At 34.6% G+C, this 60,441-nt stretch overlaps 3 protein-coding genes across 3 annotated transcripts; 1 reads left to right on the forward strand and 2 right to left on the reverse strand.

The window, feature by feature from the left end:
• The first annotated feature begins 1,674 nt into the window (after positions 1-1,674).
• Positions 1,675-23,436, forward strand: LOC123546508 (THO complex subunit 3-like). The gene is made up of 6 exons (XM_045332848.2): positions 1,675-1,878; positions 10,625-10,781; positions 13,530-13,734; positions 15,098-15,259; positions 19,395-19,495; positions 21,951-23,436. The coding sequence occupies exons 1-6, from the start codon at positions 1,702-1,704 to the stop codon at positions 22,109-22,111; spliced, it is 963 nt and encodes a 320-aa protein (XP_045188783.1). The 5' UTR covers positions 1,675-1,701; the 3' UTR covers positions 22,112-23,436.
• A 1,317-nt stretch (positions 23,437-24,753) lies between these two features.
• On the reverse strand, positions 24,754-31,774 carry LOC123547744 (hydroxylysine kinase-like). The gene is made up of 6 exons (XM_045335001.2): positions 31,682-31,774; positions 28,022-28,244; positions 26,986-27,099; positions 26,563-26,696; positions 25,912-26,086; positions 24,754-25,650 (listed from the first exon to the last, which is right to left on the reverse strand). Exons 2-6 carry the CDS (start codon positions 28,242-28,244, stop codon positions 25,169-25,171), a joined length of 1,128 nt encoding a protein of 375 aa, XP_045190936.2. The 5' UTR covers positions 31,682-31,774; the 3' UTR covers positions 24,754-25,168.
• An 11,234-nt stretch (positions 31,775-43,008) lies between these two features.
• On the reverse strand, positions 43,009-59,822 carry LOC123546509 (homeobox protein Nkx-2.3-like). Its single transcript, XM_045332849.2, has 2 exons — positions 59,123-59,822; positions 43,009-45,677 (listed from the first exon to the last, which is right to left on the reverse strand). Exons 1-2 carry the CDS (start codon positions 59,676-59,678, stop codon positions 45,097-45,099), a joined length of 1,137 nt encoding a protein of 378 aa, XP_045188784.1. The 5' UTR covers positions 59,679-59,822; the 3' UTR covers positions 43,009-45,096.
• Between the last annotated feature and the right edge of the window lie 619 nt (positions 59,823-60,441).

Below are 60,441 nucleotides of genomic sequence, written 5' to 3' on the forward strand. Positions count from 1 at the left end.
GTATATGAAAATGATAACTGCTTTTGTCGGGATAAATGAAGTTTCTTTATACATTTGTACTTGCAGTGATAGTGCACAGCATTTGAATATTGTGTTATGACAAAAGTGCACATTATATTCTTTTCTATCGATATCATTTTGTCTATCAAAGGGAGATAATATGAATTTACGAATTACACTATAGATAAGAAAAAAAAAGATTAACTTGCATTGATCTGCTTAAAGGCCTATACCTTCCGTACCCGGGGGAAATGGTTATCACCTTAGCATGATCCATAATACTTTCTAATTATCACCTAATTATCAAGTTATTAATTGTAGCTTATGATAAGCAGAACTCTAGTATACATTATCAAAAGCAAAAACATATGGCCTTTGCCTACAAACCACCACTATCAGATATCTATTAACAACAGGAGGTCCATTGTGGCCAAATGATTTTATTAACTTTTTTGTACAAAACATGGGTGAGTAAGGTGAATAATCATAAAATCATAAAATATTGTCATTGAAACAGTAAGGGTTAGAGTAAATAATTTCAAAATTACACTTTAATTTAAAGGAATGTCCTTGTAACAGTTGTGACACAAAATGTCATATGAGTTCTTACAGAATGAAATGCACTGCTAAAGTATAGTATGCATCTATAATTTCATTTGACAATGTTAAATGCTGGAAACTCTTGCAAGTGGTTCTTTTTTCTTGGAAAAATAAGTTATCGAACAATTCGGATAAAGAAAATTAGTGTGGCTTCATTAATGCGGCCACACATATTTGTGTTTGGAAGAACTGAAGAAGACACACAGGACAGTTCTCCTGAACATTGTATACGAGTGCCTACATAATGTACTTACTTTTAAATTTCATTCTGTAAGAACTCATATGACATTTTGTGTGGCAAGCTCGGCTCAAGGTCCGGGCCTAGGAGGCCCGTGCCCACACCCCTCCCCAGTTGACTGAGAAGTGACCAAATTTATCAAAGATACACCCAGCTATTTTGGCAAATGAATAATATTCTCTCAAAATTCATATCCAGAACCGCACCAGAGGCTACCATTTCATACCTATATTTAAAAATTTTCCAGGGGGAGTGTTCACAGACCCCGCTCCCATCAAGCGGGGACTAACCACTCACCTACAATTTAAGACTTAAAAATGCACCAGAGATCATCATTTCATACCTGAAATTCAAAAATGTCCAGGGGAGAGCTCTCCTGAACCCCTGCCCACCACCCCCCTCCCAAAAAAAAATGAGAGGAGTACCCAGTAAATTGCCTTGACGCCATCATTTCATACCTATATTTCAAAACTTTCGTGGGCGAGACCTCCCTGACCTTCCTAACATTGGCAGAAGTCCCTGCCCCCCTTCCCCACCCCCCCCCTCCCACGCTCTCGGTGCTATATGCGTCTTCGTTCTACACTGGTGCCCCACTAGTCAAATATTTCTGCATCCGGGCCTGTGTGGTGTTTAAGCTAGAAAATGTGTTAAAAATGTATATGCATGACAATGCAGATAACAAATCCTAAATATGAATTTATGTATTTGTTCTCCTTTCTTCCCTCGATTTATATTGATTACAGGATAAATGATTTATTTACGTTTGGGAAATGACTATAATTCGGAAATTACGGTACGGCACGGGAACCAATAAAAGTTAAACTGACAATGCACTATTAAAACGGTCACCGCCGGCACGGAAAATGGCGTCTTACTTGGAAAATATGCAAAGTTATTTCAAAAACAATGGTAAAACTCGGGAATTCGCCGCGCATTCCTCGAAAGTTCATTCAGTTGACTGGAACTCCGATGGTAGAAAGCTTGCATCTGGCTCTTATGATAAAACAGTAAACGTTTTCCATTTGGATCGCGATAGATTGGTAAGAATCTCCAGAGTAAGAACAGTAGTCCTATACTCCTAAATATAAGAGCTGACATAACCCATATCACTTTATATGTTCGTTTTAATTGATATTTTACTTTTTTCCATGTTATGTCAGGTCTTAACATCAAACTACAGTGCTAGCTCTTGCCAAATTGAAAGGGAAGAAGGCTGAGGCTATCTCTAGTATCTGCATGACGGTCGTGCCGATAATTTTCCTTATCCGCACGACCGTCGTGCCGATTACTTTCGTTATTCACATGATGGTTTTGCCGATTTTTTTGTTACGACAACAGCATTCCCATTCACGCAAAAATCCGCGTAATTCACGCATAAAAAGTCACTTGATCTTGATATTTTACGGTGATACATCTCATCGACATTTTCTCACCGCGCCAAGTGTTGGGAACTTATAATTAGTCCAACTTTTTGATACAACTAATAAATAAATCCACTGGTTTTTCTGAGGTTCTGTAGCTCTGAATGAGTTCGCGTGGTAGAGAATTCCAGTCGCGTAGTGTATGAAACTATACTTATAAACGTCTGTCCTGGCATATATAAGGTTAAAATGTTCCTCGTGTTTGTTTTTAGTGACACGTATAGGTTTAACTAGATGGTCCACTGGTACTGACGCGGTGTTATTTAAACCTTTACAGAATAAGATAAGACGACTCTGTTTTCTTCTTTCCTTTAGAGGTTTTAGCTTTAAGTCATTTAAAATTCCTGTCATGCTTCCTGGGTCGAAGTTGTAGTTTGATGTGATGAATCTAGCTGATCGTTTTTGTACCGCTTCGATTTTTTCTTGTAAATATTTTTGATGTGGGTCCCAAATTGTACTTGAATATTCTAAAACTGGTCTTATTAAACCTTTATACGCTTGAAGTCTGACATCCTGAGGACAAGCCTGTAGGTTCCGTCTTAATAATCACAATGTTCTGTATGCTTTATTACACGTTTCTTCAATATGTTTATTCCAAGTAAGATCACATGTTATATTAACCCCCAAATATTTGATTGACTTCAGAAATTCCAGGGGAGTATTTTTAAGGGTGTATTGATATTTTATGATTGATTTTTTTCTAGAGAAGGTCATCATATTACATTTCACTGGTTGAAATCTCATCCCCCATGTTGTTGCCCACTCTCCTAATTTATCAATGTCTTTTTGTAATTCAAAGCAGTCATTGTCAGTTAGTATTTCCCGATAACACACACAATCATCTGCGAATAACCTGATATTTGATGCAATATTATCAGAAATGACATTAATATGTATTAAGAATAAGATGGGTCCTAACACTGTTCCCTGTGGTACTCCAGATAGAACTGATGATACGTTGGATGATTCACCGTTAACAATTACACACTGACTGCGATTTACCAAAAATGAGTCAATCCAATTTAAAATATTGGGTCTTACACCGTATTTATGCATTTTAGATTTTAGAAGTTCGTGAGGCACGGTATCGAACGCTTTTTCAAAATCCAGAATAAAAATATCCACTTGTTTGTTTCTGTCTACTGAATATGCCCAGTCGTTAATCACTGTTGCTAGTTGTGTTTCGCAACTGTGATGTTTCCTAAATGCATGTTGCCTACTATTAAGTATATTATGGGCTTCAAAATGTTTCATCAAATTTGAACAAATAATGTGCTCCAGCACTTTACAACAGATACAAGTCAATGATACAGGGCGATAGTTACTGGGTAAAGATTTATCCTTCTTTTTATATAATGGGCATATATTTGCCATTTTCCAGTCATCCGGTATTTTGCCTTCATTAATTGATTGTTGAAATAGATGTGCCAGAATATCTGCAATGCTTGGGCCGATCTCTTTTAACACTCTTGGATGTAAAGAATCAGGTCCCATCGCCTTATTTACATTTAGTCCTATTAAAAGTTTTTCTACCCCTTTCGATGTCACTATTATGTTTTCCATTTTGAAATTACCATCCTTAAAAGATACAGGTACTGATGAATATTCAGTTTTTGTAAAAACACTTGTGAATTGTTTATTCAATGCATTTGCTTTATCGCTATCAGATTCAACTGTCCTGCCATCTTCTGTTTTAAGGGAGGAATTCCAGATTTTTCTGATTTTTTACTATTAATATACTTCCAAAAAGGTTTTGAGTCGCTCTTGATGTCCCCAATAAGATTATTTACGTATGAATCATGCGCGGTTTTTACTTCTTTTTTTACTGATAGTCTAATTTTTTGCCATTTATTTTTCAGTCTGGTGTTGCCTGTTTTTTTAAAACTTGAATGAACACGATTATGTTTTTTAATAAGTGATTTAATCTTGTTAGATATCCATGGTACTGACTTCGCTCCCTTACTTCTTTTGCTAGGAATGTTTTTCTTTATAGATTCTAATACTGCAGTTTTGAATAGGTTCCAGTTCTTTTCTACACAACGATCGTTCTGATATCCATTAAAATATTTATCATTATTAAAATTAGTCATTTCATCTCTCATTGTACTGTAATCCCCTTTGGAGTAAACTAAAAATGTTCTCTTTTGCTGTTTTTTATAGGGTTTAAAATTTGTAAATCGAGGGGTGAATGCGACACAGTGCTAAGTGACATTTTTTGAAAAAATCACTTTTTTTCATATATCAAGTGTTTATGACCTTGCCCATGTCCTGTAAAAATATCAAGATTATAGCAAGTCATTAAATGAATTTATAACAAAATGGTCAAAAAGTGCTAAGTGAAAATGATATACCATTTGAATGCGACACAGTGCTAAGTGCCTTACGTCACTTGGCGCTTTTTCGCACCGAATTATATCAAGTTTGCACTCAGTATATGTACCAAGTGACAAATATTTTTCAATAATTGTGCCATTTAGTTGGTTTCTTTTTAAGTATGATATCATTATCAGTATCTGGTATAAAGGATTATTATTTTTTTTGACAAACAGTTGATTTTTATTCTTCTTTTTTTTCACTTGGTACTTTTCACAGTAAACATGTGGCTGTAAACCAAGTATGTTTACTGTGAAAAAAGTGCTAAGTGACAGAATGCATTTAAAGTTCTTCAGATGAAATTGTCTGATTTTTTTTTAATTTCAAACATTTGTTCCAAGATTTTTTATCTAAATGAGGACAGGGAAAAGTATATATTAGTGAAATATAATTATTTAAACTCAAAAAGTATTTCTATATGTACAACTGCACTAGTTCTGACTAACGTGTTGTAAATCTTGCCTCTTGGGTCAGGTGTACAAATGAAACACCCCCTGATCCAAGCAGTATACTTGGTTGCAACAGCTTAGGGAGAATCTGATCCCAAGATGCCTGTCAAATACAATGACCTTATTCTTATTTCAGCAGCATGTCATGTGTTTTATGTGCTGCTACCACACAAAACAAAAAGTACTTAACTACATTCTAATATATGAATACTAAGAAAAATCGTGTAATTTAGCACACAACTAATGCGGAAACTGACAAATCATCATATTTTATTTTCCTTTTGTAAATATATTATTTATATTATATACAAATGAGTTCTGCAATAAACCCTACAAAAGTACCATTTATTCATAAAATACGGGTGTATTTCGGTTATGATAATTTCCCGCACAGTTATCGTTTTGAGTGAACGTATTTTATTTTACTTTCATATGTTAATTATTTATGATATATATGATTGAATTATATCAAAAAAACTTCAAAAATACCTCAAATTAAAAAGATACAGGTGTATTCCAGTTATGGAAAGTGTATTCCGGTTTTTAGGTGGATTCCGGTTTAATGTGTGACCAGTTGGCAAGTTATGACTGTTTGTACAGTTGTACAGTTCTTGTGACATGTATCTTATCTTATTGTTGGTTAACTGCCTTGTATAATTATAGTGATATCTGGAGAATTTCATAGAACATGTAATGAAATCTTTGGAATCAAAGTTTAATGATCTTGAAAAGGTTCAGTGTCACCTAAAGTGACTGTTGATTAATGCCAGCATCCCACAGAGAATATGATTGACAATTCCACACTGAAAATAAAGCTATATCTCTGGAAACTGTTTCATATTTGTAACCAAATAAAAACCTCAAAATCATTAAATATCTTGAAGAAACATCTAAACCTAATATTAAAGTGGAATCTATGTTATTCAATGACAGTCTGATTTGTAGTGTATGTTATTAGTATGCATGACCTGCACTGCAAAAAATGGCAATGTGGCGTAGATTGACATTAACTCCTTATGTGTAAGTCACACTACACCGTATAGCGTTAATGGACGCCAAATGTATATAAAAACTGTGACAGAAAGTTATCCGGTGACAAAAGGCATTCCCCACTGCTGCTCGATGCTCTCGCGATCGGTGTACTGGGCGCATAAAACACAATGACCGCAAGATTTATGCATATATACAGGACGAATAACGTTCAATTAACGGATATCACCGTACTAGTAACAGACTTGTACCGTGTAAAACAAAAGCGCAACGCATGAGAAACTGACAAAACGTTCTTGTCAGTTATCGACCGTTGAACATACGTTACACCTGTTGCATAATCCGGTAGTGGTCCAGCCATGAATCAGGTCCACCGGACAAGAACGAATGCAAACCTGACAAGAACGGATGGGAACCAGTTAAGTTCAGAATAGGGAACGCACGAGTAATGAACAAAACGCATATCAGCGCATTGCTACCATACATCTAACGGACAACTTTGTCCGGTGGTGTACGTTCTAAATTTTGAACATGCTCAAAACCTTCCACTGGATAGAACGAAGGAGTGCAGGTGCCGCATGAGAAACGGAAAAGAAACGCATGCGAATGGACACAAATGGATTGAAACTTTTGTTATACGTTAAACGTCCGTTAACGCATATACGGTGTAGTGTAACTGAGACTTAAACTCTTATAATAGATTATTTAGTCAGGTTAAGTTATTTATTTATACTGTTTTGAGAGGCTAGATCTTGAAACAAGCTTTCCAACTTATATGTATATTTCTCAATAATTAAAGTATTGAAGCTTCATTGGGCAAAAAATAAATTGAAACACTGTTTTCTGTACTCAACATTAATCTAAGTACAGAATAGGAAAATGCATGATGATTTCAACTTTATTTATTGTAAACAGTTTTTTTTATAGGAAAAAACATTTTGCTATTGAAAGAGAACTGTTTTTACTGAATCAAAGCATTATACTGATCAATACCAGCTGTCTAGAAATATTTAATTCTAGTGATACAGTAATTAAGAAATAATTTACACCAAAGCAGTTGTTTAACATTATTTATGCATGATAAGTGGTTATACATCAGGTGTAATAATTTCACGAGGCGCAGCTCGAGTGAAATTATTTCGAACGATTATTACTGCCAGATTGTATAAATAATTTTGCTATATAGAAAATTTCCTTTCTAATATGTCTTTGTTGTAAAATTTAAATCCTCGTGTATGCATGGCGTGTCATCACGCTCCTTTGTTTATACACACCAAACTGGAAATGGTAGTACGTCTTGCGGAAGAGTTCAATTTTGGGCGAAAATTATGGCAAATTATTCTGTAAAGCAAATATACCAGATTAGTATGTGCGTAAATTAATCTAGACAGTTGTGCAGTGTTACATTTCGTTTTAAAAATGCTATCTAAGGTAAAATACTGAATCAAATTTGAAAGCACTACATGGTGCTAAATATCATGTTGACATGATGTTAACATAATAACGTTGTGATGAATAATGCATTGCTAGTCATATTAGAATGCATGAATTTTTAACTCTGAGGAAAATATCATGTCTGAAATACAGTTTTTATAATTCTCTTAAAACTGATACACTAACTAAGCCAAAGAATATAATTTATAAAGATACATTGTGATTGGCTAGCCATTTTTGTTCAGTGTAATTGTGAGTCTGAGAAATTACTGAAGTTTAAAAGCTTTAAATAAATAAAATGGAAAACAATTATGTGTTGTTTCTTAGTGTGATAAATATTTTCACGTATTATTGAAAAGATAATCCGCAGATAAAGCAGTTTCATTCGTTACGCTATGCTCTGTACAGTGAACACTGTAACTTTTGATTACTGTGAAAGAAATTAAAGGGCCCACTTCTTGTGTCCAGCTATCAAACACGATGTTGTTTTACCAGATACATGAAAAATATTTCCTTCTAAAGAAAAATAAGCTCAAAAGCAAAAACTTTGGATGACCTACATTGTATACATTGTAAGGGCTTACTTATAATGTCACTTAGACTCTTTTCAAAGTCACAAAGTTTTAGAATAGTAAACAAAAATGACTGCGAAAAAGTTTTAAGTGACATGGTTTTAGTAAGGTTCATTTTATTCAATGATTTCAAACACTACAAAAAACTGGGTACAAAAAGATGAATTTTATGTCCCTTTAATAATAAAATATAAAATCACTTAGAATTTTGTCGCGCTTACCTTTTTTGCAAATTTGTATCTATTTGGAGTGCGAAAAAGTTCTAAGTGACATTTTGATTAAAATTTCTTTTCTGTCAGATATTTTTTTAAAAATTCCATTAGATTTAAAAAAATAAAGTTGATTTTAATCAGATATAAAAATATTACAACAGCTGTCAGAATAAAAAAGCAACAGGAATGTTTTTTCCTTCTCCTGTAAAATTTCATGAAATGCACTTAGCACTTTGTCGCATTCACCCCTCGAAATGTTCCCATAATAACATCATGATCACTAAATTTATCAGGTGAATTAATGTTCTTTATCTGGTCAGGAGTTGTAGTAATAAACAAATCTAAAGTATTATTTTCCCTGGTTGGAAACATAATAACTTGCTCCGCACTATTCTCATTTAAAATGTCTATAAGTATTTGGCCGTCACAATCACTTAAACTTGACCCCGTTTCTTTATTAATTGGCATGTAAATGCACGCAAGTTTTAAAATTCCTCGGGTACAATGCACGCGTAAAAAATTTGACAGAAAATACATTGTTCATCCATAAAGAACCAAAATTCAAGCAACCAGACTTTATTTTTGATCCGCACACGCAAATTACCGCAATTTACACTGTGTTGACAATTTGCTACGTGTCAAGACGAGTTGAATTTACATGCCAATGGCATAATTTAAGCTCCGCCTATTTCTATTGAGGTACTTGTGAGATTTTCGCGAGAACTGTGACAGCGAATCAAATTATTCGTTAAACTAGACGCAACAGTATTCAGCCAATCAACGACGCGGTTACATCTTTGATACTTTCCGATAATTGTCAACATGTGCGAGTGCAAAAACAACTTTTTTGAATGTTTTTTCAACAAGTTGTTGAATAATTAAGCAGTCAGCTGGCATTTACTACACAATTATTTGGTCTCAATTTGTAAAAGAAAGACTCGTAAGCTGCTTGTTTATAAATATTTACAAAATGACCGGTTGCAGACTGACTTTCATCGGGCAATTTTCTACAAATTACTTTTCATTTTTATTGAGTACTAAATAAGTATTACCCGCCGAGTTTTTATAACTTTTTTTTGTTGCTATATGTTGCAGCAAGATATAGCAGCAAAAAATGTTATAAAAACTCAGCGGGTGATACTTACCAGTGTCTGCTTGAATTTTTGAAAACAGCTTTTTTTCAGAATTATGGAATGAAGTAAAACTCATTGCATGGAAAATGATGTCACATCAAGAGTTTTTATCCATAAACAAGAAAATTATAGCCATCTTTTCAAATTGCTTTACAAGCTTGCTGGGTGTGGGGGGTGTATATAGAGTCAGAAATGATAAATTTAATTGGAAGGAAACACTCTATTTTTCACCTAGAAGTCGCTCCACTTTTCTATAAGGAGAAGTGACTTCTAGCTGTATCCGTGTGGTGCATGTGTAAAACAAACCACTGTCATTAACACAGGCTGAATAAAAGTGTCACTTCAATGTCACACCCATAATACTTCTTTATAATTTTGTTTCAGTTGGAACATTTTTTCAATTTGTATGGTTTGTACCCAACTTTTTTATCATGTACCCACATTTACTGAAGTATGTGGGTACATGTACCCACTTTTCAAAATGTCAGTAGGAATGCTGCGACAATCATCACTGGAAAGTCATGTTGATTATTTTTTGTTACTGATACAACTAAAAATGGCAGTTACCGGTTACCGGACCTCTAGACAACCCGTACAGGGTAGGCTAGAGGTCCTGTAATCAATAATATGAATACTGAACAGACTATATTTTACCTATAAATTTCAAGTTTGTTCTCATATTTTTCTTGGTGTTTTAAATACATGGTTTAGTCACAGGAAAGAGAAGTCTTTATAATCTTTAATCGTTTGAAAAATACGATCGCAATTTCAACAGATAATTAATAGTAATTAGTACACTTTTATGTTTTTCTTGTTTTTTTTCGAGACTGATGAATGAAATGGATTTTGCTCAGGACTTGTTGAATTCGTTTTACTGCTTGAGAAAATAAATTATGGCGACTACTGGAAATCGTTTTCAATATGCATAGAACCCGAGTGAGAGCTAATTAAATTTTAATTATGTATTACCGGACCTCTAGCCTGCCCTGTACGGGTAGTCTAGAGGTCCGATGATGAAAAGGCAACTGCAGTTATCAAAAATCATGCAGGCTGATCATGGTCAGCACTGTTCGCTATTCAGTTAGTACATTTTCATTGAACACCTCTTCAAATAGCAAATGGTACTGCCCAAATTCAGTGAAAGACCAGTCCATTTTAGAAATTTAGCAAAGGTTTATAATCTAATAATGTTATCATTTCAGTCAAAAGATGTGACATTTAGAGGCCATGGTGACAGTGTAGACCAGTTATGTTGGCATCCAAAACACCCAGATCAGCTAGTCACTGCAAGTGGAGATAAAACTATCAGAATGTGGGATGCCAGAACTAATAAATCTATAGCAACAGTAAACACAAAAGGTTAATATGAAAGTTGGCAATCTCCTGGTCAAGATTTTCTATTTTTTTTGCCAGAAGGCATGATTTTACCTTGAAGTGATACTGATTGAAATCCTTATTTTTATAAGCTCTAAGCCTAAGGGATGTTCTATGTTTCATAGCATAGGTTGTCCACCTGTTAGCAATTTCATTCTGCTTACTCTCTGGAGAATGCTTTGATCTATTATCTTCAGACTTAGTAGGCACATTGAACATGTGTAGAAGATAGCCCTCTCTGATTTCATAAGACAAGGTCATGGCTGTAAGTACAAAAACAGTTTCCACCTAGTATTTTGACAGTCTTTTGACCTATGATCCTCAAGCATGGCACACACTTGCTTAAGGGCTTTGTGTGACCCCAATTGATTTTGAGGTCTGACAGTGGGCCAAAGGTCAAGGTCACAGTAACTGTTGGAACAGAAACTCTTTTCACTCAATATGTTGAGAACCCATTCCAGAATATCCCCTAACTCCAAACCTGGCAGGCACATTGTCTATGGGCAGTGCACAATCTGTATTAGTTCTGTGTTCATTGGGTCATAAGTTAAGGTCCCAGTGACTATTAGTTCAATAAATGTTTTGGCTCAATATCTTGAGAATCCATTGACTTAAGATTTTCATATTTGGTAAACTCATTGCCCACGAGCATTGCATGACCCCTATCGATTTTGAGGTCACTGGTCAAAGGCCAAGGTCACAGTTAGTACAATCATTTTTTTTCCCACATAATATTTCTGAAGGTGCCTCAGTGACTGAATTGTTAAAGTCACTGAAAGTCACTGACTTGTCACTAATCTTCACAGATGTGGGTTTAAAATCCCACTTTGAATGTAGAATTTTTCATTTGAGGGAGAAATCCAGCTGGCATACAGAAGATTAGTGGTCCCATTTGATGCACCTAGAGTCATCCTCCAGCATCAAAAGCTTGGAAAAGTGTCGGTATGACTCATACCTCCTGTCCCCGTAAAAGATCAGCGTCTTGACAGCACATTGGCCTACAGTCCTTAAACTTGCCAGGCATGTTGCCCATGGGCAGCTATGCATTAACTCTATTGATTTTAGGTCAGTGAGTAAAAGGTCAAGGTGACAATGACTGTTCGCACAAACTGTTTCTGCTCAGTATCTTAAAACTCATTGACTTACAGTACTTGGCAGGCATTTTGTGCATGTCCAGTAGGTGACCCTTATTTAGGCATAGGAAAAAGAGATCAATATAATTGCACCTTTACTAATCCTACCAGGTGTTCTGTATACAAAAGTGCTTTGTGACACTTCGATACAAGCAAAACTGTATTATCTGCACTATAAAATACTTACTGGTATTTCATTTTATTATCGGCTTGTTAAAAGTTAATTTTTACCATAAGTAAGTTGACAAAATCATAGGAACCAGTGGTTCAGGGGTAAATCAAACACATATTAATAAATCCTAAACGATTTTGTTGTGCAAAAATGTATAATATTGTGTCTTAAACCGTTTTTGTTTTCTACTCTATTGTGTAATTGCAAGGGAAGTAAACTAATAGATATATCTGCTTTAAAGTACTAGCCCAAGGCAAGAGTTGACATTCTTTGCGGATCACAACTTTGAATTAAATCTTAAAATTTCTGTTATTGATATTAGCAAAATTATCATACACTGGACATTTGTGAAATCATTTTTGTTAATTTCAAGGACTTGGAAATCAATTTCTATACTTTATTTAACGTATTTCTATCAATGAAAATGTTAGGGTCTATCTCTACCTTATTGATTTGAGGAAATAGGGTTAAAGGTCAGGGTCAAATTGTGTGTTTTACAATATCCCATTTTCTCTCAATATTTTTAGAACCAATGGACCTTCAGTCCTCAAATTTTGCAGACAAATTGCCAATGGGCATTAGATGACCCCCATTTATTTTGAGGTCAGTGGCTCAAAGGTCAAGTTCACACTAACAGTTAGTACCAAAACTGTTTCCGCTTAACAGCATGAAGACAACTTGATCTATGACTCCCATTCTTGGCAGGCATATTGCTCATAGGCAGTTAATGGCCCCTAATGACCTTGAGGTATGTGGGTCAAAGATAAAGATTACAATGGTCTTTAGTAGAAAAGACCATTTATCATGGACCCCTTTTTATTTCATGGTCACTGTCATGTGAAGTGTAATGTAATAATGCTGGTAGCCCATTCTGCTGTTTACAGCTTACTTTTTGCACAGTACTATGACAATGCTTTGACCTATGATAATGATGTACGAACTTGATAGGCAAATTTTTGGGGGTTTATTTTTGTCTGCACAGCAGTACTATTATTATTTTAGTTTTGAACAAACTAACAAATTCCTGTTTGAATAGAGGTGATAACTACATTGTATATAGTATATTTGTTCATATAAACTACATGTCCCAGTAAATTAAAATAAATTATTTTCAAACATTTTCTTAATAAGAATACCTTAATATTCAGCAATAACGTGTAATGTGTATTTAAATTTGTATTTTTTTCCACGTAGGGATTGTTGGTATCTTTTGTGACAGTTTATTACTAATAAATAGAGAGAAAAAAAACTTAGTTTCATTTGTTAAATTTTATTACTTCTTTAACTGGGAAGCTTTTATACACTTTGTACATCCAGTCATTTAAATAAGAAACTTAGAAAAGTTTTATATATTCAGACAGAATTTGGATATATTCCCCATTGGAGCATTTTCATGGAAGTTTTTATGTATGTATTAATCTGTTTTAGGGGAAAATATAAACATATGTTGGTCACCAGATGGCAGCACTATTGCAGTGGGAAACAAAGATGATCTTATCACATTTATTGATGCCAAAACTCACAGGTCGAGGTTAGATCAGCAGTACAACTTCGAAGTGAATGAGATTTCATGGAACAAAGATGGCGATCTGTTCTTTCTTACCAGTGGCCAGGGATCTATACACATTTTAAGGCATAGATTTTACTTTCTTAGTTTTGTACAACCATTTTGAAATTTGTCTAACAGCAGTAAAATGTTTGACAGTTTTTCAGTTATTCAGACACGAGAAATTGTGTAACAGAGGGAATATGGTTCTAACATTTGTTAGGTTTTTGATATGCTCAATATTTTTAATCCCCCGCCACAAGTGGAGGGGGGTTATAGGAATGGTCTCCGTCCGTCTGTCCGTAACACTTTCATGTCCGCTCCATATCTCCTAAACCCCTTGAAGGAATTTTATAAAACTTGGGTCAGATGATCACCTCATCATGATGATGTGCAGAACTCATGAGTCAGCCATGCCGGCTCAAGGTCAAGGTCACAACTGAAGGTCAAAGGTTTGAACCTTCCATTTTGTGTCCGCTCTATATTTCCTAAACCCCTTGAAGGATTTTCATCAAACTTGGGTCAAATGATCACCTCATCAAGGCGATATGCAGAACTCATGAGCCAGTCATACTGGCTCAAGGTCAAGGTCACAACTCAAGGTCAAAGGTTTTAGCCTTCCATTTCGTGTCCGCTCTATATCTCCTAAACCCCTTCAAGGAATTTTATAAAACTTGGGTCAAATGATCACCTTATCAAAACGATGTGCAGAACTTACGAGTCAGCCATGCTGGCTCAAGGTCAAGGTCACAGCTTAGGGTCAAAGGTTTGAGCCTTCCATTTTGTGTCCACTCTGTATCTCCTAAACCCCTTGAAGGATTTTCATCAAACTTGGGTCAAATGATCACCTCATCAAGAGCTCATGAGTCAGCCATGTCAACTCAAGGTCAAGGCCACAACTCAAGGTCAAAGGTTTTAGCTCTGTATCTCCTAAACCCCTTGAAGGATTTTCATGAAACTTGGGTCAAATGATCACCTCATCAAGACGTTGTGCAGAATTCATGAGTCAGCCATATCAGTTCAAGGTCAAGGTCACAGCTAAAGGTCAAAGGTTTACCCTTTCACTATCCATAACAGTGGCGGGGGATTTAGCTGTCTTTCAGACTGCCTTGTTTAGATTTATGTTAACATTCTGTAGCATATAACTGTTTTATACTGATGTATTCTTCATCATTTTCTTCAGAGAAGATTATCATGTTTATGCTGTTGAAAGTTCTTATCATGTCTTTTATAACATGATTATATTTTCACTCTAAGGTGTTTGGTATAAGTTACATGCAAATGGTACTTGGGAGTCCTGGACTTTTCTTAAAAACATTAAATGATAATGTCTTTGAGCTCAGCTGAGTATTCTGCATGTAAAGATTCTCTCTGTAAAATATGTTCTTACTACCTGCTGTCTGTTTAATGACTACACAATGTATTTTATCATTTTAACAGTGTATTTCAGTTACCCAGATTTGAAAACTCAGCATGTGTTAAATGCCCACCCTGCAAACTGTATATGTATAGAGTTTGATCCAAAGGGACAGTACTTTGCCACTGGGAGTGCAGATGCTCTTGTCAGTTTGTGGAATCTCTCAGAGTTGGTGTGTGTTCGAACGATATCAAGGTATATATATATGCATACATGAATTTTATAATTGTTTGCTTGCTCACAGTTTCCTGTAGCTGTACATTCAAGGTGCTTGCTCACAGTTTACCTTAGCATAATGCCTGCCACACTACATCCCCACTCCCCCCTACAGGCCCAAGAAAAAAATCTTAAAATTTTACTTCCTCCTCCTCTGATCTAGAACTGCAGGCATAATAATAATATTGCCATGATTTGAAGAGCTCTTGTTAGGGATTTGATGAATGTGTTGTTCTTTAGAGCAAGTTGATATGTATCCCTTTAGACCAAAAAAAAGTAGCACTGAAAGTAATTCAGAAAAAACTCAAATATGTCTAAACTGACTATTTTCCCTGTAAAACGATTTACTGTAGATTAATATTTATTCCCAAGCTCCTAATGTTCGCTGAATTGGGCAAATTTGATTCAGTAAACAGTAATGACATCCTATTATTCAGCACTCAGATTCCTCTTCATACCCATTTTTGTTTTGTACTAGTCTCATTTCTCTTTCATACAGGTGTTTTTCATGTACTAGTCTGATTTCTCTTTCATACAGGTGTTTTTCATGTACTAGTGTCATTTCTCATTCTTACTGGTGTTTATCTTATACTTGTCTCATTTCTCTTTCATACTGGTGTTTGTATTGTACTAGTATGATTTCTCTTAAATGTCATTGTTTATCTTATACTTGTCTCATTTCTCTTTCATACTGGTGTTTGTCTTGTACTAGTCTCATTTCTCTTTCATTGTTTATCATTATACTAGTCTCATTTCTCTTCTGTATTAACAAAACGCGATAACTGTGGCCTTTATTTACTAATACCGGATTAACCCATAACAATGAAATCGGGAATCAGGTAGACATATCATATGACAAATATCTTATTTGGCAAAACCAATGTAAGAAGAGGCGTGGTCTAGTGGTTAACACGTATGATTTGTAAGCTTACGGTGCTGGTTCGAATACATGACTAGGTACATTTTTTTATCTATCATGTTTCTACCTTGAAAAGGAATACAGGTAACATATACTGAGTATTTACTGGCATTTTGCAGAGGATCTCATATTAGAATAGACATTGAATCTATTAACATTGCAAAATAAATAAAAAAAACCATCTTGCAGGGAAAATAAAACCAAAGTTGCGATCGTTAAAGACATTATCATTATGAACGTTAATAAAATGTTATGTTTAAGACATATCAGTAACATATTTATAACTACTCGTGTGAGCATTTCATTATTGAGGTCAGTTGCTACAGACACTGATAGCGAGCAGGATGACTACTCAGATACCGACAGTGCTTTTTAATGAACTTCTGTATACATATTTGTCATGACATGAAAAATAAACTTAAACAAATGAATAAAAAATAAAAAATGAAAGAAAAATAAATACAAAAGACGATATAAAAAAATACCTGCAAAAAAGAATAAGTAAAAACTCACAAAGAAGGGCTCGAACATACACCATACAAACATAAAAAGAACGGAAGACCGACACACTATCCACTAGACTACAAATCTGTTATGATATACCACATCGTAATTAGAGTTAAGAATACTACATTATACAAATTAACACCATTTATCGGATAATATACCTGCTTTACCCGTTTTTGGATTTTACCAAGTACCCTTAAAATGAAATTATCGCGATCCATTAATACCTTTGTCAAATCAAACAAAAAGCAGTATAAAGTATATGGAGATTATATTGGAGTCAAGTGTTTGTTGGTCAGTCAGTACTTGAGGTCAAAGTTCACTAATGTGTTTAACTTCATATCAGCTCCATGTCAGCTGCATATCTTCTAAACTGGGAAGGATTTTGATAAAGCTTTATCATTAACCTTTACCATGCTAAATCTCCATAATGAACTTGTCTGTCTTTCAATTTGGACAATACCATTAACTGTTAAAAGGGGTGCATACCAAAAAGATACTGACTGAATGGCGAACAGTGCAGATCATGATCAGACTGCATGGATATGCAGGCTGATCATGATCTACACTGGTCGCAAAGACAGAATCAGTCGTATTTAGAATGATAATTAAGGGTTGTACATAAATCAAGACAACATGCAGAATGCATAATCCAAGTCCAAGATCAAGGTCACTCTTTTATAGATTTATTTTACTGGTTTAATTGATTTTCAAATAACTACATATACATTTTCACCATTGTAACATGAGGAGAATCACAAAAGACCAAAATCTTTTGACTTACTCTTAGTGTGTGTGGTGCATGTGTGTGTGTGTGTGTGTTATTTAAACTAAAGGCCAAATAGCTTTATTTCATATCTGCTCCTTATCCTGCAAACCTAAAAGGAGTTTCATAAAACTATAAAACTAGCATGAGTTGTTAACCTCATCATGGCGATGTTGTGAGAGCACAAATGAAATCCCTTGGCCCAAATTCAAGGTCACACTTGTGAAGCCAAAGGTCATGATCACAACATTTTCCTTCTCAGTACCAAAGCAGCATCTGATTGTACTAATAACCTTCAGTGATGGCTCTGGTTACTTGATTTTATTCAAAACAGTTATTCCACTTAATCACCCAAATTATGTGACACATTATAGACATAGTACTAGAGATTAATCAATTACCCAAATAATAATCCTACCTTGAATTTACATTTACACCTGTATGACGAAAATTAAAAGGCAAAATGCAGTGACTGTATGGTTAAAAACTTAGTGATAAGTCATTTCATTTAAATGTTCATTTTCATGGTAAATACTGAAGAGTTTTTTCTTGTTTTTATATATGATGTGTGATATGGTATAAATAACATTATATCTTACTAGACTAAATTTCAGCTTAAATAGTGGATCTGAATTTATTTCATCAGTCTTTAAACATTTTGTGATATCATACAATATGCATGTAATTGACAATGCTTTTGCATTGACAAGTTTTTTCTGCAATAGTCCAGTTATAATTGGGGATTAAATATTTATCAATGGCTAGATAGTTAGGACTATCTGCAAGAGCGAGTACATGGAAATTAAATAAGAACTTTCAGAAAATCATCAATAACATGCTTGAAAATGATAAGATCAAGACTTGAGTATTTTATTCGGTCTTATATTGTATATATAAGCAATCAACATTAATTTTTTTATTGTTTTTCATAATATGAAATTTTAGGTACTATCTCAACACATTAATCACTCCAGTGATAGCTCTAGTTCCCTCAGACAAGCCAGCATTAAATAGTCTCCTGACAGCTTGTGTAGCTCCTGTACTGCTGCCTATAGATAAAGTGATTAAAATTTTGTATTCAAGAGACATCTCTGTCCTAGCCAGGTTATATTCAGAATGTACTTAGCTTTGTTTGTGCAGTTGTTGAGCTATTGTGGTCATGCTGTGTCCATTGTGCGTTCGGTCATCCGTCCGTCGTCAACAATTTCTTTAAACGACATCTCCTCAAAAACCAAAAAATGGGTTTGGATGATACTTGGCTTGGATGTGCCTTAGGTGGTCTTCTACCAATTTTGAAAATTGTTCAAATGGTTCCACTTGTTTGCACATAGGGGCCGCAAAAGCTTAAAATAGAAAAATCTTCAAACAACATCTCCTGAACCACTGGTCCCATTTTGAAATAATGTTACCAAAATGGTCCTTATGTAAACTTTTACCAAGAGAGTTCAAATTATTCCTATTTGTCAAAAAGCATGGCCGCCAGAGAGTGGGTACTTTACACATGTAATCTCTTTGTGGCCCTCTTTCAAAGTTGTTCAAATGGTTCAGGTTCATTGAACATATAGGTCACTATGGTTAATAATTGGTTTTCAGCAATCAAACTTTAAAAAAAAAAAAATTCTGAAGCGATAATAGCTAGAGCCTAAACATTTGGCCTGTGATATTTGGCATGTGATATAAGGATTTGATTCATTACCATAATTGTTCAGATTATTGCCTTAGGTTCAAAAATAGCCATGCCAATGTGTGTGAAATGTATATTAAAAGAAACTTTGAATATCTCCTTCTTTGAATCCGTAATAGCTAGAGACTTGAAGCCTTTTACACAGGTGAGCGCTTTAGGGTCAATGACCCTCTTGTTTTCAGATCTAATCTGACCAAAATGTGCCTTTTATTTTACAAACAGAGCCATGTCATTTCAGGTTAGATTGGCCAGTTAGGACGATGAGTTTCAGCCATGATGGGAAAATGCTAGCTGCAGCATCAGAAGATCTTGTAATTGACATATCAGAAGTTGAAACAGGTGTGTGTTTTACAGGGTCACATTGTGAAGTATGATAACTGCTATATCCTGATAAGGGATAATAAAAATTTAATCTGACTTTTTGACATTTTTATGCCTATTCAGGTAAGAGGGAGTATATTGTTACATAGTTTTGCTCATGTTAGTTTTTCAGTCAGTTGACAATTTGGTTTTCAGTGAGTAACTAGAGAATGCTGTGGCCCACAGCAGTCGGACTTTAAAGCAGATGAAAAGTGTTGTTTAGAGGGTCAGTATCAATAACTAGAGAACAGTTTGCCCTAAAGTAGCCAAACTTAAAAGGATTCTTGATGACCACTGTTGTTTTCGAGGTCATAAGATCATATAGGTCGTGGTCACAGTGACCTTGAGACTAAAAATAATAGATGGGTTATGCTTCAGCAAATGGCCATGAAACTTAAAAAGCTTGATTGTCTATGTTTCATAAATAATCCAAATTGTTTCCGGGGTCATTTGATCAAAGGTCAAGGTCATAGTAACCTTGAGAATAAAAGTTGTGTCTTATTGATAGCTGGATAATGGTTAGGTCAGCAGCCATACAATTTTAAAGCAAGGTTGTCTTTGGTCTGTATATAAACCCAGTTGTTTTGTGGGTCATTACATCAAAGGAGTCAAGGTCACAGTGACTAAAAGCAGCTAGAGAATGCTTAGTCACACTAGTCATAAAACCTCAGAGCATGATTGTCTATGTTCATTAAGTAACCCACATTTTTTGAGGGGTCAGGAGGTGTAAGGTCAGAGTCACCTTGAGACTCAAACAATTTACAATAGATAGCTGGAGAATGTATGAGCCTGTGGCCATCAGGCTGTGTGTAATCAGTAGTGTACATAACCCCTATTGATTTAGGGTTCAGGGGGTCAAAGATCACAGTGACTTTGATACCAAAAATGGTTTATACAGTCTGTGGAGCATGTTTGGGTCTAGGGCCCTCACACTTCAAAACATGATGATAGGGTCAAGGTCAAGGTTGCAATATACTAGAGACTGAAAATTACAATTACATTTACCTCCAGTAGCCCGTCATAGAATGCATATCTGTTTTACAAAAGCTCATGTTCAAGAAGTAGAGCTATTGTTGCCATCCTTCATTTGGCATCCACATCTCTAAGTTTTGCATGCAAATAGGTTGCTCAAAAATTACCGGACCAAATGCTTTCAAACATTTGCCATTATGATATGAATTCACATAGCAAGTTACATAACTGTAGCTTATATTTTGTCTAAACAGTCTCTACATGTTGGCAAGAGTAACTATGTCAAGTATTTTAGTGGAATTTTGTCCCTTTTTGAACTTGGAAATTGGTTCAGTTTTTTTGTACAAGTCCACATTTTGACATATAGCTTTGAAACTTTTAACACTTGTGTACTATCACCATGTCCAGTTTTAGGCAAGAGTATGTCACTCCATTAAAGATTTTGTCTGAATTATATCCCCTTTTAACTCACAAATTTGTACCAGTTCATATTTTGAGTAAACTGTTTGACATATGGCTTTGAAACTTTTATCACTGTTTATTATAACAGTCTTTACATGTTGGCAAGAGTACATAACTCTAACAGTGTTTTTCTGTAGGTATGAGTACTAACTCTGTCAATTATTTTGGTTGAATTATGGCCCTTTTTGGACTTGGAAATCGGTTCAGTTTTTGTACAAGTCCACATTTTGACAAAACCTTTTGACATATAGCTTTGCAACTTTCAACTCTGTGTACCATCACCATGCCCAATTTAAGGCAAGACTACATAACTCTGTCAAAGATTTTGTTTGAATTGTATCCACATTTAACTTACAAATCTTAGTTAAGTTTTTTTGCACCAGTTCATATTTTGGGTAAACTGTTTGACATATGGCTCTGAAACTTCTGTCACTTGTTAATTATAAACAGCGTTTTATAAAATTTGGAAATTGATATAGTTTTTATACAAGTCCCCATTTTGTCAAAAAAAATTGATAAGTGGCTTTGAAACTTTGAACACTTGTTCATTGTCATGACCGCCATATGTAGTCAAGGGTATGTAACTTTATCAAAGATATTTGGCTGAATTTTGGCCTTTTTTTGGACTTGGAAATCAGTTAATTTTTTTGTATCGGGCCATATTTGTCTAAACTGTTTGATATATGGCTTTGAAACTTTGACCACTTATTTACCATCATAGTCTCCATATGTAGGCAAGACTACATAACTAGGACAAGGATTTTTGCTCAGCTTTGGCCTTTTTTGACATAGAAATTACTTAATATTTTGATCCCATACTTATATCAATTTTGAATAGCCAGGTGTGCTGTCAATAGACAGCTATTGTTATTATTAATGTGTTAAAAAGGTTGTACATATCATGATCCCATTGGGCAAGTAATTTATGATATAATAGCTTAAATGTAATGTACATTCATGTGAAACTAATTTAAGACAATATGCTATTCATTATTTTCAGGTGAAAAAATTGCAGAAGTACCCTGCGAGTCACCAACATTTACTGTGTCATGGAATCCAAAGAAACCTCTCTTAGCATTTGCTTGTGATGATAAAAGTGAAAGAGATCGTGACAGGGACGCTGGGACAGTAAAATTGTTTGGTCTCCCTGGAGATCATTAGTAACAAAATATGGAAAACCTTTCTTATATATACAGAAATTAGGGTCTGTCAGATGGAAAAGGTCTTTCAGTGTACTCTTGAAGTTGGAATGTTTAGATCGACTGGGAGGTGTTAGACAAAAGTATGGAAAAACCAGAGTTTGTGTAACAAAGAACATGGATTGAAATAGGTAGTACAAAGACTCCTGAGCATGTGATCATGTTTGATTGGCATCTTGTAAATTTGACTAATGTACAAGCTGTATCATAAGAAAAGAATCCAGATGAAGCCAGTTTATAGAATGAATATGATAAAGTGTAGGTGAGAAAATATTTATAAACATGACTTGTGCATGTATTTGTGTAAAAATTGTGATTTACTTTTGGAGAAGCTTGTACTGATAAAAAATTCAGGAGTACATTTAGGTACAGTTGCACCTGGTTTACAACTTTGAAAACAGCAACAAACCCAAGAAAATAAAGACAGAATAGAAGTTGGTTTTATTTGTTATTGATCTTGGTGCACAAAGTTAGACAAGTCATGATTCAGTAAAAGTGATTTTATTTGGTATGACATCTTATAAACTTGTAAATAATCTTGTTTAAGATGTTGTTGATTGTTGGAAATATTCATCACTACAACACAAAAGATAGCATTGTAAATTAGTGCTTTCCATATATTAGTCTGTTAACAGTTCTGATAATGTGGTAAGTTCAAGAGATTTCTCATCAAAATTTTGTATCAGGGGAGTAGTAAGCCTAGTTTTAAACACCATCAAAACCTTTCTGTTAAAACAATTTTGGCAATTTTTGCTTTTGAGATGTTCCATCGAAACATTCACCATTCTACTTATACAGCAGGTTGGCTCTGCTGGTGTCATCATGTGAGAAGTCATCCATCTGGCTGACAGATGGCTGATGGTTCTATCCTTGTTAAAGTAATCCACAGAGGGACAGCTGGAGTCTTCCTCCACATTAAAACTGGAAAACTATCAGATATATTCAACTAAGTCAGAGTGACTAGAAGCCCCCAGAACAGCAGGTTAGCTACACTTGTTTTGCAAATAGGTGGAATTTCTTGTAGAAAGATTCTTCGTAGAGCCAGAATAAGTTGCACTGTTTCTATCCTGCTCATTGGATTTTAACCAAACTTGGAAAAGGACAAGCTGTGAGACTGGTTGTGCATGTTTTGATGTTTTTGGCTTGAATGATGTTTAGCAAAGAAATTACTTTGAAGTAATAGACATATTATTTTTAAGAAATAAACTTTTTACTTAATGCTTATTGTATTTGTTGAATGGTATTTCATTTTGTCATTTATGAAATGATAATAAAGCTATATTTTTATATGACTTTGTTGAGCTAAACAAGGTACGTAGAAACAAAGAACATATTTGAAGTTCCTTAAGACTGTTAATTTAAGTTAAAAACAGATGAAGCAGTTATCAAAAAAAATGTTACGCATAATTACATGGTTAGAAAATCACAACTTTCATTATTGCACATTAACTAATATGGTTAGGGTCATAAAGGGAAGTAATCATAAAGAATGGATTCAGTGATATTTTCTTCTATGTTAATCAATATTCAGACCTTTGAAAAATATTTGGGAAAGCAATATATTGAAAACCGGATTTAACAAGAAAAAGGCTTATTTAAGGTTCATAAAAATGTAGCAGCCACATTTTGATTAAAGGCAGCCTTTAATTGTTAACCACATCATTTTATTCTTAACATAATAATTTGACTATACTTTTACAGAAGGTTACTTTGGAAGTCACATATTCAGAAATCACATCAATATTTGTGAATTTCCTTGTGTCAGTCAAAGAAATTTAACCCTTACCATGCTAATTTTCTATAATGAACTTGTCCATCTTTCAATTTGGGCAGTACCATTAAATGTTCAAAGGGGTGCTTACCAAAAAGATACTGGCTGAATGGTGAACAGTGCAGATCATGATCAGACTGCAAGGATGTGCAGGTTGATCATGATCTACACTGGTCGCAGAGGCAGAAACAATCGTGACCAGCATGATGAGGGGTAATAACATACAAGTAACATTTCTATTTATTTTTACTTTCAAATTGTAAAATCTATGAATTATCCATTTTTGACGAAACCTGGAAAATGTACAACCATAAAATCAAATCACAGTAGTTGTCAGTATATAGCCCCACTTATCGTTATTGCCACATCTCTTGTAATAAATAGGGAAAATGCTAGTATATTAAGTAAAGCACGGAAAATGCCATGTAACAAGCAAATTAAGTGAACTGGTGTCTCAAGTTGAGGAAGTAATGGTTTCACCCTTGAAGAAACATTCAAGGTCAAGTACTCAAGGTCAGGTGAGTGCTTGGGGGACACAATGACCCTCTTGCTTTGTAAGTAACGGTCTTAACAGTAAGAGATGTGTAGCAAAAATAAATATTGATGGTAAATTACTTGTTGTTGCAAGCCCTGTATGTTCAATGAAAAGTTTCTCTGTTAACGTCCGACAGGAAAAAGTGGACTTGTTAAAATACAACTCTTGTTGGTTGGTTCTGCACAAAAATATGAATTGTCACTGTTAATTTTATGGGAATTCAGTGTTCATTATAATGGGTAAATACACAACTTATTCAATAGGAATGCAATAAAATGAAGAAAAACTCTACATAAGCCCAAGAAACTAAAAATATAATCAACCCGAATTTCATAGTTGAAAATATGAACACTTTTTACATATAGTTTGTGAAAACCTTAAAATTAACCTGTTTATGCGAATGCATAAGGTTTAAAATAGTATATACTTAATACATGTGTAGCTAAACACAGTATAGATGTGTGCTATCTGACCTGAAAAACTGAAGCCATTTAACAATTAGCTGCTAGTACAAGACATTTAATTATAAAATGTAGCTTTATGTACAGAGTAATTACTATATATTTTAAGTACAGCAGCTGCTGAATACATCTTGAGGATTTTCTATCTTTGAAGTTATTATCCAAAGACAAAATATTTTTGTGAATAATGGGCATTTGGATATCTTTAACATTTTGTACTTATTCCTATATTGTGATTCCTTTATAACCATTTTAACAATTTTCAAAGTTTGCTGTCAGTGAATAACCATGTAAGATTTCCGCCCATTTTGCATAAAGTTCATGCTTAGGAATCTTCCATAGTCGTCTCAACACAGGCCAGCCTTTCTCAGAAGTTCTCAGACAATATGTATTGGTTGGGTCTAACTTATGCTCGTGACTCCCATAGGTAAAGGACTGAGCCAGTCGTGCACATATACACTCCTTGAGTACATTACAGTCAGCAGCTGGAAGTTGTAGTTCCTTTATATATCCAGCCAATGTGTGTCCTGCAACATCTATTGAATCCAGGATGGTGCTTTCAATCATCATGTAGGCAGTAACTATAGCTATTTCATACACAATATACTCGTGCACTAAGTCACCGAAATCAAGAACCCCATGCACGTGAAATTCCATGCTTTTCTCACCTTCAGTGGAAACTTCACTGCCCTTAACAATAATATTTCCTTCATTGAGATCTGCATGTACAGTACCTACAAAAGGTCACACTTTGTTTTAATTCTAGTGAAAACCTACACAAACATTATTCATTTCAAGATGGAAATTTCTCTGTTAAATAACTGAAAACATGTAAACACTAATCAGATGCCTTAGGTATGAAACATAATTATTTCAAAGCTCAGGTTTATAGTCTTGAGGTCAGCACGCATCAGGTGCTCGTTATTAAGAATGCACGTATACCTACTATGGCGTTAGACACAATAAACTAAACAATTATAGAAATAGATTAATACCTTTCAGTAAGTTATTTGCATTTCCAACAACGTTTTGTTTAAACTGTTCTACAACTTCCCTCACGAGTTTCCTGTCTTCTAGATCAACAATACTGTCTATCTTGTCTCCAAGGTTTACCACTTCTCGAAGATTCCAATGTCTGGAATGATTTACCAAACCTGGGTGCTCAAAGTCCTTTGAAAAAAGGAGAAACGTAGTCATAGTTACAAATAAAAAGGTAATTTTCACACAGCAGTATTCTGAACTATAAAACCTATGCATTTAAATCTAAATGTGTATAAGATCACCACTGGCATAAAATGATTCAAATATGGAACAATTTTGATACATACTAGAAAATGTATGTAAATGTGCAGTTATACAACGGGATGGTTTTTACATACACTGATAGTTGCATAATCATATTGATACAGTTTTGGCGTTGTCTTTGTGTCCATCTGTCCGTCTGCCATTTATCTGTCCTTGGTGTAATGGTTAGTCTAATTCTGTTGATATTTACACTTAACGGCTTCCCAACAGAATCAGTCTTAACAGCTTTTTACAGCACTCGCATAAACCACAACAGGCAGTAAATGGCTTCCTTAAAGAATCTCTCAATTTTACTGACCCACCATAAGTTTGACTGCATATGGCTACCCTACGATGCTCACCTTTAGCACGTTGCTTAGTTGCCCAGCTAGCTGGCCTGCCTCAAAACACAGCTGGGATGTGTACGTCTTCCCCTCTAGTAAATCCCCTGGTACAAACTGGAATAACCTCACAAGAAACATGCACCCTTCCTTTCCTACAGATATTCAAAACAGCCATTAAAATATGAAAACTTAAGAGACGAAGTGCTACAGCCATTTCTCAATCAGTTATTTTTAAACTATGTCAGAGCTCTTCGGGTCACTGGTAGAAAAAAGCTACATTTTATAAGAGCCAGAACGAAAGGAGAACATACAAATAGGGTTTTATTTGGAGGAAACTTTCTTTCTCTCAAACGTTTCAGTGAATTGTATGACTTACAACAACTGTTTCTAAACCGCACGCAAGTTAAAACTTTGCTTTTAATATTTTATACATTTACTCACCTGACCTGCTTTGTAGACACTCGGTTGAATGAAATTGCCCGTGAATATTTGGAACCGGGTGTGAAGTAACGATGCCAGCTCTTGAAACCTTCTCAATGGCTGCGTGCATAGCTCCTGATTGAAAAAAAAACAATACATCATACATCCCTTGTTGGGCTTAACGTAACACTGATACAATGCGTTATATTGCGAGTTTCCAGCTTTCCATGGTGAAGGAAGATCCAAAGTGCCCATCCGGGCATTATTTCATTATGGACAGGCACCTGGGTAGAACCATCAAGCTTCCTCACATTAAGAGTTCTGCACCCCATGAGAGGCTCGAACTCACATCGGTTAGTGGTAAGTAATATGAAGTCAGCGATCTAAAGTAGTTACATGTAAATAGTATTAGCGCCTACCAATATCTACATGAGAATGGATTTAATTATGCTACCCTACTGTTTGATCAAACTACCCTGTTTGTTTTTTTGAGATACGTATTTTGCACTCTATAGACATTTATCGTTCTCAAGGTCTCCGACTGTAGTAGTAAAATCTTTCTGACTGTATTTTGAAAAAAAATGAATGTATTATGGGATGGTGATATGTCCGTCTGTCCGTCAACATCTTCCGTTTCAAGACAGCTTTCAAACTTCACATGATGACTTAACGCCACCTCAGGAGGATCCCTATATATATATATACATTTTTTTTGGTAGGGTGGAGTGGGGTGAAGGTTAATAGTCAAAGGTCAATGTGAAACTAAAATATTTCCGGGTAATATGTCAAAAAAAAAAAAAAAATAAATAAATAAAAGCTGCAGATTTCAAAATATACAGACTTACTGACTACGCACCACTTGGGGAAGATGGGTCAATAGGTCAAAGTTCAAGGTAACAGTGTCATGGACACTAAAAGGTTTAAGGCAGTCGTTCTTTTACAAATTTACTGCTATTACTCCACTGACAAGTAGTATTTTTGTATCATTATCCGAAGAAATATAAGTAAACGAGTTTCTGACTCAAAAGGTTACGCTTTCGCATGCTAAATCACCTACCTACAAACTCGACTTTCTTAGAGTCGACTGTGTTTAAAACTTTGAGAACATATCCATCTTCTGAGACTTCTTTGATATGTCTATTTCTGCTGGTTCCATTTACAATCACGCGGATATTGACGTCATCGTAACTTGCAAGTATCGTCTGCTTTGTCGTCTGAAGTCCGTAAAGACGCTGCACGAGCTTTACGACATCAGCTTCCGTTAACAATACACGTTCCATCTGACGAAAATAATGAACACTATATAGTCTGTATCTACATATACATGTAATTAAGTGACGGTATGCTATGCGTGTTTTTGTTACATACTATTACCGCGTCCACTTGTTTCTTTGAAAAACCGGATCAGTAACATATGATCTTGGGTCAAATGGAGCGATTTTGGTGATTTTAGGTAAGAAAATTGTCATTTTCTATTATTTAGAAATTTCTGTCAATGACAGCGTACAGCGCAAGATGTGCTCCGAACATTGCGGAATACTCATTGCTATTTGTTTTCCAGCAAATCTTAAGCACAACACTTCGGAAAACCATGCGAAAATGGCAGGTAAACAATGCGGTGGTACAGGAAAAGCATTATTTCCAGTACGTTCTCTGGCAAACATAGTACATTACCACTTCAATGACACCACTGACACACTCCTGTAACAAGCTTTTGCCATAAACGACGAATTAAGTTTCTTGGAAGACTGATACAAAGGGATTCGTGACCGAACTGATCGGTAAAGCAGGGGCTAAAGGATCTGCGGCTGCAAAATGCAGTAACGTAGGAGCTTCGGATTTTCCTTCTGTGTTCGTTTTCATCAATTTCTACGGGAATATACCTTTATTCACTTAATTTATCAATCAAAACAGTGATAAGTAGTGGTAACACAAACAACAACATAATAAAAAGATGTTTGACGCCCCACTCTGGTAAGAGTAACGCCACAATATGTTGCTACTAAATTGAAGTATACGAACATTGAATAAAACTGAATAAACTAGAGCTATCACTAAATGTGATGAATGCCCCCCCCCCCCCCCTCTCCACCCCACCCCCTGCACGCACTGACACAGTGCATTGTAATCTGACGCACACATGATTGCATAATAATATGGACTGTATGTATAAAGACTTTATGTATATAGTATAGTAAAAAAAGTCCCATAACTCTGCAGAACATTTTTCTGAAAGAACCAAACATACAGCATGCACAAGTATATAGTATAGTAACAAAACACGAATTCCCGTAACTCTGCAGTTTTTTTCTGAAAAAAAAAGTAACATGCACCATGCACAACTACTGTTGTTACCGATCACTTGCGAGAAGTTTCATTAAATTGTGTCAAGGAGCTGTTGCTGCACAAGATTTTGTCTACGGACGGATAGTCAGACATACAACCTGAAACCAGTATATACCCCACCCCCTCCCCCTCTTACAATTCGTTGTTCGGAGGGTACAATAATGATATACCACGGCATTTTTACCTGCTGTTTTCGCATTTCCGAAGAAATTGAGATAAGGGCTTAGATTTGCTTGTAAACAAATAGCAATGGGTATTCTGCAATGTCCGGAGCACATCTTGCGCTGTGTGCCGTATCTGACATTAATTTCTAAATAACTGAAAAAGACAATTTTCTTACCCAAAATCACCAAAATCGCTCCGTTGGATCCGAAATCATACGTTACTTAAGAAATATCAAGGCCTTTGAGTGGTTTATCGTCTTATCTACCACGGTTCAGTTTTCAGATGCGTAGGGACTGAACCACAAGGGCGTTAACCCGAGTGGTTAAATACCGACCGTGGTAGATAAGACCATAAATCACGAGAAGGCCTTGATTGTTTTCATTCTGACATGTTCACTGACATATTTCAATAAATGCTGGACTTCATCCCGAGGAGTAATGTATCGGACGTCATGTGACAATTTGATTACTCCACATGCAGCAGTGTCTCCCAAATGTTAAATAAACTGGGATGACGTTCGCTTGAACACAGAAGTTCAGATGCCAGGCTATTAATCTTCTACAAAATTGTAAATGGACTGGTTGCAGTGCCCATGCCCCCTTATGTTGTACCCCCTACCCGCTTCACAAGACACATGCACCCCTTGTCTTACAAGCAGATCATTACACCCTGTAATTATTACAAAGTCTCCTTTTTTCCAGCTACTATAGTTCTATGGAACTCTCTTCCAGCCGAGGTTGTGCAGGTCCCTTCCCTGAAACAATTCAGACAGGGAGTGACCAAATGTTCTCACACGATATAATGTGAAGAATGTTGTTTTTAATCTCTTTTAACTGTTTATACTCTTCTTTTTAATAACACTGTCATCTTGATTTTTCAACACTTCACAAGTACGTTAGTATTACTTTTACCCTCCTGTACAATTCTTCTTTTAAATCTCTCGCACAGACACGCACCTGCACGTAATACTCGGAAAGAGGGCATGGCAGGATAGATAGATAGATAGATAGATAGATAGATAGAGTTAGAGAGAGAGATAGATAGATAGATAGATAATGCTCTGTTACCAGTCCGCGCGTCAACCGTTGTTTATCGCAGAATATACATAGCTTGATTTCCTTCTTTGTTTAACGATGCGGTTTTTCCAAGTAACGATTGGACACGGTGATAACGATTGTTGTTACACACATTTACACACGGTCTGTAGGACTGGCCTAGAACCTGTATCAAACTCTTTTTTGTGTGTGTGAATAAAGATCTATAAATCATGGGCGTAGGAGCGAGTTTAACTTTGGGGGGGGGGGGGGGGGGGGGGCAAACCTTTTCGACCGGCGGGTTGGGGGGGGGGGGGGGGGGGGGGGGGGGGGGGTTAGCGCAAGGTATCCTCAGTGCATTATTCGTGACAAAGCCTCAAAGCCTTGTACAGGGATTAATTTGGCCATAGGCCCCTCAAACCTTTATGTTATAGCAATCATTGAGTTATTCTGATGATACACATACGACTAGGCACTGAACTGTCATAATCAGTCATATTATGTATTGTTCTAATTAAGTGTGCCATTTTTTTACATTCTTCTGTTGAAGCCCTGGACATACAATCAATTAGCACTGCATTTGTCTAATTGTGGTATAAAGTTGTGGAAATATCATTTCCCTTGAATGGACAATGAAAAACAAAAAATACATAACGTTTACATGCGTAAACAGACTTAATAGTTAGGCCTACATTGATTTTGCAGACGCTCAAACCGGAACTGTAGTGATTGCGCTCAATGATATATTATTTTTATACAATGTAAACGATTCTTGGCGTGGCGCGTACAGATTTCAGTACTCACACTACGGAAAGAGACATTTTAGTCAGAATACAAGGGAAGGCCAAATGCAAATCAGAAATCAGGTTGAAAAGAATTATATGATGCTAAGTAAATGTTATATTAGACTGCAATTTATATCTCTTTTCCAAAATATTCGGGGGGCCAAACTATACTTTGGCCCCCCCTCTCCTAGCTTTGGGGGGGGGGGGGGCCTGGCCCCCGCTGGCCCCCCCTGCTCCTACGCCTATGTAAATGCCATGCTAGGTATTAAAAGAAACCCTGTTTTTTTAAAGCTGTTTATAATGTTCAACTTACTAGCTGAAAACTCCATATAACAGTATTTAAAGGCACATAGGTGACAAAGATATTATAAAAGTTTAAGAACTTACTTGTATTTAACTGCAAAAAATGCACCAGAGTAATTTATCTCCTATCATGTATGAACGCCCCCTATTGTATTCAGCCAATATGGTTGTTTACATCGGATTTACCACAGTGTCCAACCGTTACTTTGAGAAACAGGATCAGTAAGGTGTTATCTCGGATCAAAACGAGCTGTTTTAGTAAATTTAGACAAGATATTTTTCTGTCATTTAGAAATTATTATGAAAGATGGCATGTAGCCGTAGATGTGCTAATGATATTGCGGAATACTTTTTGCTGTTCAATTACTTCTGAAATCCATGCAAAAATAGCTAATAAACAATGCCACGGCTCAGAAAAAAAAACAACATTATTTCCGGTAGGTTTTCTGGAAAAATACAATATTATCATTTCCATGATAGCCTGATACATTCCTGTAACATGTTTGTAACTGTTTACACAAATTATTATTATGGATAAAACATTGTGAAAGGTGCATGTCCCATAACTCCAAATTGTATTCTGGCAAAGTTATGCCCCTTTTTGGACTCTGAAAATGCAGGTTAAAGTGTTGCATCTCCAAAAACTAAGGAAGGTACATGTTTGAAACCTCGCACAGGTGTTGATTCATTTTCACTATATCTTTGTTATTACTTTAATGAATTGGATTATAACTAAAGTTAGTTCTTCCACATCAATGTCCTTATCATATCACACAAGGTTAATATACACTGGCTCAAGTATTTCATAAATTATATCTCCTTTCTACTTAAAATACTATTCCACTCTATGATCTGTTATAAATGAAATACTTTTGACGATATTAAATATAGTCATCAACATTGAAGTCATTAAACACTCCAGTGATAGCTCCAGCTTCTTCAGATACTGACCCTATTTCACAATCCAGCACCGAAATAGTCGAGCGCCCTGTCCCCTGTGAAGCTCTTGTAATATAACTAGCCAATGGAATCCTTATTTTTGCAATGTGTGTTGATCGATGTAGTCCCTTATAATTTATATTGTATGTATCTACAAGGCCAAATATCAAAGCTCCAATCACTTTCTCGCATACTAGCAACAGCGCCGCTAGAAATATTCAGAAAATGCAACAATATTCGACACCTATTGAATTATATATGAAACTTGGATTCTTAATGAAATTGTCAGAGAAATTATTCGGAATACTGTAGTATGTAATCATTATGTTTAAAGATTTTTACTTTATTGTTTTCCCGTTAAGCTGGAAACAAGTGAGAGAAGAGTTCAAATATGTACTCTCCCAGTCGCAGACACTTGTTCTCTGCAATTCCACTGCCTCGGTAGCCTAGTGGTAGAGCATCCGCTTCGAGTGCGGGAGGTTGTGGGGTCGATCCCCGGCCGCGTCATACCAAAGACGTAAAAAATGGTACTAGTAGCTTCCTCGCTTGGCGCTCAGCATTATGAGGATTGCGCTAGGACTTGTCAGCTCGGTGTCAGTATAATGTGACAGGGTGGGTATCATGCCACGTGTCTACGGCGTGATATTCCAGTGAGGCAGCACTATAAAGTTGGGCATTGTGCTCACTGCTACAAGTAGACACCGTCGTTTATATGACTGAAAAATTGTTTTAAAAGACGTTAAACCAGAACACGCACACGGACACGCACACTGCAATTCCATGCCACTGATGTAAACACTTCAGTACAGTTTGATGAGGGGCTTTTGTTTTCTGTTGAATTTCGATCAAATTTGTAGCATTCTGTACTAAACGGCTCTCATAGCGTAAGTATGACACGTATGACACTATCAAACAGCAACCATTTCCTTGTAATTGGTGAATTGTCATTGTAGGCATATGAAATAATTGGCCAAAAATGGCTATTCGGCCATTACAACGCATTACGGTGTGTCCGATTCCGTTAGTGACCCATTACCAACTTTTAGTAACATCTCTAAACCGATAAAGCGGGACAGATCTACCCATCATAAAAATCAATAAAACCAATAATCCAATATCATCGCTACCGGACGGATTCGTTGATTTCCGTATTAATTGTTGTTGTTGTAGTACCACGGGGGAAAATCGATAATTAACAGCTTTGGTCATTATCTGATGCATTTACAGGCGGTCGGTTTGCTAAACGATATACTTGAATGAAGTTTTAATAATAATTAAAGTGAAAATCGGAACAAGTCGAAAATTTATATAATACTTTATTGTCAAATCAAAAGTAATATTTAAGAATATGAATATGCTATCTAAAATATTTAGAAATCGTTACATTTTATACAACGAACACATAGATTCACTTTATTTTTAATACATAAAACATCATGCTAATATATATCTATGTGCAGAAAAGAAATATTTACGCACAAGAAACTGTCTGAAAATAAAAACTATATTCATGAATATGAATATGTTATATAAAATATTTAGAAAGCGTATATACTTCCTCTATACGCGCTTTCTTTCACATATTATAAACATTAGAATATGAGCTTTTGTTTCTAAAATATTTTCAAAATTCCAAATCACTAACGCTTTTCGATTTTCATCGTAAAAGGTAGTAAAACAGCAAATTCTCATGCATTTCCGTAACATAAAGTTTGCCAGTAAATTAAGTTTTGAAGCCTTCATAAGAAATATAGCATTTTTTCCCAAGATATCTAAAATGCTTTTTTGTTGTCGAACGATCTGGAGGCCAGCCGCTTTAAAGAAAAAGAAGTAAAGAAATAAGACTTATACTTTTAAAAGGAAATACTTAACCCTTACCATGCTGGACACGATTGGTTCTTCCTTTGCGATCAGTGTAGATCATGATCTGCAATGTCTGCCATTCAGCCAGTAACTTTTTGGTATGTACCATTTTCATAATTAATAGTACTGTCCAAATTGAAATATAGACCAGTTCATTATTGTAAGTTAGCATGGTAAGTATTAAGTTTCTTATATCATGCCTAAATAGAAAATTAATATCATATTTGCGCGACTTGAATAAGTACTGCTGACAAATACTACTACCATAGTATACTTTAACTATAAATATATTGTTACAGGAAAAAATCAACATTAAATAACAATAACTTCATCAATATCTCAATTTTAGAATAGCAGACTCAACTGAGTAATAACTTAAGTTTGTTTTTTTTTGTGATATTTGGGCCAAGATCTTTACTCAGTAAATATTTACGGAACAACTCTATTAACGATGTGAATTCTAAACTTCATACTGTCATGCGATTCATGAAATAAGGGTAAAAATCGTAAAAACAAAGTTCTGGAAAGAAAGGGAAAATACTATATTAAAACAGAAGAAAGTGAAATATATTACAACGAAAAACCATAAAACCATAAAAATACCTATCACTTGTAGTAATCGGGGTAACATATCTTTGTGACCCGGCTTGAAACAACACTGAACGGATATTGTTTACCCCTAGGCAATATTGTAATACACAATAATAGTCAAAGGGTAATTTTAAGATTTTTGTTACAATTAAACTATTTTATGCCTGATGTGATTATGTGCAAATCTTGGGACTAAAACATATAATAGATATCGCAATTTTTAAAACGAATGATTAAAGAATGTACCAAAAACATGCATTAATGTAAGAATACAGAATAATATATACAAAGGAGGTTCGGAAAGAAGGAGAATTATCAGTTCATCAAGGCTATCTTTCAAATTAAAGTTTGATCATATTATGAATAATAGAAAATGATTTTTTTTGTTTCAAAATTATTAAAAAAATCCCATATGAAGAAAAAAAAGATGTCCGCGTCGGAGATCGGACCCGGACCACCGCGGCAATAAAAATGTCACCAGCGGCAAAAAATAATATAGGTATCTGGAAATTAATCATCGCTGTATTTCTTAAAAATGCTTTGAAACTCAATTACTGACAGACTATATTTTACGGAAACACATGAGAATTAGTTGCTTTAAGTATTTTTTTTTGCGATGAAAATTAAAAGCATTTGTATATTTTATAAATGCGAATTGAACACTAAATCCTCCATAGCGTTATTTTAAACGACAGCAGCTCTAGGTTTCGGCGTTTCTGAGTTCAACAATTAATTTGTTTTAATCTGTCTAATTACAATCTCAGTTTTTTTGTTGTTTTTTTTTGTTGTTGTTGTTTTTGTGGGTTTTTTTTATATTTATTATTTTTTTGTCAATGTGAAGTTGCCTACAATCCATAGGCTTTGAGCTATAACAATTTGTACCGACAAAGTCAGGCTAGCAGACGACAATATTTTCCGTAACAGCTTCCGAGCACTTACGGATAACGGCGGAAAAAGCCGGTTTTTTTAAGAAATGTTCACTGCACACACTAAAATGCAAAAAGGACCAAACAAGCCATTATTAAATTTAAAACAAATAACACATAACGAAAACTGAATAATTTTTCTACATTTTTAGGGGTATCGATTTTTTGATTATTTGCGGAAAATATCTCGTTCTAGGCTTTTCATTTACATAAACTACATTTCCCGGGATTTTACTGGAGTAGTGCCATACGACCGTTACTTTGAAACAAAGACAGCAATAGAAACTCGATGTTTAGTAATTTTGTGTTGATTTGCTCCTCCGTTTTCTGACTGTAGAGCAACATATCAAAAGAAACCTATAATTATGTTTTGAACAATATGTTACTTTATCTTTATCTACACCATGTTCTTGTCGTGATAACTGCATTTGAAATGTGCTGCATTTTGTATGTTTATATGAACGCATAAACAAGATATCAATGGATAATATCGAATGTTTAATTAATGTCTAACCCGATTCGATTTTACATCGTATACATAGCATAACAGTATGGAGTTGCTGCGCTATATGAGTTTTGTTGTTTTGTTTTTTAAGTAATTTGGTTGACTTACTTTCTACAATATACTTTTCTTTTCAAAATTATACCACAAGATTCCAAAAAATGACAAGAAAAAAAGTCAAGATTTCTTGTTTGAATATTGAAACTAAACAAAGAAACAGACTACCAACGTCTGATAAAAGACAATACGACAAGTAAAAGGCCAGAACTTCAATCACATATCAAAAAGGTCAGCGCCAGTCAAACATAAGAGACATTCAGCTTTAATTTATTTTCGAGACCGTAACAATTCTGTTCCTTTTCTTTCGAAATATTGTTAAATAGGCCTACTCTCATTTACTGTAAATTATTAAAATATTGGATATTACTCTATTTCATACTATCGAAAAAGTTACAATGAAAAATGTTACTGTCAGTAAATATGTAATAAATTAAATAAAGATTCATAAAAAAACAGAAAAAGAAACAGGAACAGGAAAACTAGTGACCATATCAGACATTAATTTGCGCAGTGACTTTTTTGACTTACTAGCCCAGTAAGCATGTGTTGAAAATAGACCGGTCATATATCACAACTATGTATATGTGATTCATTTAACGTATACTATAAATTCCTTCACCTTTACTCTGCTAAATTTCTAAAATGAACCGGTCCATCGTTCAATTTGGGCAATACCATTTATTATTCAAAAGGGTGTTCACTGAAAATATACTAACTGAATAGCGAACAGTACAGACCACGGTGCAGGCTAATCTTGGTCTGCACTGGCCGCAAAGGCAGAATAACTCGCCGCCAGCAGACTTAAGGTTAATGTTGGGTTACTATGCATGGCTTTCTGGTGTCAAAGAGATGTTGTGTTTGTAACCAAGTCAAGTCTCGGGAAAAGTGCAGTTTGGTAAAGTTTAAAGCCCAGAACGGACATTAAAGGAATTAAACATACCGTAATGCGTTGTAGTTAGTTTATATATAATTTATTTTAGGTCGATTGTGAATGAAGTTCTACAACTTATATCAATCACTCTCGACACCTCATTCCTGATGGAATGAGAGAAGAGGCCAGTTTCCCTTTTAATGCTGAGCGCCAAGCAAGGGAACTACTGGTACCATTTTTAGTTGTAGTTGTATCCACTGCCCACTGCATTGGAATCAATTTTGGTCGATTATTTTCTATGCCTGCAATGACAGTTCATCGGTTACGAGGAGATGGTTGTTGTCTGATAATGTCATACTTACGCTAAGATGCAAACGTAATCTAGCCCGTTTTGTACACACATTCTACTATCTTAATACTGTATGTGAGTAAAGGTCATCTGCTAATTAATTTTCTATTTCGGACGGACGCACGGGCGAACAGCCGGACGGACAACGCCAAAAGTATATCCCACGTTATATGCTGATATAACTCGTGACCTAATCCATTTGTATATGTTACGTTTTGTGTTCATATGATTATTTATATGCCTTAATAACAAATACAATAAAATAGTATCAAACTAAACAAGTTTTTAAGTACATTTGTGTAACTATACCTTAGATTGACCCTATTTATGAATCTGGTATTGTGTCCTTTCTCAGCGGGTAGTTATTTTATCTACACTGTCTTGTCTAACTTGTTGAAAATAGGATACATGCCCTTAACGCGTTTAAACCCCCAGTTTTCTTTATATAGGTCAGTAAGGTCACTGACCGTTCCAAGGCGGTGCCCCTATTTTCAACTTGTTTTTGTCCATTTCGTATTTTATGTTACGTATATTGTCTTTTATATAGTTGGCGTTTCTTCCCCCGCCCTCGCCGTCTTGCATTTACGCCCACTCTCCTTTTCACTATGAGTGAGGTTAGATGTCCAAAATATCTTTGGTCGCCGACCGGCCCTGGTCAAGACCCCACTGTGTTGTTTTTTTCCTGCGTGTTTGCTCTCTTCGTTTGCGAGGCTGTCTCTCTCCCTCTCTCTCTCTGTCTTGGGTGGTGTCCCACTGGGTTGTTTTTCCTGCATATGCTTGTCTGTTTTTTTTGCTCTGTGTGTGTGTGCGTGCGTGCGTGCGTGCGTGCGGTGTAGGGAGACTCGGCTTTCTCTGCCTTGTCTTTTCCAATTTCCTCAACGCCCCTACCTTTTTATCTAGCCCTTATCCTTTTTGTTTTTTTTTTCATATAATTAAGATGTACTTGTTACCGTTTTTGATTTTTGAGTCGTCTGCTCTATTTTCCGTTAAAGTTTCTTTTTGTTGCAGGCCTACTTTGCGATGCATGACTCTATGGCTGTGTTTGAGGTGCTCTGTACTTCCGGGAAATCTATCCTTACCTTTTTATTGGCATATTGCATTAAATTTACATCTTTACAGGCTGAGGTTAAATTTAATGTACATCTAGATCTACAGTGTACTGCCCAACAAGTAAGCCGAGTATGATCGGGAGGCGCTTGTCTGGGACAGACTGTTAAGAAAGAACAAGGTTAAAAATAAGTACAGTTTCTAAGATATAGATTAAAAGGTTACAGTAGTCAGCCTCTTAGTGAATAGAATCAAACTTGGGCTGGACTGTATGTGTAGGGGGGAGACCATTCCAAAAACGTATTGTTCTTTGAAAAAAAAAAGAGTTAGGATGGTATTGCAAGTAATTCAGGTGCCTTGTAAGTATGAGATGGCTATGGTCAACTGCAATAAGACTGTACTTTACTTTAGAAAATATAATAAGGGAATTTCAGTGCTGCGTTGTTGATTGCCCATTGCTTAGTAGATGACCCCTATTGTTTTGGAGTGAATAGGTCAAAGGTCAATTGTCACAATGCCACGGAGACTAGTTTCTGATTAATAGCTTGATTTATTCAAACGCGTTTGTATAATCTGTGTGACTGCTGATGAATTTCCATAATTATTGTCTTGACTTGGTAGGGGACATAATTATAAAATTGTTCACAACAATATTTTGTTTGAGTTTTCGCCCATACCTTGCATGTGTGTATTCGATATGGTCCATTTGGAAAACAAAATTATTCTACTCTATTGCACGTGCAATTGAAGTGGCATAAATATCCGACTTAGAAAGAATTTGTAAACATATAAGGCTATATACTGGGGCTATAATTAAAAATATATTGCAAACGGTTATACAAGTATGAAATTTTCAAGACCATGTGAACGTCATAAGGGAAGTCAGACTACACATGTATCTTTCAGTCAAGACGGCCGCAATTTTCCAAATGTCTGCCCAATATTAGTTACAAACTATACATACTGATAACACTGAACATTTCCAAACTGACTGCAACGAGGCTATCAATGTGTAGAAATTGTATGATACTGATTTTAAATAATATGTTACAATTAAGCAAAAGAAAAATAAGTACACTGTTTTGAGTATACACATAATACTGATAAAAAGTTTACCGAAGTGAGTAATTTATACGCTGTATATTGGATCATCTTTATTCTATGCATTAATAGTATATTAAAGTATACCTCATTACGTAACAGTCTGGTGACCAATTTACTACATGAGTTCAAAGAAATTTCGCCAGGGCAAATGCTTCCTTTCTTACAAGTTGATTAATATATACATTTTTTTCTCTAAAAGCATTGTTTCTTAACATTATGCTATCTGGACACGAGAGTGAATTAGTAAAACCCTTTTCATTGCACTATAACTACGTCAGATTCGGGGATGCATTCTACATTTGTCGCAGAATTATTTTTATATTCATATAAAAGAGATTTTATGTTGATTCTTTCGCTAAATACGTAGATAGATATTTTTCTCGGTTGTAATCTAAACATGGACAATCAATATTTTGCACCAATTGTTGATGCTATTTATCCCAGGGACTCCAGTTAAACAGGTGAATATAAGTTTCAGTATTTGTTTTGGATTTAGCCCTCTTTATACAGATAATGATAAGTTTAAAAATTGTAAAAGTGTTTTCAGTTACATGGGATGTACCCACTGCTAAGATATTTTACTCAATTTACTCCTAGTAATTCATAAATATTTTTAATTGAATGATACTTTAAAGATACTCCCGCGAGAAGGTATATCAAGGTTATCATGACCATGCAGACTACTTTGAGATACATGGCAAGTTTAGTGTTAGTCATTTTACAGCTGAGTGTAAGTGACAGAGAAGGTTGGATAGTCCATGATAAGCAAGTCTTAAAGCCCGTCGGGACTGAGTTGCTTTGATACTTTTTTGTTAGTCTATTTTGTTCGGAGCCAGCCCGCTTAGCTCAGTAGGGAGAGCGCAGATCTACGGATCGCGGGTCGTGAGTTCGAGTCCTGGGCGAGGCGTATGTTCTCCGTGACGCTTTGATAAAAGACATTGTGTCTGACATCATACGTCCTCCACCTGATCCATGTAGGGAAGTTGGCAGTTACTTGCGGATAACTTGTTTGTACTGGTACAGAATCCAGGAACACTGGTTAGGTCACCTGTCCGCCGTTACATAACTGAAATACGGCTGAAAAACGGCGTTAAACCAAAAACAAACAAACAAACAATTTTGTTCGGATCCTTAACTGTGTTTTCTTCTTGCTCTCCCTTACCTACAATTCGTTATTTACTCGAAACACATTGCATTGTGGGGATAACTTTTATTTACACTGTCCTGTACCTTTGGGACATGATGGGCGCTAAGAGTAAGGCTGTAAGGTTTAGTGATTAAACTTTCGGCTGGTGATTTTACCACTGACCATTCCAAGGCGGTGACTCACTGTGTTTCTTTCTTTGTACTTGTTGTCTAATTGTTTTACCTTGTCTAAGTATTTTCAAGAAAATGACAGTTATTTACATATGAGTGTGACGCTGTGCGAAAACCAACATCATCAAGGACCCAGGTCAGTGCACAGCCATACGGTATCCATACTGTTGTTTACCAATTTCAGCACTTGTATGTATGTGATAAGTGAACAGTATGCTTTCAGGTCACACTACATGGATGTGCATATCCGTGCTGGTCGCAAAACCATCATGTTGCTTTTCGTAACGCGGAACTCTTATCTTTGTATACACTGCTGTTTTTATTTAGGGCGTGGCTATTCTTAACCAATCTATTGGATCTTTTTTGGCTACTGATCATTTTTCATATATCTTTTAAAATTTCCAACAGAATAATTCATTTGATAATAGTTTGATTAAAGCAATAGTTTTTTTTCTTTAATCAAACTATTACATATCCCATTTTATCGTATTCTCAGGGTTTCACATATTCTAGTTTTCGTTTTGCCTTAAAGTTGTCAAGTGATGTAATTTTTGTTATTTTCTAGACATCGTGGTAATTTAACAAGTTGTTTGTGCTGAACGGTCAAATCTAAATTCGCTGGAATACGAGAAACTCTTAGGCCATTTCTGAGGTTGGGAGTGGTATCAAATACTGTATCAAAACAGTTAAATGGGATAGAACAGGGTTAGAGTCTCACTGATGTCAAGACCACACCTTCCCATATGGCACCAGTACGGGCTTTTACAGAGAGTCGACTCTGGAATGATCTCATTAAGTTTTAAGCTTTCTTAAATAAATTTGTATGAACACAATTTGAGTGATCATTTAAAAAAAAGATCAGTTTGAAGATGTTGTTTTTTGTCAAATAGTTTGAAATGATTAAAAATCGAAGATATTGCATGATTATATTTTACTTATTTTCTTCTTATTTCATTTTGTATCAGAAATTAATATAAAAATATAAATTTACTTACAAAAAAAAAAACAACTTTTATTGTGAATCTTAAAAGTGATCCACTGGGCGGTCCATTTTAAACATTTTATGTAAAAAAGACTTTGGCAAAACTTAAGAACTGGTGAAAAAAAGACTACAGATTATAAACAAAAAACATAGCAATTTGAATACACACTTGTAACTTAACTGCAGCCATTTTGGGCACATTGACATCATCGTTCTTTCCTTATATGGGCATTACCATGAACGGTAAAACAATGAATAAAAACAAAGATATTTATATTGTGTAGGTCAGAATGATATGAATTTTAGCTTGAATGTAAAAGTACATACGTTGAATTAAAATTGATATGTTATCGTATTTAACATAGATCGAATTTTGCCTTAAATGCCATATTTGGTTATGCTTATATAAAAAAGAACGACAACTTGAATGTGTCCAAAATGGCTGCGTTTCATTACATTGATAATATCTGAAATGATCTGAGCCGCGCAATGGGAAAACCAACATAGTGGCTTTGCGACCAGCATGGATCCAGACCAGCCTGTGCATCCGCACAGCCTGGTCAGGACCATGCCGTTCGCTAACAGTTTCTCTAATTCCAATAGGCTTTGAAAGCGAACAACATGGATCCTGACCAGACTGCGCGGATGCGCAGGCTGGTCTGGATCCATGCTGGTCGCAAAGGCACTATGTTGATTTTCTCATGGCGCGGCTCATTTATCTGTTTCTATTTGTAGTTCAGTTACATTTTTTGCCAGTTTTCATATTTCGTCAAGCTTTATTGAAATGCAGATATTTTTGACGTGACGAATCGGATATAATTGAAACTACACCTAAAAAGGAACGAAGGAAGCAAAACAAATTCTTAAACAATTTATATTTTATTGCATAATTTTCAATTTTGTATATTATGAATTCTTTATATTTCTCAATTCTATCAAAATATACACAAAAACAACATATACAAATAAAATAAGTACAAAAGGTATGAAATAATTAAAATTAAAATATATATTATACATGGTGCACTATTTCAATTTATCATAATTATGCATCCATTCAGGTAAAAATGTTAGACACATCTTTAAAAGGACACTTTAAGGCAACACATATAACAACGTCCAAGACAAACGATTGGTATAACTGGCAATCTGTTAGAAAATAAGTGAAATTTCTCGTTTCATGAAGCAAACATATAACCAGTCGCGAGCCTGGTGGCCAGATATTTAAGAAATTATCTCATTAAGTAGAGTACTCTATAATATGAAATATTTTGTGGAAAAAAAAGATATAAACGTATCACACTTAAATTGCAGAAACAGACGTAAAACATGACATAAGTTGTTCTTAGGCAGGATTTAAATACCGAGAGTAACGGTCACAAAAAGTTATTGGAATAGTTGCACATTCTGGAAAACCTAACACGTGGTAAAATTGTTATCAGTGATAAGAACTAAAGTAAATCGAAAGTTGAAAAGTTGGTAATCAGTATCACTGGTTAAACTAAATGAATTAAAAAAATAAACATATTTTAGGTATGTATATATCTGAAATGACGATTTTAAGCGAAAGAACGGATTACACAACGTAGTTTGCGATTCAATTCTTAATTTTAGTAAAAATTCTATTATCAAAAAAAAAAATTAATGACTTCTTTTGTGGACTAGCATTTAAACAGACTAAAAAATGTGAAATACCTCTTATCCGAAAGATTTAATGACCGATAACTCTTCTGTTGGTTCCAGAGGAGCCTAGAAAATATCAATTCATAATTTAAAATTGGATATAAAATGCAGGTGCTATGTTTATAACAATATCAAAATGAGCAATTTTCATCAGATTACGTGCTATAATGCTAACAAAAATATACAAACTTATCATGTTAATCGATTAAAACTATGATAAAATCCCGTATACAAGGTCTGAATCACATTGTGCGAGATTTATTGAGTAAAAACTGAAATTGTTAGGGGAAAACACTCGGAACATCATCGGTAACATATACTTTCATAGATTTCTGTAAGACTTCAGTCGTGAACTGGTTCGGTAGTGTCACGACAGGAAGAACTACAAGGAATACAAAGATTTAAAACAACGATAACACAGTATCAAAACAATTATGATAAACCCTTTTTAAATATGACTAGATAAGTAATAAAAAACAAAAAAAAAAAGCTACAGATTCTTCTACATTGGCACTTGGGGAATACTTTATTCATAACTGATAGGAGAATTATGTGTACGTAATTTGTAACAACATACTGAAGACAAATTAATCAAAACTTAACCAGACATGATATTCTTACTCTCTTCTCGTATTGTTTACTGCTAAATGATTTCTGGCAAAGCATGAGACAAAAATGGCAGTTACTTCTTTAGCCTTAGAGAAGTTTTATTTCAGTTATAGTTTTCTATTGTGTTATTTTATAAACTTAGAATGTAAGCGAAGACTGAAATATATTTTTTAAATAATAAAGCTTATTTTTGTTACGTATAGATATGCTTTTTTGCTGCATTTAAGTAAATATTTTGGTAATTTTAGTGAGTTCTGCTGTTGATCAGATGAAATCGTATCTTATGACTAGAAACAGCGGAAATATGAACGTGGTTTAACTATTTCGTGCTGTCAACTCCATTCCTACACATTGATAAATGATGAGTCAGTCACATGACACAGGTCATCCATTTCCGGTAGTTTATCAATGTACGATTCACAGTCTACTCCTTACTTGTACATATATATACTCAAAATACCACAGGAAAATAGATGCAATGTATAAATATAGATTTCGTTGCTGAAAAGTAAAGACTCTGCTTTATTTTGGCATGCCCACCAATATCAATTGTCCGCCATTTTTGGAACTCGACATCGCGAGCCTTTTTGTGCCATTTTAGCGAATCTCGCCGAGCATATTAGATAGGAATTTTAAGTCTGGAACTAAAGCTATGTTCACCATGCCCTTATCCCTGGCTGGTGCATAGGCTGTTGTACATAACCCCCACTTTGTGGTGATATCTGATTTACCCCGGGCAAAGAGCCCATATTTACACTATTATAACTCGGGGTTGAATAAGGCGCGGAATAGGCCGGAAACATATTAACGTTATAGGGGGCTGCTGGGTAAGATGGCGGCATACTGTTTCCTAGCATACATGGTTTGCCATCTCTCATAGTTACTGTCACTGGTGCCCGGCGCGGTACGGACATTGTTGACAATTCCAAATTCCTGTCCAGTTTCTGTCGTTTACATTTATATCTTCTGTTTTGGAACCATATTTTCACTTGAGTGGACGTGAGTTTGAGCAATGTGGCAAGTTGCTCTCTCTCCGGGGCAGATAAATATCGCTGCTGTTTGAAACGTCTCTCAAGTTCAAATACCTGTTGCTGAGAAAATAAAACCCTAGGTTTTCGACGCTGCCGTTGTTTAATCATCTGACATTCGCCACTGACGGGCTCCTTTTTCACAGCTGAGGAATCGGACTTTTCACAGTCGGATAAATTCTCGTCTGTTTGTACCATACCGGAAGCGTCTGAAAAATATAAAAGACGTGTTCGTTGACAAGTTTTTTTTTTTCTATTATACCGTAACTAAAACAACAAATGTAATCGCCATAATTATGAACTTACAGCTATTTTATCGAAGTACTTGTGATATATTCGACCATCACATTTACACTGCATTTGTAGTTAAGGCATATTATATTCATGTTGGAGTCGTGCATGTCTGCATGTCTGTCAACAACAGTCTTTGATAAGTTATTATTATTATTATTATTGTTGTTGTCATTAGTATCTATGTTTAGCATACCACAGACGAAATTGTGCAGAAAGCACACAAAAGTTGGAAGCATGGAAGAGAAGAAGTGATTTTGCTCTGAACAAAATCATATATAAAATTTATGCTGTCGGATCTAAACCTTTTTGTTTTTAAAAATCTTGTCTTGTGATATTTAATCATCACTTCCTTTCAAATCACGGGCATCAGTGCTTTAATTTTTGCATAATTCTTTGTTGCAAAAAAATAGAAACTGAATTATGCACCTCTGTACAGTTATCGAATGGCAAAGCAGTGAATTAACCCGAATTAGTTTCCAGAGACATAAAATAGAACAAATATTTACAGCGTTGTTTATCTTTGCTGGGGAACTGTATCTATTTTCCTGACACTAAATAACAATACATCAGAACATTCCCTGCTGCACAACTCGGCGCCGCAGAAAATTGGGTGGCCGCTGTTTATACCAAACACAAATTCTTTATACAATTGAATGAAAAATGAGATCATTCCTGAGAAAATAATTTTTTGTGGTTTAGACAGTAAATCTGCAATACACGAATATAATACTAAAAGTGCCAGGTATACGTTCTATAAAATATTCTAAAATTGTGTTAAAAATTACACTGCTTTTTATGTACATGTATAATTATGCAAGAATGAGAATACGATAATTGTAAATTGTATCTATTATGTTTTTGGGTACAGTAAGAGGAAAACGATGTTTTCTGTTGTACGTTTTATTATTCAGCACATCTTCAGACTATTAACAAAATTATTTACATATTAAACATGAGCAGTTTGAAGAGAACATGATATATACTTTTAATTTAATTGTTCATTACAAATTCTGGGAAAAGACAAACTATAAAACCTACAAGAGACCGTTTCAATTTACTCATAAGTTAATTTATTTTTTTTTGCCTATTGAAAACAAGACAAAATATTGATATGACAAAAACACACCCTATATCAAAATATGTACGAATTTAAAATCTGATCTATATCTTTTAAATAAACTAGTAAATTTTGTTTCAATATCCTCTAAAATCTGTCATTGGAATTTTCAAAGAGGACGGTCCTTGTAGTTTGGAAACTTAGTACAGAAAGCGACTTGTTAATTACTCATCTTCTGTTATTCTACACGCCGCACAATATTGCAGTACAAAGAAACCATTTTGTCCTTTATACATCAGAATATTTATGTTTATACTCAAAACTGTATTTTCCACGAATGTGGTTTAATTTCTTTAATTAAAATGGTTTATAAAAATAAGATATTAAACAGAAAGTAATTAATTAATTATTTTCAAACAAAGATTTAAAGAAGACGAATGTACTTTCTCTTGTTTCATGTTTAGTAATGTTCTAAACAAGAGGGCGGTGATATCATTTTCTTACCGTAATTAATTCATCAGCTGATGAATAGATGTTCGCGAAAAAACTCACACTTTTAACATTTCCAGCCTGCCCTAACATTAAGATGTTCATCCCTTAATTTTATTTATGCTCATTTTATAATCTTTAAGTGCTATGCTCAAGAGTCTTCAAAACCGTTACATTGCTACTACGAAAAACATATGTTAATTTATTTCTGAAATAAATGCTTATTCCATGTCTTGCGGCAGATGTTTAGGGGCACAATGTAAGAGGTTTTATTTTTATTTCGTCTTTATTTTATACAGGGGTTCTGAAAACACAGAGTGAACTAATATCGTTGTTGTTTTTATACAAACAAAAAGTTTCATTAATTGTTATAATATAAAAGAAAAGGCATGATTTTGTGAAAACATGACTAAATTTTATGATTATGACTTCCCATAGTAAAACAGCTGTGAAAGTTTGAAACACAGAGATTAATAAATAGCATTCAAATTGTTTTTAAAAGTGACTTTAAAATACATAAATCTCATGAATACTGCAAATGCTTCTCAGAGTTAATGCCTTAAGTGCCCAACTTATTCATTCATATATAATCTTTACACTCCCTTGATATGTTTCAGATGCATCACAGAATCACAGAAGTAATGCTTTAATGCTTCTTAGAAAGCATTTCACTGCCTTGATTGCTTCATAGAAAGCTACTGCTTCAAATGCTTCACAGACTTAATGCTTCACAGAAAACTTTTCACTGTCTTGATACTTTAAATGCTTCATAGGAAGCCAATGCTTCAAATGCTTCACAGAAATCTTTTTACTGCCTTACGCCTCAGATACGTCACAGGCTTAATGCTACATTTGGAAGCTATTCACTGCTATAATGTGTTTAATGTTTCATAGAAAACTGTTACCTCAAATGCTTCACATATATCTCCTCACTATCGTAATATTCAAATTCTTCACAGTCCACATGTTCTAGAAAAGTTATTCTTATTTTGATTACTGTTTTAAAATAATAAAATTTGACTTTTCTTGAATTTCGCATATATCACACATCAGACGTGCTTTGTACAAATCTGCGCTGTAACTGTCACCAACAATTGATAAAGTGAGCCTGAATATAATACAGAGCGATATACTCCGGGGTCATGCTCGTTACATTTTGGGTATCTCTGTAACCCCAGAATTCTTCAAACTGGGATATATTTCACCTTTAATCAGCCACAAAGTCTTTGAGAATGAGGAGCACCTATTGAACTCCCTATTTACTATCATGTTTTATTGTAGAAATTGTACGGTGTTTGACAAAGTTTTAATAATCTATGAAATTCTTACTCCGTTAGAAGGCGCTTACAGACTGCAAGATCGTCACGGAATTTTGAGAAATCATTAAGCGTTGGATTTTCTAAGAGTATGTTTGTAAACTACCACATAGATCTATTAGCCCCCTCCTAAGAAAGATGTATGAGTTTTACTTTTTACTGTTTTGTTATAAAGTTAAACAATTTCTTGTCAAAATGTACATTTTAACCATCATTCATCGAAGGAGGCGGGGATGTCCGACCCTCAATTGATTATTATTATCATGCGTTTTTTTTTCAGTTAAAAACAATACATTTAATTTATTTGTATTAAAGTTTATCTTTAAGAAAAAAATATTCCGAAAATGTGAAAAAAAAACACTTCAATTTAAAACCTTATATAACAGATGCAGCGATGATTGTCAGAACATAGTCATATATTGAAATTTACCAGTTGTAAGATGGAGTAATATTTTTAAAATTAGTACATGCATGCCTGTGTGTGAAAAATACTATATGTACGTAACGAACGGCTTTTCATATTTACGTTTTACAAATGTATTTCGGATGGGCACGGATAAACTGTGATAAAAATTGTAACGTTTTCAATTTTGTCCATTCCGTAATGTATAAAATATTCTAATGTTGTCTAAAACTTTATATGTGCTGATGTGCAAAACAGAGTCCGTATCAGAATAATTACTCAAGTAACTAGCAACAACATTATGTTATGTTTATTAAGGAACTACAGTCTAACCTGTCTTAAGCAGCCAGCCAAGGGAAGCAGAAAAATTTGGCCGCTAAAGCCAGGTGACCGCTGACCGGAGGTGCAGCCAGTATATGTATTTTTTCAGACTTCTGACCAGCCTATAGCCTTTAGGCCCGTTTCTTTTTGGGTTTTCCATTATTATTTTACCAGGATACAATGACGTGCATTTGCCTTCGCAATACGAATGGTCTTCTTAGAAATCTAAAACTCCGGCGTGTTTTTTTTTTACTACAAAAATTGTTAAAGACAATTTTCCAACTTCAAAACAAGTTTGTTTACAATTTTCGCCATTTTGGTAAGGGAAGCTACTCTCGGAGCTTATTGTCTATGCTAAATCTAAGATTGCCGTTACGTTCCGTAAAAGATAGAGTGGTTTATATTTTTTTTCAAAACACAATTAATTTCGTATAAATTTAATAGTATTTTGATGACAGAAGTATAAAATAAATCACAAATATTATGCTACTAACTAGTTATCGAGTATTATCTTTAACCGAGGTCAAAATGTGAACAACAAAATTGACACGAGGTGACACGCTAATTACCGATAATTACTGGCCATTTGATCATAACAAAAGGGGATTACACCTTTGGTTATCAGTTTTAATTGAGAAGCTCGTGTCATTTTGTCGTTCTTGTGGTGAAGTCCCGCGAAACTTAGCAACCACGTGCTTCTCAAAATCGGGAATCTTTGGCGATTATTGCCTAAAAGTAATTGGTTTTGGAAGAAAAATGGCCGCTGAAAGGGGTCAAATACGGCGGTCGGGAGGCAATTTCGGTGGCCGCTGGCCGCGGACGGCAGGTGGCCGCTGAATAAAGTGATAAAATAGAGGAAAATCCATCGGGGGCGTCATAAAATGGCCGCTGAACGGAGGTGACCGCTGATCGGAGGTGACCGTTAGTACAGGTTAGACTGTATTTTCTTTATGAAATTGAAGGACGGAGCTTGGGTAAATAAATTGTCCTGTAAATCATAGTTTTGTCATTGAAATGGCAGTTTGCTCATTAATATTTCTCAGATCGCCAAGATCAAAAACGGAACACGATTTCAAACGAACTGTTAAGTTTTAAGGGATGTACAGTACTATCATTTACAAATTACATTTTATCTAAAATGCTAGCGAGTTGTTTCAACAGATAGTTACTTTCACGCTGGGCCGCGCGCCGTGAGACTGGTTCTTCATTCCACACCTCGTTTGAGCACGAGATTATGCGAGATTAACCCAAAATCCCATAAATCCCCTCGTGTATGCACATACGCTGTTTTAAGGGGGTAAAATGGTATCATTTTAGCAGAAAGTTGTATCAGTATTATATTTCGTTTGCTTTCTTGTGAGTGCAAGCAGGGAAAACAGGTCGAACTTTTCTTATCATGTCTAGTACTTCAGTTCCAGAATAAATCCTAATTAAACAGAAAATAATCATCTTGATAAAACGGAAACTCGATTAGATATTTCATGCAACACTCAAATGTTCAATTGTATAGGCAAAACAACCGTAGCAATTTAATAAATGACGAACACAATTCTAATTAAGTTTACATTATGTCCCTTTCTTTTTGAAACACAGCCAGGTAAGATCGGTCAGAATATAAAAGAGAAATTATTTAGAAAAAAAAAAATAGATTATCGAGTTAGTAGCCAGACTAGATCTAGTATTGTCATGTGCATGCATACTTTATAAGAACATATAATGAAGTCGTAACGTTAAAATTTTTATAAACTACACTCAAACTTTTTGAAAGGAGAAATGAAAACGTTAATAGAATTCATATATATTTAAGTATGTATATTTTATCAAAACACGCCTGCCCATTATCAATCACAATCAACAGACGCTTGAAGCTTCTTGTAGGGACAGTCGGGGTCGGACGGACGCTCTTAACTTCACCCTATGTTTTTAAGCATATCTGTCAGTATCAGTAACAAATCGCTACTGAATAGAGTCAATCATAGGTCGGGGAAGTCTCGTAAAGAAATATGTCTATGGCTTTCTGACACCCCTTTAGTTTTGTTACTTTATTTGTAATGGAACCCAGGTCAAATTTCTTATTCATGGCCTGAAAGAATAGTGCATGGACCTACACAGGAAATAAGCTAGAAGAAATATTGTGTGACAGTTCAGTTTTGAAGTCGTCATCATATATAATACATGCACTCCTATTTAAAAATATAAATAAAATAATAACATAGGGATAGATATCAAAACTAGCAAGGGTGGATCATTTTGCAAATAAGTCATGAATCAGTATATCCATAAACTGTCTGATATGTACATTAGATAATGAAATAAAATATAACAGTATCAACTACTAAAATTATAACTTTTTTGAAAAGAAAAGGAAATAACTGACTTAAAATCCGTTCAGACATCTTAAAAAGAGGCTTCGTCCTATAAACACCTATATAGATGTTATACAACTGAGGCTGGAAACCAGTCCTAAATCTTCAGCATCTGATTGGTCAATTCTGACCTCCCGCTTGAACCCGACCAATGAGAAAGCTGTATTCTGAGACTGGTCTCAATTCTGAGACTGGTCTCAATTTCTTGAATCAAATTGAATTGCATGTTTCAAAAAATATATATATCATAAATGTAGGTTAACAGCTGTCCTCTAAAATTGTTGAAATAAATGGTGGGTACATCGTCTTTAATGTGAAATTATTTGTTAGCCTGACTGAATGATTACGTTAAACAAAGATGGACTAAGCATTCCCACAGTGTTGATTTTCCGAGAAACGCCATTCAAGACTATCGCTGAGTCGCAGGAACCGAAAAAGTTTGTGAAACATTTAATGCGCTCTAAATTAATCTAGAATCCAACAGAGTTCAAAGAAACTGAGAAAAATACCGCAAAATTAGACGAAATAAAGCTAGGCTGTTATCACAAGACTAGTTGCCGAGTTATGCCGAAATGTCTTCGATAACATCTTGTATTTAATATTTTCATTTGTAACAGTGAGAATTTGCCGACGTTTTTTTCAAGGCTTGTTTTAAAATGAATTGACAATAATCTAACTATACTCATAAAGTTTAATTTGAATTCTACAGATCTAATTCCTGAAATGCTAGAAGGTACTCTCTGTTCTATGTATTCACATGTCTTTAGGTACAAACTACAATTCTGTAGGGATTTAATATGACCCAGTTTTCACTGATTCAATTTTCCCCACCAGTTCAACAAGACGTTGCTTATAGCTTTAGACCAGGGTGAAGTTCTGAATCCCATTCCAGCGGCCCTGTCAAAATGACATTTTTCGAAGCTTTCATTTACGACAATGTGTTACATTAGAATTTCTGTTTAATCTTTTAATTGGTTTAGACTTTTTTAAGTATGAAAGATTCCCAGCGAATGTCAATAGGCCGTAAAACTATTGTGTCTTCCTTTTTTATAATGCTAATTAAAAAAAAACAACAACATTTTATCAATATATCTTTTCATAATTCACTGTGATTTCTGGATACAAAGGAACTTGGAAATATATGTCTACTTTTTTTGTGTGTTTTATCAGGTTGATAATAAGGCTTGTAGTAATGGAAATATTTTCTCAAGCTATTTCAAATGCTGTGACATTGCCTCCAATGACCACTCCATATTCAATGAAATTATAGAAAGTGACCGAAAGTAGAAAAAAAAAGGTTTCCAGTTACCGAAATAGAATGCCACAGGCTTTATTGGAATTTATTTTATTGCCTTTAGATAAATGTAATCAGTAATAAATTGTAAATGAAGTAGAAATTCAGTGATTCAGTAAGTTCTAGGCAATGTTTCTATATTCAGTCTGTAAAACTTTGTAGAAACATTTTCTTAAGCGTTAGGCACGCAATAGAAATTTGGCGTAAAAGAAGAATGTTGCAAATAATATGCAAGACCTCAGAAAATATCAACTGAAACCATATTGATTTATGACTTAAGTTGCTATTAAAAAAGAAAATGTAAATTTGTTATTCATCTGACACCTATATTTGTGTCCCTGTCATGAAAACAATCCCTACTGATGTCTTTGTGTCTCTGCCGAACAGGTCGTGTGACACTTATTTGCGTAACAGATTCAATAATTATTGTCTACGAAGCAGGACACAAGCGCACCATTATAAGAAATACAACGATTTAACGGACTTTATATCTGTTGACATGTATTTACTTTTCGGATAAGCTCATTCAGCCGATCTTAAACTACAATTCTTTCACGATAAAATATCAGATAGATTGTAAAAGGATATAGTTAAATTATTTGTCATTTTTGTGTTTGTTTTATAGGAGTCCTTGACTCAAAAATAGTCCGGACTTGCCCCTTATCACAGAAGAATTACTCGTTTAATTATTATTGCTTTTATAAATGAATTATTTTTACTGTATTTTATCACTATGGTAGTCTAAAGTGGTTGACGAATTATAATAAAAAAATCGCATGAGAATATTATCTCGTGGAGTATTTACACAGTGGTGTTGTATTTCCCCCTCATTATTGTAAAGTTAAGGAAGCTGACAGGGCACACTGTTTCCGCTGATAAATGTATTAAACCAGTCATAATTGGACGACCTTTGTTTTCTTTATGTACATACAAATACATTGGAAACTTGTATATGCTACGTGCTCCAATTTCGTTCCGAAAAATAACGTATTCCAAATATCTTAAAAATAATTTATGCTAACCTTCAATAGAAAACTTCATGAACGTTCTTCGTTATACTTAAAATTGTATATTCTCTTACCGAAAGACTCGCTTTAAAATGCATTTCAATAATTCCACAATTTCTGAATTGATGCTAATTTATAAACGTCAGCTTTAAGAAAAATTTAAAACATGACAACAGTGGCTGAAAGTTTCATATTACTTGTTGCAATTCACAACTGTAGTAAACATGACAATATACAATGTAAATGCGAAAATAGTTTATGCATAAGTCAAAAATACAGTTCTTATTTTCTGTCTCGTTTTTTAAAAACAGTTTGAAATGGTATACATGTCTACGTTATTTTACTTAGAACAGACCATCACTCCCTTTACCCATAAAAAACTCACTCCCTTTACCCATAAAAAACAACAACAAAATAATTCTAACTGAACATTCACTGGATACATTTTTATATAATAAAAACTGTGCACAACATTCAAATTTTTGAATGTGAAATTTCTGAGCCGAAATTTATTTTTTCCAAAGCACCGGCCTCCCGCCGAGAGTAAATCGAGTTTACAACCATTGGGGAGATAAACATGGATAAGGCTCTTTTATTCCGAGAGATATCAGTGTTTGAATCAAGAGATAATATAGATCCACCAACATCACAACGTGCTCCTACAGTACATGTTTAACCGAGGGAATCGAGATCTTTACAGCATGATACGCCTAATATTATGATATTTTTGTGTTTTTTTTCCCATTTCTAAAAGCTAAAAAAATATACTTCAATAGCAATACCTTTATATGCTGTTAAGGTATTTGTAGACACCCTTTATTTCATATCCATGTAATTGTAGAAGTATATAAATGCATACATTTAAAATGTCAATTCAGTTTGTAGAAATTAATAAAAGATTTTGAAGTAGTTTACGAATTTTCTTAAAAAAATATGTTGACGATTTAAGAGTCTGATCTACAAGTTTGTGATATATGTGTATATAAATATTATTGGAAAAGAGTGCAGTACATTTTTGTTAGCAACGGTACATACATTGTTTATAATTGCACAAGAATAATGGCTCTCATTTTCTTCAATACAACAAAATAGGTCCAGTAAACTGACACTGGTACGAATACTAACCTTGAATAGCATCTTAGCACATGCGCAAGAATATGATGAAATTATGAGCACGACAGCAAGACAGATTGAAATCCTACTGATAAGCCCAAGCCAGAAGTTATGAGTCTAAGACTCCCCAATGTATCAGACACCACAGACACCGTAGGAAACTTTTCATTACAGATGCTGATAATATCTTTACAAACGATTATCAAGGAAAATGCAAACAAAAATAAAAAAAAAGATCCCAATTATGAAAGAAAACTCCTTAAAAGCTCGAGTGTTTTAAGATTTTGGAAATGCCGATAACAATGTGATTGGTAATAAAGTTGAGGATCTTACACCAATTTTGATAAAAATCTGCCGAAATCAGCTAAATCACAGTGGTATAGCACCTTAAGACTTTCCATACCGGCTTAATAAAATTGTAATGAACTCATTCCATAACAGACTGTTTGCAATATATGCATGTATGAATTGCGTGTAACAGAAACTCAGAACAGCTTTTGATGCATTGGTATAAAGAAACAATTGTAGAAGATAATATTCTAGATTTTATTTACCGTCAAGAAATATTTGTATTTTTAGTCATTTTGAAAGACACTCACTTGTACTTATGATAACTGTGACTCTCACTCAATGAGTTTACAGTATTGTATATTAAAATGCATTGTTCTATAATGATATATTATTATACATGCAGAATCATTAAGTAGTATCATTAATATATGAATATGCATCGTGTAATAAACATATTTAGCACTCAAGACAATGTAGGAAGCACTATTAATTAATTAATTTTTCTTCTAGCACCAGACAGTTCGTTCATGCATATACATTAAAGCAATCCTGCATTTACAAAAAGATGTATATGTCGTGCAGAAGATAAGTTTTTAACACAGAAAGAAATAAAAGCTCTTGGAAATGTGAGAGCTATAAAACTGCTACGAGTCTCCGGTATCACTTTGACCCTGCCTCAAATGAATTTTCACACAATATAAAACACATTTCGCTACAGGCATTAACTCGCCCTCCTACAACCCTTAATGAAAACCATCGCGAATCTATATGTATATGAAGTTTCCTTAAAATCGGTTCTTCATGAATATAATTAGAAATGAACATGGTAATTACCGAGACGTTCCGAGTATTTTTTTCTGTTGGGAAAGAGCGAGCTGAAACGACCGAAACGAACAGTAAATTCAATGGCATGTAACAGGACTTCAGAATTTTATATTGTATAATTAATATTATAAATAAAGACATAAAGTCGCGGGAGATTCTGAGAAGGCAGTTATTTACATGTACACGTACAACACGGGGCTTACATATGAGCTGAAAAAATAATTGAATGCACATAATCTTGTAAAATAATGACTTTTATTGAAGTTTTACGAGACGAAATATGAATAAAGACATATGAAAAATATATCAAAATTCATAAGGCGCTTATAAATTAATCTGTATTTGTGTGAGATAAGAACTATGGAAAGATATGTTAATAAAAAGTCTGTAAAACTGGAAAGCAACAGGTCGCAGAGTTTCGTGCAGAAAGTCAGGGAGTATTTTAACAGTGCATGTAAAAGTGTTTACTTTCAAACAAATTTATTTGAAACGACTACCAAAGGCTTGATGATTTGCACGACCTTTGTTTATCTAAAACTCGTATATATATCTTAAAAGGTAAAAACAATGAAGGAAAAAAGTTGGAGTTGTAGTGTAGACATACACTATATTTGAATGCATTTTAAAAAGTAAGCAAGATTTTAGTTTGTTTTTATATTTCATTAAGACTCTGCATACAGTGCTAAATGAAATAATAGGATTTCTTTTTGCAAAATTTCAACATAAAAGATTTGCCAAAGATAAAAATGTTTTTACAAATTTCTTTATTGATTTTATAAGCAGTGGTGATTTTAAAAGACATGTACATTTTGTTAGTCCAGTCAAAGTTCATCAAGTACACGATTATAAAATTCTCTGGAAGCAAAGATCAAGTAACCCCTATCCCTTTATATTATCTATGAACCGTATCGCCATGTTTTTTGTACCGGTGTTCAGAGCGCTAGATAAAATATAAAAAATGAAACATATTTACAAACAGGAAATTTTCCGTTGTATCAGATAACCTTTTATTCCATGTATTACACAAGGTTTTACTGAGCTATGACATTATTTTCTGATCTTTAGACCCAATTCTATGCCAATAAAACATTGCAAACATTCTTTGACCAATCTTAATGTCTTGTGAAAAAGTTTTATGATATATTTCATAGTGATAGCCATTCCTTTCTCACACATTTTATGCCCCAAGTTTTGATTTATGTTATATCTGTTCTCGAAGAAGAAAACACATGTATAGAGGCAGATCCTTTTAATGTATAGGGAACAGGTCACGTGTTCATTTCCTTTTATTTTCTTTACAAATAAATAAGGGTCTTTTAAGTTTAAAAGTTCATGTGAAATTACTGTTGTTCTAAACATTGAGATACGTGTTTGAAATACATTTGTAATTGTGTTTTAAACTTTATATTGCGTTGCAGATGCTTTTAACAGAAAATATTTTATCGTAAATTTACTATTTGTGTGAAGTAAGAGATACCCTTGAATCATCCGTTATTTGCTGTTGTATAATGATTTCCAATGGTTTTAGTTTTCTTAGTTACGCTAAATATAGAGGGAAAATGTTGCATTCTTTGATTTAGCAAAAGGTGCTTATAAACGTCTTTTATAACTTTACAAAAAATTACGAATGGCGGCAACCTGTTTGCAGATATTTTCTGATGAAGAAATACATTTAGAAAGTATGCAAGTAATAAACCATATTTATAAAATATATTAGCAGCATCAAAAGACAAGTTCGACCTGAGGTCGGGTTTTATAAGCGAAAGAAATGCCTAAAATCCCTACAGCACATCGCTTACGACGTTCACAAATCCAGATGCACACGGCGTTATGTTACTAAATACCTCCTTTATGATAACTGCACCATTTAAGCAGTCATTTATTGTCCCAAGGAAAATCCAAATAATGCCATAACGTACAACTAATCGGAATGAATCCGCTAGATTCAAGATAAAATATCTCATACAAAAAACAACGCTGCTTGTAAGTTCCTAACGTGTTTCTTTTTAATTGTTAGAAGAAATGTAAACCATTTGTGATTTTTTTTATCAACTGTCTTATGTATCATTAAAATTAAAAGTACATGTATACCTAAAATGCACACTTTATTCGGTGAAACAGTTTCCATTTAGCAAATGTTACTCAATGCCATCATCACTTATCCGAATGTTTTCAGAAGTATGTTTTTGACAGAACTATTTCTTCCTAAATCTTAACACTTATATCGATGATCCACACGAACGTCGTTTATTTTTAGAGTAAAACCGATAAAAATCTCCACCATTAAAATTAACTTCTGATAGAACACAACTAACGTGTTATTCTTAAGAAGGATATCATATTTCTTTCTCATAATATTTCAAAAAGAACAATTTTTATGACTTCAAAGTAGGAACTTTAGAATTTAAACTGAACGAGGGATCTAAATATATCGTGGTGTAATAATACACCTATAATACTTGTTGATAAAACGAATGATTTCTATCATTAGTGTGTAAATTAAAGAGCGCATCTCCAAACCTAAAGTACAACTCTTAGTGTATCAATCAGCGATCTAAAGATTGTACCTTTTGTAAGGCTAATCAATATAAGGGGCACCGCTTCAAACATCTAAAGAGTCTGTGTAAACTCATATAAACAGATCAATACGTGGGTAAACAGTTCGAGTCCCTACTTAAAGCACTTAATGCAATCTGTAAACTCTTCATCAAATCTACGTTGAAAAAGTAGTTTGGCAGAACAACCTTAGGTCAACATGCTCTGGAAGGAGATTCCAAAAAAAATATCAGTAGAGGCCTTGAGAAAATGGAAAGCGAAAACTGGATGCAGTACTGTTATTTTTTATATAAAATATATGATATAAACCAAAGTAGCTTACCTTTCTCCATCAAATCGTCGGGTGCTTCATGTTTAATCATCGGTTGTGGAAGGTTAGGCTGTGAATTTTGTGTAAGAACAGATCCAGGTTCGATACCTGGAGGTGGCGGTTGTGCTGCCTGTGCCAGAGCCTGTCCAGGATTATGCATATCTTCTTGCTCTGAGCCAGGCGTTGGAGCCCCATGTGTGTCGTACGGTTCGTGCTTTGGTGACATTCCGTCGTTCTGTAACGGCAGCTGCATACCAGACGACATTGACGTCATCGATGATACAGACGGACTGAGGTTTGTATACGTTGGTTGTAATGAAGGCGATGTGTTGTTGTTGCTGCTGTAAAGACACGAGTTTCCACCCAAAGAATTCATCATCGGCGACATTTGTGACATCGTGTTCATCTGCTCCCCAAGTCTAGGCGATTCGTAACCATAGTAACTAGAATTCATGTTAAAACCATTAAAATCCATTCCATAATGAGCTGCTGCTTGTTGTTGCTGTTCAGTCCAACTTAAGATGTCCTTAACAGAAAATGGTGTTGAAAAAGCGTGATTCGAATACATAGTGCTTTCAATGAGATGAAAATCTTGAAAACCTCAGAACTCTTTCTAAAACATAACTTTTGAGAGTAGAACTTTGAAGATTTGCAAAAGTGGTAACCACTTAAGACTTAAGCAACTCCGCTTGTGTCAAGATCATAAATTGTTAGTGTTTAAACATTAGCAAAGTGTTGTTAAAACAGCCTCATGTTTCGATGAGCCAATTCTCGTCAACACGAAACAAGCAAACGCTCCGCCTGTAGCCGTACTACAGCCAATCGGTTGCCAGCAACGTAGAGCGGCCCAGCGAATCATTAAATAGCTGAAGATGCTGAATATCGCAAAGAATTTGATGCTTTGTTCTGAAATAGGGATACGGTTCTGCGTTACTAGCGGTAAATCCTGACTTTAATCTGTTTGCTTTGCAAATAATGAATTGAGACGGATTTTGTTATGACAAAATAAGCTTGTGACACAAAGAAGCGGATGAAACCATCGCTGTGTCAATACAATCACTATTAATATTTATTGAGACAAAAATAAAATAATTCAATATAATAAGTTACTAAATTTTGTTTGAAATAAACAACGAAATAATACTTATTGAATAAAGCATGTGTGATTTTATGTATTCTCTGTCCTACAATAGTCTCTTAAAACTGAAATGTAATATATTTTTTATTGTTACGTATTAATGTTTTTATATTTACATTCATTCACATGTAATCAGTAGAAAGTGATCACTTGCAATACAGACAGCGCATTGTTAACCTTAATTCAAGCAATA

This window comes from Mercenaria mercenaria, chromosome 9 (assembly GCF_021730395.1).
Source record: "Mercenaria mercenaria strain notata chromosome 9, MADL_Memer_1, whole genome shotgun sequence".
NCBI lineage: Eukaryota > Metazoa > Mollusca > Bivalvia > Venerida > Veneridae > Mercenaria > Mercenaria mercenaria.

Bases quoted from the DNA above. Each gene is read 5' to 3' on its own strand.
- LOC123546508 (XM_045332848.2), top strand. From the start codon at position 1,702: ATGGCGTCTTACTTGGAAAATATGCAAAGTTATTTCAAAAACAATGGT. The intron at 13,735-15,097 runs GCATAGATTTTA...AGTGTATTTCAG, and splicing joins GGATCTATACACATTTTAAG to TTACCCAGATTTGAAAACTC. The intron at 15,260-19,394 runs GTATATATATAT...ATGTCATTTCAG, and splicing joins TGTGTTCGAACGATATCAAG to GTTAGATTGGCCAGTTAGGA.
- LOC123547744 (XM_045335001.2), bottom strand. From the start codon at position 28,244: ATGGAACGTGTATTGTTAACGGAAGCTGATGTCGTAAAGCTCGTGCAG. The intron at 27,100-28,021 runs GTAGGTGATTTA...TTTTTCAATCAG, and splicing joins TAAGAAAGTCGAGTTTGTAG to GAGCTATGCACGCAGCCATT. The intron at 26,087-26,562 runs GTGAGCATCGTA...CTTTTTTCAAAG, and splicing joins AACTAAGCAACGTGCTAAAG to GACTTTGAGCACCCAGGTTT.
- LOC123546509 (XM_045332849.2), bottom strand. From the start codon at position 59,678: ATGTATTCGAATCACGCTTTTTCAACACCATTTTCTGTTAAGGACATC. The intron at 45,678-59,122 runs GTAAGCTACTTT...TATATTTTTCAG, and splicing joins CGACGATTTGATGGAGAAAG to ACGCTTCCGGTATGGTACAA.